Raw genomic sequence first — 62,687 nt, 5'->3', positions numbered from 1 at the left:
ATGAACAAATACGTCCAAACAGTCATGGTGTTTTATGAATGCTCTTGATCACAAATTTCATACAAGTACAAGCAAACATCACCTTAAAGATAGTGTTTATGCATGCCTCGCAGCCGCAGAAAAAAATTTTGATATATAAGTTTTAATGCTCGTCTACCTTATCGATGCTTATTCCTTGTAGTGATTTTTATGGATGTTTATGCAGAAGAGGGCGGGTAACATCAATTCATAACACCAAGAAAAGGGAATACATCCAATTCAAAATTAGATAAAGGCGAAACGGGACTTTCCAATGATTGTGGAGTCCCTGAATTACACATAAAACAACAACAGCATTCTAATTATGTCATTAGTCGTGTAAGCATGATGCATTCTGTTGGGGGAATGTAAATCGCCCCAAAGCACATAAGCACATCGTCAGCACGTGATCAGAAGCGCTCGACCTCGGAAGCGCCCTACCTCGGACGCTCGACCTCGGACGCCCGACCAGGTGCTCGACCTCAAAACGCCCGACCTCGGAGCTCTCAACCTCGGAAGCCCGACCTCGCCATCCACCCGCCGCGGTCCCATCCTTCTGCAGCTCGACCAGAGACCATGCCCTGCCACCGCCGCTAACAATTAATGGGCATGGTCTCTGCAGACTTCCGGCTTACTCAACAATTAATGCGCATGGTCCCTGTAGACTTCCGGCTTACTCAACAATTAATGCGCATGGCCTCTGCAGACCTCTGACTTACTCAACAATTAATGCGCATGGCTCCTGCTATCTACGGATCTCAAGCCCTCCACGACAAATCTGCTCGGATGCGTCTGATCAGCTATGACAAATCCTTGGCTCCGGCCTGATCTCCTATGGCAAGGCATTAATTCACACGATCGTGCATTAATTCATACGACATGCTCAATCATACGGTAACTTCGCCCCATCATATCATAGGTAATTCAGTACCCCTCTATAAAAGGGAAATCCTCCCATCTTAGAGGGGGGTGAATGCTGGAACTCTGGACATATATCTCCTCTTATACGTTTGCCCCTCTGACTTAGGTATCGGAGGGCCGGCACCGGAAACCCCGGCCACCGGATTTTTGCAGGCCCCACGGAGGACGCCGTCCGCCTACGGAACACCACCCGCCGACTCTCGTTGAAACTCCTTCTTCTCAGCCACTGGTCGCCCTCGGGTCCACTTTCCAGCAACACATTCAATAGCGTTATGGAACTATTTACATTACTTATTCTAAGCATGCTTAATTAGCATTCAGGAATGGCTTGATGCAGCCTATTTTGTGCCTGAATGCCGGTTATTTGACTAATTAGATCGAGAAAGTAGTGCAGTGATTCATCACACGTCTATCTCGTATGCGTTAATTAAATGTGTAGCTTTCAGATTGTAGAATTGCATGAGTACCTTAACTTGTATTAAACAAAGTGTTTGATGTACGTAATAAGAAACAGGAAGGAGTCACGTACCATCATTATCAAAAATAATGGAAAAAAAATATTAAGAGTGATATCGTTAGAAGAGTACCGATTGGGTTCGATATGTGTCGAAGTAATGTGATCCTGTTTTATAAGAGCTAGATGAGGGGCAAGTCTAACATGGACTCATCTATTTGCATCTCTTAAGATTGGAGTCCTATTGTAATTCATGCAACAACGTGGGAACGAATTTCTTATGTATGATGAGAATTTTAACTTTTGTTGCAAGTTTGATTATAAAGTGATTTTCTTACACTAATCTTCAAATTGATTTGCAATTTGAAATAGAAAATAAAAAACCTGTCTAGCATCACTTTTTATTTTTATTTTTTAAAATGAAATCATAAAAATTAAGATAACAAACATGTTTGATTAGTTATATTTGTTTGTTGAAAATTACTTTTATTATTTTAGGAAAAAATAAAAACAGGTAATCTTTAATAATATTAAAAAGGGCACATAAGTAGTGTTGCTAGAAATTGGACCCGGGGGCGATCGTCCGTCGAGGAGGGGGAGCTGTCGGCGGACGCGAGGGAGTAGCGATGCGTCGGCGGGCGGCGTCCTCTGTCGGGGTGCCTGCAGAAAAGCCGGTGGCCGGGTCTTCCGGCGCCGGCCCTCCGATGCTTAAGTCAGAGGGGGTAAAATAGTGTTCAAAGAAAATGGGAGCAGTAGTGCTTTCTTCTTTCTCTCTCTGTGTTTCCCCCCCCCCCCCCTCGAGAAGCACGGTTCCCTTTTATAGGGGGGGTTTACCTGCGATGTGACCGGACAAGGCCGTCGTACAGCTCGGCACGTTGCTTGATCTGATGCACGGACAAGTAGATAATTATACTGATGTTGGAGGTAAGGCCGTCGTACGACCTGAGCCGTCACGCAATCGGGTGAATCATTGCGTTGATGTCGGCGGTGAGGCTGGGGTCAGACTTATCATGGCGGACAGGACTCTGCCGAGCTGATTTGCCGTGGAGAGCTGAGGATCCGTAGATGAAAGGAGCCACGCGCATTAATTGTTGCGTAGGCCGGAGATTCACATTAATTGTTGCGTAGGCCGGAGATTCACATTAATTGTTGCGTGAACTGGGGATTTGCCGGGATCATGTGTAATAAATGCTGGGGCAGTGGCAGGATATGGCCCTTGGCCGGACCTCGGAGAGGTACGGCCGCGGCAGGTGGTTGACAAAGACAAGCCTTTGAGGTCGGAAGTCCTCTAGGTCGGATGATCCGGGATCGGACGTTCTGGGGTCGGGCGCCGACCTCAGTCGTCCGGGGTCGTCGACTACATAGTCTTCCGGTGGAAGGGTTATTGTATTACTGGGGGAAAACCGTATTCCCCCAACACTACCCCCCGACTTCCGAGTTCGAGCTGCAGGCTCGGACGTGGGAAGTAGAAGTTGTTATCGTGGTTATCGAGGTCGAAGGGGATCACGCCCGCACCCCTAAAGCTTCTGTAACGAAGTCCGCGCCTTTTGAACCTTCGAGGTCGCTTCATGTGGTGGATTTATGATGAGGTCCGCGCCCTTAGGCATTTCGAGGTAGTTATGGCGTGGGCTGCGCCCTTTGGCCCGTCGAGATCGCTTTATACAGCGGACTTATGACGGGGTCTGCACCCTTACGTATCTCGAAGCAACCATGATGATTACGCCCTTTAGATCTCCGAGATCGCTTTGTACGGCGAGCTCATAACGAGGCTCCCTAGGCCCGATGAGGTGGCGCCTCGACCTTATAATCGAAGCCACCTCCTTAAATAGGCACGCCGTTTCGCGCTTCGAAATGAGCACGTGGCATGATCTGAGGTCGGACGTTTCCGATTTCGTATTGGCGGAATAACGATCTGGGAGGCTGGGGTTATCTCGGCGCTCCACGTGTCCCTAAGGCTTATTAAATGAAGGGAGCGGAGGTGATGTCCGCTCGTCTTTTAAGGTGATCCGGTTCAGTGGGCCTATGATGAGGCCGTGAGATCCGATGGGATGGCGCCTCGGTTGCGTACCCGGGATATTGATCCGGAGTGAATGCGGTGCTTCGGGTTCCGAGGTTGACACCTGGCGCAATCTGGACGGGGGATGGGAACTAAGCCCGCCAATCCGGGCCGTTAGGGGTGTCTATATAAGCCCCTCGAGTCTGCCCTAATAGTCCTATTTGGTCGCCCTTTGCTTTTGTCGTCCCTACCTCCATTCTCTCTCCCAACAATACTTTGCCGACGGTCCCCGGAGCGGTTTCCGGCGACTCTTTCCGTAGGTTCTTGCCCCGTGTTATTTAGGGTTTCCCTTCTTCTCCTACCTACTCCTCTCATCTTTTAGTTTACTTCAATTTTCTGAAAAAATGGGTCTTGGTCCGGAGGAGGTAGGGTCGAGCTTATCGAGGGAGGAGCTGGAGTTAATCCGCTCCCGGTTCTTCTTCCAGCCCGGGTTTCGTCTCGAAACTGCAGGGCCGAAAGACAGGGTGACGCGGCCGCCCCCAGGTCGGATCGCGATTTACCGCGAGACGCTCTGGGCCGGCTTGCGGTTCCCTGTTCACGAGTTCGTGAACAACTTGCTGGTGGAGTATCAACTCGTCCCAGCACAGCTTGCTCCGAACTCGTGGAGAACTATCATCGGGTTCTTGTCCTTGTGCCTCGCGCACGGGATTCCGATCTCGGTGAGCATTTTCCGCCGGTGTTTTTTATTAAAGAAAAACCCGGCGGATGCAGAGTGGCTATACTTCGCCTTTTGGGGCGGTATATCGCTCTTCCAGGGTGCCCCTTCCTCTATTCATGAGTGGAAGGAGAAATTTTTCTTTCTTGCATCCGAGGTGCCGTGGGGGTTCAACCCGAGGTGGGGGCATCCTCGGTTGAAGACTCTCAACAGGCTCTCCGATCCCTCGGGGAGGGAGCTGAGGGTCTTGGACTCCCTACGGGCCCTCGAGAAAGGATCCAACCTAACCGAGCTCCTACGGGAGGGCGCCTTGGCGAGCGTGGGCTTGAGCTCGGCGCGCCCCGAGGGTAAGAATAGTTGTCTCGTCCTATTTTTACCTATTTCTTCTTTTCGTTAACACTGGTCTGACACTCGAAAAATTTTTTGGTTTCAGACATCCCCCACATGCCGACTAGCAGCACATCCCTCTTTTCTCGGCTGAAGAGGCGGGAGGCCGAGCCCGGCGGGGCCATCCCTCAGCCCCGGAAGAAGTCGAAGTCGGCCGCTGCTTCCACCTCGGCCGGGACGGGAGGCCCGGAGGCGGGGGTCCCTGCGGGCGCCCAAAGGCGGGCGCCAGATACCGGCGATGCGGGCTCGGCAGCCCCACTCCGTCCTACCCCTGTCGCCCAGCGGGGAGGACCGATGGTGATCCGACTGCGGCCTTCAGAGCCCGGGCCGAGCAGGGGCCCCGAGGTCCCCAGCTCGGGCGAGCCGAGCTCCCCGAGGGATCAGGCGGGGAGGTCAGCCGAGCCGGGGTCCCCAATCCTTGAGGGGAGCTCGGCCTTTCACGATGCCGATACCGCGCGCGCGGTATGTCGGCACGCCATGCTTCCAGCGGACCGGGCCGAGTTCCGGAGGGCGTCGCTGGAAGAGATCGTCGACAGTACCTACTGTAATACTGTTCGGGTGAGCTATTGCCTCACATTGGCTACTAACTTATGCATACACTGCCTGCTTTTTACTTATAGTTGCTTTCTTCTTCTTTTTTCCTCTTTTGCAGCGTATCCATGAAGTCGACTCCCTGGTGTTTATTGCCCAAAGTTGTCAGGCGGAGACTCGACGACTCAGCCGGCAGTTGGAGCCGGCCAAGAAGAGGGTCGCTGAGCTGGAGGCCGCGCTGGCCGAAGCCGAAGCGCGAAGGGAAGCCACCGAGGCCGGGCGACTCGCCATGGTCGAGGTGCTCGAAGAGGAGAGGGCCGCCCATTCGTTGACGAAATCGGCCCTGCGTGCCTCGGAGGCGCGCCTGGGGGAGGCCCAGTTCGAGGTCGCGGGTCTGAAGTACGAGGCTGGGGTCTTCCGCCTCAAGATCGAGCAGCTCGAGGCCCGGGAGAAGAGGGCACTCGAGCGGGCCGAGAACGCAGTGGAACTCTTCAAGGAGTCAGAAGAGTTCCGCGATATGTTAGAGGAGGAGACTGTGGACGGGTTCCTCCGGGGCTTTGACAACTTCCGGAAGCAGATGGCTCGGATATGCCCCCAGTTCGACCTCTCGACGATCCGTCCGAGGATGAGGTTCGGGTACGGCTCCGACGACGACGACGATATCCCCGCTGCCCTCATGTCCGAGGAGGACCTTGCTGAGGCCGGAGCCGTGGCAGCTGAACCGGCGAGGGCGGAGGCTGTACCTCATGAAACCAGCGAGGTTGTTCCTGCGGCGCCGGCCGAGGCCCCTGCCGCAGACCCTGAGCCCGCGCCCGCTGCAGACCCTGAGCCCGCGCCTACTGAAGACCCGCAGGTCATTCCTGTAGACGACGAGGGCGATGCTAATGAAGCCGCCGCCTCTTAGGACTTCGGTTTTTTCTATGTTCATTGTAAACGAGGTCGGCCTACAACTTTGTAAAAGGCCGGCCTCTAGTTTTGTACTTAGACTTTTGGCGTTTCATCAATGAAAGCTTTTTCTTTCACTTCTACATTTATTCTTCTTCTCTGCCTTTTTCACTCGCAAACGAGGTCGGTACTTCTGCCGACTCTCGACTTCGTATCCGAGCCTTCGGATAATATTAATAAAGACATGTTCTTTGGCCATGTCTTACCTTTCTTCTGGTGTGTATAAGTGTCCGAACTCTGATTATGCTAGCTAGGGGGGGCTCCGAGCTTAGACTTTAGGAAATTTCACCAAGTCTTGTAGCTCGGATTCGTAGGTCGCAGAGGTTGCCAAGTTCGGCTTTTAGGTTCTCATGGCACCGGGTTCGGACTTCAGGCCCCCAAGTGGGGCCGCGCTAGACCTACATGGGTCGCTACCGAGGTGCTCGGCCAAGCTTTTGAGCCTGGCTCTTGGGGCGCAGGCCCGTAAGAAAGTTGTCCCCCAAAGGGGAGCTTAGGCCAATAGTCACATCGTCGCCAGGTTTTTCATAGTCATTGCCCTCGGATTCTGCCGAGATTCAGGCGAGCGGGGTTGGGGCCTGTAAGGAACACCTCGGCCTTTGAGGTTATCTTCACAAGTTGACATCGGAGTCTGGGCATGGGGGCTGTGTTGGGCCCTAATTTATGAAGACTTTGTACAAATTTTGGAGACTTGATGAGCGGAGCATGCATAATGTGGTTAGGAGATCGGTCCTAAGCCGACCCATTGGAGAAGCCCGGCTTTGGGGCGAGATAAGACTCCAACGTTGGATGAGATTCCGCTTAGCAGTATGTAGATAAAATTTGACAAGGAGGGCGTCGAGTTAGATGTACCTCTTGCCTTTTCAGAGTTGTGCTTCACATGGCGGAGTAGGTTGCCTCCCTTCCTCGTCGACCTCCGGAGTCATTTTTGACTTTAAGGGGGGCTCGGGCTTCTCACGGACCCGACGGTACCCGCTGAGGTTGAGAGGATTTGGGGAGACTTTATTGATTTGTAGCTCTTTGCGAGGTCGAGGGGGCTTGAGACCCTATGGTCGGACCTCGGGGCGCCCCAACCTTGGTCGAGGGATCTCGCGTCAGGTCAGCGGGTCTGTGGGCGCTTTGCTGACCTGTGGTGCCTCCCGAGGTCGAGGGAGTCTGGTCCTCTACGGTCGACCCTCGGGGCATCCCGACCTTAGTCGAGGAATCGTTCGTCAGGTCGGCGGGTCTGTGGACGCTTTGCTGACCTATTGTGCCTCCCGAGGTCGAGGGAGTCTGGTTCTCTACGGTCGACCCTCGGGGCATCCCGACCTTAGTCGAGGGATCGTTCGTCAGGCCGGTGGGTCTGGGCACGCTCTACCGACCTGCGACGCTTCCCGAGGTCGAGGGAGTCTGGTTCTCTACGGTCGACCCTCGGGGCATCCCGACCTTAGTCGAGGGATCGTTCGTCAGGCCGGTGGGTCTGGGCACGCTCTACCGACCTGCGACGCTTCCCGAGGTCGAGGGAGTCTGGTTCTCTACGGTCGACCCTCGGGGCATTCCGACCTTAGTCGAGGGATCGTTCGTCAGGCCGGTGGGTCTGGGCACGCTCTACCGACCTGCGACGCTTTCCGAGGTCGAGGGAGTCTGGTTCTCTACGGTCGACCCTCGGGGCATCCCGACCTTAGTCGAGGGATCGTTCGTCAGGCCGGTGGGTCTGGGCACGCTCTACCGACCTGCGATGCTTTCCGAGGTCGAGGGAGTCTGGTTCTCTACGGTCGGCCCTCGGGGCATCCCGACCTTAGTCGAGGGATCGTTCGTCAGGCCGGTGGGTCTGGGCACGCTCTACCGACCTGCGACGCTTCCCGAGGTCGAGGGAGTCTGGTTCTCTACGGTTGACCCTCGGGGCATCCCGACCTTAGTCGAGGGATCTTGCGCCAAGCCGATGTCTCATCGTCCTGCGATACTTCCCGAGGTCGAGGGAGTTTGGGACTCTACGGTCGAACCTCGGGGCATCCCGATCTCAGTCGAGGAATCTGAGGATCACAAAACGACCCAACATTAGAAGAGAATTGTAATCATTGAAATAGGTGATTCATTCGCAGAAAAGAGATTGAATCTATGGTCCCGATTGTCTTAAACCCCATGGGGTTTCATTGGTAGTACACTCGTAGATTCTCAGAGTTCCAGCTTCGCGGGATCAGAGTCCCCTCCAGGGACTTCAATTTGTACGCCCCTGGTCGTTGTACCCGGGCGATTTGATACGGCCCTTCCCAATTTGGGGCGAGCTTTCCTTGCTCGGTCGGTTGAGAAGCCTCGGCTCTTCTGAGGACGAGGTCCCCCACTTTGAAGAGCTTGGGCTTGACTCTGGAGTTGTAGTATTGGGCCATTCTCTGTTGGTATCTTGCCATACGAACCCGGGCGACCTCTCGTGTCTCTTTAACGAGGTCCAAGTTGCCCCCGAGCTGGGAGGAATTGGTGTCAGGGTCGTAGTGCTCCACCCTTGGAGAAGAAAGGCCGATCTCTAGCGGGATGACGGCTTCAGTGCCGTATGCTAGGTTGAAGGGGGTCTCTCCTGTGGGCAGTCGGAAAGTAGTCCGATACGCCCAGAGGACGTTGTACAAGTCCTCGACCCACTGTCCTTTGGACCGGCCTTGAGTCCCTGCAAAATAGTGCGGTTAGTTACCTCGGTTTTCCCGTTTGTCTGGGGATGAGCGACCGAGGTGAAGCGGTGGTCGATGCCGAGCTCAGAGCAAAATTCTCTGAAATGGACATTATCGAATTGCCGACCATTATCGGATATAAGGATACGGGGTAGTCCGAATCTGCAAATTATGGACTTCCACACGAAGTCCCGCATCTTTTGCTCGGTAATCCGGGCGACGGGTTCGGCCTCGACCCATTTGGTGAAGTAGTCGATGGAGACGACCAGGAACTTTCTTTGTCCGGAGGCTAGGAGAAAGGGCCCCAAGATGTCGATCCCCCATTGGGCAAACGGCCAGGGGGCGATGATGGAAGTCAGCAGGGCCGAAGGTCGGCGCTGGATATTGGCATTTCGTTGACACCGATCGCACCTCCGGACGAAATCCGTCGCATCTTTCTGGAGCGTGGGCCAGTAATATCCTTGCCGCAGGATCTTATGGGCCAGTGCCCGACCCCCCAGGTGATTTCCGCAGATCCCTTCATGGACCTCTCGGAGGGCATAGTCCGCCTCGGAGGGGCGGAGGCATCTGAGAAGGGGAGAAGTAAATGATCGTCGATAAAGCCTATTTTCGTACAAGACATACCAGGGGGCTTGGCGCTTGATTCGGCGAGCCTCCGTCTCGTCATGAGGCAAGGTCCCGTCTTGGAGGTAGCAGACGAGCCCATCGATCCAGCTTGGCTCGGAGTCGATGCACATGGTGGGCTCGGGTTCCTCCGTGCTGGGGATCTGAAGATACTCGAGCGTTGTTCCCTTGGGAAGCTCGCTCATGCGGGAGGTTGCCAATTTGGACAGCTGGTCTGCCCTGAGGTTTTCCGCTCTGGGAATGTACTGAATATTGAAAGAATTCAGGGCAGACGTAAGTTCCCGCACCTTTTGGAGATACTTTTGCATGGATGGCTCTTTAGCTTCAAAGTCTCCTTGGATCTGGTTCACTACCAGCTGGGAGTCGCTGAAGGCCGTCAGGTCTTCCACTTTCAGTTTTTTCGCCAGCTTGAGCCCGGCGATGAGAGCCTCATACTCGGCCTCGTTATTCGAGGCCGGGAATTCGAGGCGCAGGGCTTGCTCGGCCACCACTCTGTCTGGACTGGTGAGGATGAGTCCGGCTCCGCTACCCCCCGAGGTTGAAGACCCGTCCGAGTGCAGGACCCATGGTTGCCTCGGGGCTTCCTCCGCGGATACGGGTGGCAACTCGGGGTCGTCCGGCAGGGTACATTCCACGATGAAGTCGGCGAGTATTTGGGCCTTGATAGCCGGCCTGGGCCGATATTCGAGGTCGAATTCCCCGAGCTCGACCGCCCATTTGGCGATCCTCCCCGCACGATCCGACCTTTGCAATATTTGCTTCATAGGCTGGTCGGTCAATATAGCTATTGTGTGGGCTTGGAAGTAAGGCCTGAGTCTCCGAGCCGAGATGATGAGGGCGAAGATGGTCTTCTCAAGTTTAGAATATCGGGTCTCAGCATCCCTGAGAACCCGACTGGTGTAATAGACCGGCTTTTGGAGCTTGTCCTCTTCCCGGACGAGGACTGAGCTCACTGCGGCCGGGGAGACGGCCAGGTATAGATAAAGAACCTCACCCTTCTGGGGCTTGGTGAGCAGCGGGGGAGAGGCCAGAAGGCTCCGGAGCTCTTCAAAGGCTTGCTGGCATTCTTCTGACCACCGGAAGTCTTTCGGCCGTTTGAGGCTTTTGAAGAAAGGGAGGCAGCGCTCGGCTGACCGAGAGACGAATCTTCCCAAGGCGGCAACTCGCCCTGCGAGCCGCTGCACCTCCTTAACTGTCTTCGGAGGCGACATCTCTTGCAGTGCCCGGATTTTCTCCGGGTTGGCTTCAATTCCGCGCTGGGTCACTATGAAACCCAGGAACTTGCCCGAGGTGACCCCGAACGCACACTTCGCCGGGTTGAGCTTCATTTGGTATCTCCTGAGCTTGGTGAATGTCTCGTTGAGATCGGCTATATGGTGTTCCGCCGCTCGGCTTTTTACCAGCATGTCGTCCACGTAGACTTCCATATTTCGGCCGATCTGATCTTTGAAAATTTGGCTGACCAGCCTCTGATAGGTGGCTCCAGTATTCTTCAGGCCGAAGGGCATCACCTTGTAGCAGTAGGTGCCCTTGTCGGTGATGAAGGCCGTCTTTTCCTCGTCTTCCGGCGCCATTCGGATTTGATTATACCCTGAAAAGGCGTCCATAAAAGTTAGCAGTTGGTGTCCTGAGGTGGAGTCGACGAGCTGGTCGATGCTCGGGAGGGGGAAGCTGTCTTTCGGGCAGGCCTTGTTCAGGTCGGTGTAGTCCACGCACATGCGCCATTTTCCATTGGCCTTCTTTACGAGGACTACGTTGGCGAGCCAGTCCGGGTAGGAGACCTCCCGAATGAAGCCGGCTCCGAGGAGTTTGTCCACCTCCTCGGCCGCAACCCGTTGTCGTTCTGGGGCGGAGCCCCTTTTCTTCTGCTTCACAGGTCTGCTAGTTGGCTTCACCTGGAGCCGATGGACCATGACCTCAGGGTCAATTCCTGGCACGTCCGCGGGCGACCAGGCGAAGACGTCAGCGTTGTCCCGCAGGAAGCTGACGAGGTGGTCCCTCTCGCAGGCGCCAAGGCCGGAGCCGACCTGCACAGTTAGCTCAGGAAAATTTTCTCGTAGTGGAACTTGAACAAGAAGCTCATCGGGCTCTACTTGCTTCTTCCAAGGGGTGTCCCTCGCATCGAGGGTTTCTATGGGTAATGAGGGGTCCGTTGGCTGAATCGTTGCCCCGGTTGGTCGCTTTACTCCGTGGGCCGCCATGTAGCATTGCTTGGCAACCAGCTGGTCTCCACGGACCTTGCCTATTCCTTGGCCGGTGGGGAACCGCATGAGCAGATGGCGGGTTGAAACTACGGCTCGAAGGGTGTTTAGCCCCGGGCGCCCAAGGATGGCGTTGTAGACCGAGGGCAGACGGACCACCAGGAAGTCCGTCCTCACAGTGCTCTCTCGGGGAGCGAGGCCAACCGTGACAAGGAAGCTAGCCTCACCTTCAACTGGGACTGAATCCCCAGTGAACCCAACCAGTGGGGCATTAATTCTCCGGAGATGTCCTTCTGGCAACCCCATTTTTTGGTAGGCATGATAATACAAAATGTTGGCTGAACTTCCATTGTCAACTAGGACACGCTTTACATCAAACCTATTTATAATCATAGAGATGACCACAGCGTCATCATGAGGGGTCTCGACCCCTTCTAAGTCCTCATCCGAGAACGAGATGACTTCATCAGTGCGTGGGCGCTTCGGAGGTGCTCTCTGGGCGGCCGTTCCTGCCGAGGCCCTCCCAATCATGTTGATGGTGCCGGCAATGGGCCTGTTGCCGTCCGGATTCTCGGACGGTATGGTATTCTCCGCCGGCCTCCTTTCCTCGTGTCGGTTCCTCACGAACCGGTTGAGTACTCCCCGACGGATGAGTGCTTCTATCTCGTCCCGGAGCTGGAAGCAGTCCTCCGTGTCGTGCCCACGGTCCCGATGGAAGCGACAGCACTTCCTGGGATTACGGGGAACTCCCGTGTCTCGCATAGGAGGCGGGGGTCGGAAGAAGTCCCGACCCTCGATTTCCATCAGGATCTCGGCCCGGGGAGCATTGACAGGCGTGTAGTTCTCGTACCTCCTCGTGTACGTCCGAGGCCGTGGTGGAGACCTCGGTCGAGGGGGGGTCCTCTGCTGAGGTCGTCCCTGCTGCCGGGGCGGGCTCCTCAGCCGGGGGAGATTCTTCTCTTGACGGGGAGATCGACTCCTTTGTCGGCCGCGTTCCTCGCGGCGTTTCTTCTGCTTCTTTGAGGCGGGCTCAATTGCTCCCCGCCTGGAGGCGACCGCCTCCTCGGCCTTGGCGTACTTCCGGGCTCGGGCCAGCATCTCGGTGAAGTCGGCCAGAAAGCTCTTCTCGATGGAGAAGAGGAATCGGTAGGAGCGAACCCCAGTCTTCAAAGCCGACATGGCTATTGACTGGTGTAGCTCGCGAACTTCCCAAGTGGGGGCGGTAAAGCGGTCCAGGTACTCCTTAAGGGATTCCCCCTCCTTCTGTTTGATGTCCAAGAGGGAATCTGACGTCCGTCGTTGGCGTCGGCTGGCAGCAAAATTAGTGGCGAACTGCCTGCCGAGTTGCTCAAAAGAGGATACCGTATTCGACTTTAGCCCAGAGAACCAAAGCCGAGCGGTCCCTCGGAGGGTTGCTGGGAAGGCCTTGCAAAGCATGGCTTCCGAGGACCCTTGTAGGGCCATGAGGGCCCGATAGCTCTCCAAGTGGTCGAGAGGGTCGGTGATTCCGCTATAGGGCTCTCCCTGAGGCATTTTGAACCTCGCGGGAACCGGCTCGTCCTCGATCTGGCGGGAGAAGGGAGACTTGGTAGTGAACTCAAAGTCTCCCTCTTGCCTCGCCTTCTTGCTGTGGAGCGCCGCAATCTGGAGCTCCAGATGCTCAACTTTTCGGTCGAGCTCCCCCGCCCGCAGAATTGTCGCCGTGATCTGCGCCGGTTCGCGGTGGTCTGGGGCTGACTCAGCCTCAGAAGGCTGGGGTCTTCTGTTGAAATCTTCCCCCGGTAGCTCTCTCTGGGGGGAAGTCCGCTCTTCGTTGTTGGCTCTGGAGGAGCCATGCAAATTCTGGCCTGGGATAACCGGGCCGTTGGGAGGAAATTCCGGCAGGACCTGGGCCTGCGGGGGAAGCGTTGGTAAAGCCTCCTCGCGCCGTAAGCCTTGGACGGCGGCGGCCAGGGCCTGGATTTGCTATACCATGGCATTGAACTGTTCCGGCTGGACCTGAGGAACTGGGTCAGCCGGAGTTGGAGAATTCTGGACGGAGCGTCCAGGACTTTGCGGGGGACGCCGGGAGATGTTGGAGGCTCCCTTGCTTCTCAACTTCATGATCGCTACTCGGGCCCTTCCTCTAGCGCCAACTGTTGCTGGAAATTGGACCCGGGGGCGATCGTCCGTCGAGGAGGGGGAGCTGTCGGCGGACGCGAGGGAGTAGCGATGCGTCGGCGGGCGGCGTCCTCTGTCGGGGTGCCTGCAGAAAAGCCGGTGGCCGGATCTTCCGGCGCCGGCCCTCCGATGCTTAAGTCAGAGGGGGCAAAATAGTGTTCAAAGAAAATGGGAGCAGTAGTGCTTTCTTCTTTCTCTCTCTCTATTCCCCCCCCCCCCCGCCCTTGAGAAGCACGGTTCCCTTTTATAGGGGGGTTTACCTGCGATGTGACCGGACAAGGCCGTCGTACAGCTCGGCATGTTGCTTGATCTGATGCACGGACAAGTAGATAATTATACTGATGTCGGAGGTAAGGCCGTCGTACGACCTGAGCCGTCACGCGATTGGGTGAATCATTGCGTTGATGTCGGCGGTGAGGCTGGGGTCAGACTTATCATGGCGGACAGGACTCTGCCGAGCTGATTTGCCGTGGAGAGCTGAGGATCCATAGATGAAAGGAGCCACGCGCATTAATTGTTGCGTAGGCCGGAGATTCACATTAATTGTTGCGTAGGCCGAAGATTCACATTAATTGTTGCGTGAACTGGGGATTTGCCGGGATCATGTGTAATAAATGCTGGGGCAGTGGCAGGATATGGCCTTTGGCCGGACCTCGGAGAGGTACGGCCGCGGCAGGTGGTTGACAAAGACAAGCCTTTGAGATCGGAAGTCCTCTAGGTCGGATGATCCGGGATCGGACGTTCTGGGGTCGAGCGCCGACCTCAGTCGTCCGGGGTCGTCGACTACATAGTCTTCCGGTGGAAGGGTTATTGTATTACTGGGGGAAAACCGTATTCCCCCAACAAGTAGGATGCAATAATGAAAGCTACGGCAACTTCACATTTATAGGTGCTCTCTCTTTGACAGGCGAAACATTAGAAACATTAGAAACATTAGAATGTCCTGTTGACCGCCGCCCGTTTGTCCGTCGACCCAACTATGTTACCCAAACCTCAGTAAGGCTAGCACATAATGTGGCATAAGGTGAGTGCAACCCACGGCTTATGGTGAAATTTTTAATACAACTAGATCCATGTTGAACTGCTTGGGAAGAACCGGCTGCGAAGGATTTACTTGGGTATGTTTCGCAGGCTGGTTATATCATTTTGGAGGACTCAGCCTCCTATATTGCGTGTCTTAGGGTGGAGGGGCAGGAGAGGTGGAGCACCTGCTTATGGGCGACATTTGTCGGATGACATGGGAGTGTCGAGTCATCCAAATCAGACATGTTCTTCGGAAGGCGAACCGGATTGCTGATTGGGTCGCCTCTTTCGCTGCGCACTATTCGGAAGAGTTTTTCAGAACTCAGGCCCTGTTTGGGGGAGCTGTTGGCAGTAGAGCTGTTGGAAGTAGAGCTGTCTGAAGTAGAGCTGTTATAAAAAGCTGTTTGCTGTTTGGTAACTACATTCGTAAAGTGCTGTGGTACTTTGTTTTGTGTTTGGTAAACAAACTGAGAAAGTACTTTTATATGACAAAATTACTATAAAGGGCATTGCATAGTATTATACAACACAACATAATAAAACATAACATAAATTAATACATAAATATATGATATAGTATAATATTATTGTAATATAAAATAATATTATGTTAATATAGCATAATAGTAATATAATTATTAGAGTAAATTAATATTTGGTAATATAACATAATATTAAATTATTTAACATAACATATTAATGTATTATGATATAATGTAATATATATTATATTTATAGTATAATACAATAATAAAAGTATAAAATATTATAATTATTAGTATAAATTAATTTCTCATAATATAACATAATATTAAATTATTTAAAATAACATATTAATGTATTATAATGTAATGTAATATAATACAATATTTATAGTATAATACAATAATAAAGGTATAAAATATTATAATTAATATTATAAATTAATTTTTCATAATATAACATAATATTAAATTATTTAAAATAACATATTAATGTATTATAATGTAATGTAATATAATACAATATTTATAGTATAATACAATAATAAAAGTATAAAATATTATAATTATTAGTATAAATTAATTTTTCATAATATAACATAATATTAAATTATTTAACATAACATATTAATGTATTATGATATAATATAATATGATATTATATTTATAGTATAATACAAAAATAAAGGTATAAAATATTATAATTATTAGTATAAATTAATTTTTCATAATATAACATAATATTAAATTATTTAACATAACATATTAATGTATTATGATATAATATAATATGATATTATATTTATAGTATAATACAAAAATAAAGGTATAAAATATTATAATTATTAATATAAAATAATTTTTCATAATAATTTTTCATAATTTCCCATAAAATAATTTTTCGCGGTCCAGGGGCTCTTCTTCGTGGTCCACGCTCGAGGAGGACCTCAGCGTGGGCCGCGAGGTTGATAATAATAAAAAAAAATAATAGATTGATTTTGGAAGGTATGGAAAAGGATTAAAAATTTTTTCTTCTAAAATGTGGTTCAAGAGATGCATACAAAAATTGAAAAGAAAAATATCTTTTTTTACGGAAGGGAGTCTGACGGCTTGGGTTCTTGGCTCCAGCAGATTTTTAGGTTTATATAGGGATAAACTATGTAATTATGTTATTTTAATATGGGCATTTTTGTCAAAAATACAGCTTTCCGAAAAAGCTGAAACAGCTTCCTTCCAAAAGCTCCAAATTGGAGTTTCCTCCCAAAAGCTGTTTTCAGCTTCCCGCAAAAGCTGAAACAGCTTTTTGAAAAATTTACCAAACACAGTTTTTCATCTAAAAGTACTTTTGGAGGGCCAGAAAGTGCTTTCTGGCCCTCCAAAAGCTCCCCCAAATAGGGCCTCAGTAGTCTTCAGTTCCTTTTGTTTTGTAGAGTTTGCTTGATTTTGATATAGTTGGTTGTGCTCATGCGGGAGCAGTGTTGGTGGTCGGTTCAAAAAAAAAAAAAAAAAACCCACCTTGGGGGGAATGTTGGGCTTCGTATCATCTCTCGTATAGATTCCACCAGAAGCTCCCCTAGCGACAGTCAAAACGCATCCTCCCCGACGACCGTTAGAAACCAGAAGTCTACAATCGCTAGCAGAGGAGAGAGAAGCTCTGGGGAAACTCCTAACGGCTAGTTTCCTGCCGGAGAACTGTTCGGCGGTGTCAGCGCTGGTCTAGGCGAAGTGGTATTCCGGTGTCGCGGAGGCCGACCGTCCATCCGGGTGGCGGGACGAGCGACGGGATCCAAGCAAACAGCTCGGCGTCCCCTAGGGCCACCCCCTACTCACCGTCTTCTTCCTTGCAGGGCGCCCGATGGACCGGAAGGGGAAGCAACCGGCGGGGATGGCAACAGAGGGAGCAGCGAGAGGCAACGGTAAGGGTTCTGGCGCCGAGACGAGGCCGGGGCCATGGGTGACTCAATGGCCCACGGCCGCGGAGGTGGAGCGGCTGAGCCGCTGTTTTCCGGAGGTGTTGGTTCTTCCGAAGGAGCCGATTGAGGCGGCTCGGCTCGAGTGGGAAGGGCGGGCGGCGGTGGTCCGTAGCTTTGGCCGCCGTGTCCCAACCGAGTGGATGGCGAAGGATGTCGCCGCTCGGTCTAAGCTGAAGGAGGTGGTGGCCGTCCCGCTCGCGGACGGCTACCTTGCCCTAAGGTTCCGGTCGACGGAGGATCGGGACCGGGCACTGAGCGAGGGCCTGTGGGTGATGGCCAGGCAACTCCTCGCCATGACCCCATGGGTTCCCAATTTCGAACCCGGGGAGGAGGCCGTGCAGACGGCAATGATGTGGCTCCGCCTGCCTCGTCTGCCGCCGGAATATTGGTCGACGTCGACCATCCTCCACATCGCCGCTCGGGCGGGCCGGGCGGTCGCTGTGGACGGCGTCACAGAGCAGCGGCAGACGATGGGGTTCGCCTGGGTGAAGGTGGCGGGCGACACCACCAAGCCCTTGTTACCGGGCATGTTGATCCAGGGGAAGATGAAGGTGAGATGGCAGCCCTTCATCTTCGAAAATGCCCCAGCGTTGTGCTCCCGGTGTGGGCGGATGGGTCACCAGGCAGCGGCTTGCCGCTTTCCGGCAACCACTAGTGCCGAGGGGGGTTCGGGTTCGGGTTCGGCTTCGGCAGAGGTGGACCCGGGGGGCGGGCCGGCTCAACCGTCTTCGGGCATCGGGGAGGACGTACAGGGACCGATCTACGGTCCCTGGATGGTGGCGACACGGCGGCGACTCCCGCAGGGAGCTGGAGGCCTATGTCCCCGCCCTAGGGGCTAGTCCTCTTTCCCACTTACTTTTCGCTGACGATTATCTTCTTTTGGCCAGGGTGCGGGTTTCTGATGCACGGGTCCTTCATAGGGTGGTAGCGGATTACTGCGTGGCGTCAGGTCAGAGAGTCAACTTCCAAAAGTCAGCTGTTCGCTTCAGCCCGAGCACGGAGAATAGGGTCAGACAAGAGATTCGAGGGATTCTGCAGATACTTGAGCAGGAGAGGTCATTGACCTACCTGGGTGTTCCCATCACAGGCCGCAGACTACGGATGGCAGAGTGCTCTAGCCTGGTGCAGCGAGTAGAGAGCAGGTTGGAGGGATGGAGAGCGGCTTCCCTGTCTATGATGGGGAGACTAACCTTGATCAGATCGGTGTTGGGGTCCATGCCAGTATACCTCATGGCCAACACCGTGGTTCCGAAGATGACCTTGCTGAGGGTCGAACGACTGCTGTGATGTTTCCTATGGGGGTCACACGGCGGAGGCCGTGGGGTGCATTTGGTGGCCTGGGAGCATGTCTGCCAGCCTACCAGTGAGGGCGGTCTCGGGGTGCAGTCCCTACTAGAGCGGCGCGAGGTTTTCATTGCTCGGCATGCAGCTCGGTTCCTGCTAGAGCCACACGGGCTGTGGAGTCAGATGATGGCGGTCAGATATGGCCGCGAGGGCTCACAGGTGGCATGGAGTGGGCGGCGAGTCTCTTTCATGTGGCGTGAGATTGGGAGGTACTTGTCGACGGTGTCGGCAAACACCAGGTGGCTGATTGGCGATGGGCAGAGTATTGATGTGACTGCAGACCCATGGGTGGATACCGTCCCACTGAGGTGCTGGCCGACCATGATCGATGCTGAGACAGTGGAGGGGTTGCGGGTCTTCGATCTTCTTGCCCCGGGAGAGTCAGCATGGGATGATGCTAGGCTACGACAGTTGTTCGGAGGATACCTAGCTGAGAGGATCCGGTCCCTTCCGGTGCCAGGTTGTGGGGGGCCTGATGTCAGGGTATGGGGCACCTCTTGCCGGTCCAGTGTCAGACTGGGAGAACTCGCCAGTGTTATCCAACAGGAGCATGAGCCGGGGCAGGACTGCACTTGGATCTGGAGGTCAGGGTTTCACCCGAGGGCGGCACTCTTCTTATGGAAGGTGGCGTGGGATCACCTTCCGACGAGAGCAGTGCTGAGCAGGCGAGGCTGGGGGTTCATAGCGGAGTGCGGGACGTGCAGTGTTGAGGAGTCGGTCGACCACGTGCTCTTCCAGTGGACGTGGGCGAGGTCGGCATGGCTGTGGGCAAGGTTCCCGCAGGGGGTCTGGTGTGGGAGGCTTCAGTTTTTACAGATGATGCAGCAGTGGTTGGCCCGCCCTCGGACATGTTAGGAGGCTATTCGAGCGACCTGCACAGCACATCATATCTGGCTGGCAAGGAACGCCCGCACCTTCGGTGAGCGCAGAGTGTCACCGAGGTTTGTAGCGGAGTTCGCACGAGTACAGGCATTGGAGATCAGACCTTCTTCAGATGGACCTTTGATAGCTCGGGACACCTGGGGTTCCCTCTCTGCTCCGGCAGCTCCTCAGATGGTGTTCTTCACCTGGAAACCCCCACCCCCGAGTTTCCTCAAGGTCAACTTCGACGGATCGGTTCTGGATGGAAGCGCACGAGGTGGAGCGGGTTTTGTGATACGGGACCCGCACTCCAGAGTGGTGGCAGCAGGTGGCTGTCAGTTGTCCGATACGTCGGTTCCCGGGGCAGAGCTACGAGGAGCCTGGACGGGTCTTCGACATGCGAGGCAGGTATTGCAGGCTGGCTCGATTGTCTTGGAGGGCGACTCAGCCATAATTATCAGTTGGATCCAAGAGGGGCTGAGGGGTGAGGGCACAGACCACCTCTTGGTTCGGGATATAAGGATGATATGTGGGGTTGGGATGGCCATCCAGGCCAAATATGTATTCCGAGAAGCTAATGGGGCACTCGATTGGGTGGCTGCCTTCACGGCTCATCATTCAGGATACACCTTTTGGGTGGAGAAGGGGGAGCTACTACTGGCTCTCCGTGTTTTTTAATTTTATTGAATTTATTCATATACGTATTGTATAAAAATTCATTTTCAGCGAAACAAAACAAAACAAAAAATAAAAAAAAACAAAAAAAACAACGCATCCTCCCCTGTCCCTCCTGTCAAAATCAAACGTCTCCAAGCCCTGCACACGTTCACATAGGCAAATCCACTAAACCCTCGGAACCCCAGGAAAACGCCGCGTCTGTCCCCCTTTGGTTATTTAATTAGTCTTTCCTCTCCTTTCTTTTAATTAGTCTTTCCTCTCTCGCTCCTACTGTAGCTCGTCTGAGTCCATTCTCCTACGACCGGTCTCTCGATGGATGCGGCGAAGGTGGAGGGGCTGCGGCTTTTCGTCGAACAGTGCAAGAAGAATCCGGCCATCCTTAACGACCCTTCCATCTCCTTCTTCCGAGACTACGTCGAGAGGTATCCGTTGATTCTTTCCCCCTATTCCCATTTGCTATGACCGATCCATTGTTGCGTTGTGTCTCGTCTTGTGCTCTCTGATGCGATCTCTTTGATCTGGTCTCTTTGCCGGATGGTGGGCTTTCAGCTTCGGCGCCAAGCTTCCTCCTGCTGCTTACAGGCCCGGGGAGTCGCCCCAAACTCGGGATGCGGTATTCTCTCACGCCCTCATTCCTCTTTCCCTGAAATAAATCTTAGAATAGATCGTGGTCTATTTGTCTACTCGATTCTTGGATGATTCTAATGAGCACCGAGACTTTATGCGGTTTTCTTCATATAGATCAAGATATTCACTCATAAATGGTGAATGACTACGGGGATTTTAGTGTTTTTTTTCCTAAATTTCCTTGCTTGTGATGAACTTTTATGTGTTGACGTTGGCTCGGAAGACTCTTGGAACTAAAGTTAAATTTGTATATGTTTTTTTTTTGTTGGGCTAACTGTCCAAATATTTTATTATTGCATCAAGAAATTGTTACATTCAATTTCAAGTAGTTCTTTGAGAATATATATGTGATTTGAGTGGCTCTTGTTTGCCTCGGCAAGGTTGTTGATTCCAGTGCTGGCCACTTGTAGTGCATGTCAGCATTTAAAGTTTCGGAATCTTTTACTCTGCCATTTAGCATTCACTGGAAGCGCGTGAATCCCTTAGTCCTTAGTTGACTTTGATACGTATCTCCAAGTTCGATTTTTCACATAAGAATTATGGCTCTTTCTGCGTGCATTCTAATAAAGAAAGTCACATGGCAATGAACACAGTAGCAAGACTGGCACCATGTTCAGATGACTGGATCAGATGATTCTTCTATTCCTGCTAGCCGTGGAACCAATGGATAGAAATCATATGGTACTTGTATTATATTAACGTTGTCAACATGCAAACTGTCAAAGCTTAGTGAAATGAGTTTCATCATGGTGTTGATTGAGAAGGATTTTTTTTTCCCGGTTTTCTGAAATATGACCACATGCTTTTGTTATCATATTTAGGCTATTCTTTCTAAAATCATCTGTACCTGCACCTTTTCATCCTCCATTTTGCTTTTGAAGGCTCGTGATCAGTGATCACCACTACTGGGTCAAAACATTGATAGTGGCAAGAAAATGCCAGTCTATGACCAATCTCTAGGACATGGTTTGGCTTTATGAATAGTGAGGGTTTTCCATGTTGCAAGAAATAAACCACAAACATTAACTCTCTGAGAGCTTTCTTGACTGAATAAGAGGTGTCACAGTTAGTAAGACAGAATTTGCTGTAGAATCAATAAGATGACAAACACATATAGGATATTTTGTAATAATTTTCATTCCAGCTTTTATCAGGAGATATTAGTTCAAAAAAATTGACTCAACCTTGGAGTCAATGTCAAAGGAATCATTTCAAAGGATTTGAGTGACTGTTGCTGATAGCCCTTAAATACTTTGCTAAGAAATGTTAGAATGTTTTTTTCTTGTTGGGGTGGGGTGGGGTGGGGTGGGGGTGGGGTGGGGGGGGGGGGGGGGGGGGGGGTTGTACTTTGAATGAATGAATTCTTAATAAAAACAATTTACTGGTTTTGTCCTTTTTGTGCTTGTCCAGATAGAGCTATCTTCTGTGAAAAGTTTGCTTTGCTGTTTAGGTGAAAAAGCCAATTTTATAAGATTGATCCTTTTAATACTAGGACCTTTGAGTCTAAGAAGAAGATAAACTTGTTCCCATTGACGTGATGGAGTGCTAGTAGCTGTAAGTCTGCCCATAAATTCATTTAACAGATGTTCTGGACTTAATTTTAACAAACATTTTGGGGTTTGATTTGCCTTTCGAAAATTCATTAGGACCTTTTTCTAACATCTGAAACCAATTGCCTTAATTGATTGCATAGGCCAGTATCTTGATAATAGGCTACCATAACAAAAACTTAAATATAAATTAAAGGAAGAGCAAAGAAATCAAGTAGTTAATTTTCAAATGGATATGATTGTCATTCTCACATTTACTTTGAGATAAAAAAGAATTTTATCATTCTCTGTAATAGAGGGATATCGTATGAGTATGCGTTGTGGTATCTTTTCACTATGTCAAAAATCATTGCAAGATGTATATCTATTTAAAAATCTAACCTGTAAACACTAATTATGACACAGAAGCTTCAAGGTATTCTCTTATTGCAAGCTTCTTAAGAGGCTAGCTTTCTGAAAATTATGCTGATTCCTTCTTTCGTTGGATAAATATATTATTATATATAAACAAGAAATGCACCATCTTGGGGATAAATGCCTGGTTTATGTTTTTTCCATTTCAGATTTGTTTAATGAATTATCTCTGTTTCTGAGTTGAGAATATTGAAAAAGTTTTTCTTTATATAAAAAACTTGAATAACATTGTACGAGAGCATAGAACAAATGCATTTGATCACTAATTTCAAGCCTCAACTATTTTTCTTGACATAGTAGTTAGTAATTACTTATTAGAAGGTATCTGTCTGAGTTTATCCATGTACTTGTATTACATATGTTTCGAACTTCAGTGGAGAAGCATCTTAAATTGTTGTAGATTATTTGTATGATTTCCTTCAAAATCCAACTTTGTATCGTTTCAATTGCAAGGTTAGATAATAAAATTGCCATTGGCATCATGATGATTTGTGAGCCGTCTCTAATGATTTGATATGCTTTTCTATTTATTTCCTCATTTGTTATTTCTTCAAAAAAATTAATCTTTGCTTGTTTTGTCCATTAGTATTTAGTTCTTTCTATATTCCCTAACATGACATTTAGTTGTGCAATCCTCCAAGTCTCGAACTACAACTGCTCGATAATGTTGTTATATAAATAGAAGGCCATATATGAATGCTCTCCCGAGCAACACGCTGCCATTGTTTAGATACACTAATATTCATATGCACATATTTTTGTAAATATTATATTGCATTTATGCATTTCATGGAATATAACTTGCTATATGATTTGTGCCTTGTAGATGTTATATTTTATTTATTGGCTCAATGAGTTGAAAATAGATCTTCATTTGATTTCTTTTGAATGAGGCAATAAATATCAATTTCAGCCACATGCATTACGCACTAAGATATGACGTGCATATCATTAAATCATAACTTCTTTTACTAAACCGTCTGAACCCATTTTTGGGCCTTCATGTTTCATCTATATTTATTGTTTGCATTGTATATAAGCTTACGCAAGTCTATATATTATATACACCTCTCAGGTGCTCCGAGCACTTAATATTTATTAAATGGATTTTAATTCTTTCTGCTGATCCTGAAAAGTTGGGTTAGATCTTGTATGGCTATGAATGCTCCATCTTTTTGACCCCTGTTCCTACTCCCCTTTTCATTTCCATTATTTCTTTGTGCCACTGAGTTATATTTCTGGTTTCATAAAAATATACTAATTGGACCTGGCTAGTATCATATTTTTTTAATGGTAATCAAACCCATGAAATCATCAATATAGTCCATATACTAGATCTTAGCTGGAATGGTCATGAGATCCGTGTTCTTGGAGTATAGTTTTTATTTCAGTTCTGTTTGTTTGCTTAGAATATATATATATATATTGTGGGAATTGGTGTTTGTTCCTGGTTAGTAATTGTCACTTCATCTATTCCAACCACAAAATGATCAAGATTTTCTCTCCACGAGGGTGGATAGTATGTATAAATGAACATCAACAACCTTTCCTGCAGTGTTAAAATAAGGGCTTCTGTCTGCATCAAACTTTTGATATTTTGTACGATCTCTTTCCTTGTGGGAATATCTGCTTTCAAGACATTAGAAAGTCATCATGCATCATCTATTATTTGGTCTTTCTCTTCTTTTCTGTTTTGTTTGGGGATTGGGAAACCTGATGCCAAAGTTTTGTTATTTGTTATTGATTGCAGCAAAGTCAAATGGTGGATGACATGGATGAGGATCTTGATGAAGATGATTTTGGTGCAAAGGGTTCTGCTTCTGTAGAGCATGAATCTGATGATGAGATCGTTGAATCTGACATTGAACTTGAAGGAGAAACTGTAGAACCTGATGATGATCTGCCACAAAAGGTGATTTGCAATGTATATCATATTTACTGCTTATGAATGACTCAAGAAGTTGTGAGTGTATTTTCAGTATTTTCAACTGCGGCTTATTATTACTACTTTTTTCTGTCCAGATGGGAGACCCATCTATTGAGGTAACAGAGGAAAGTCGTGATGCCTCTCAAGAGGCTAAAGGGAAAGCTATGGAAGCAATTTCAGAAGGTATTTCAGTATCTGTTGCATTGTATCTAAGCCATACTTGCTCTGAAACATTTGGTATTGGCTAATTGTCAGGGAAGTTGGATGAGGCCATTGAGCATCTTATGGAGGCTATATTGCTGAATCCAACATCAGCAATCATGTATGCAACCAGAGGTAAGTGCTATTTCACCACTTCTATTAGCTGTACTTTTTTGTTGATTCCATCTTACTTAGCATTTTATGCAGCATCTGTGTATGTCAAGATGAAGAAACCGAATGCTGCAATTCGTGATGCAAATGCAGCTTTAGAGGTAATTTTATGCAGTGTCATTAATGTGTTATTCTAATGCTCCCATGCTTCTATTGGCTCCATTATGTGCATGTGTTTGTTTCACCCTTATATATGCCATCCATATATTCCTGAAAAATTGGGCACCAGCTGCATCTCATATAGTCTATTCGTATGCTCATGCTTATAGTATAATGTAGCTTGTTTTTTTGGGTACATATATAGATAATATAATGCATTGATGCATTATTACTTGCCATTTGTTTCATGCCCCACATGGAGTCAGTTTCTGTATGAGATTGTATTAATAATTCTTGAAATCAATGCTTACTGTTGTAAAAATTCCATTTAAAATCTAACTAATAACTTCTATGCTTCTGTGTTCAAGTGCCTTATGGCGGCCTGATTGTTTTTTTTTTCTTTTTTTTTTTTGGGGGGGGGGGGGGTCATTCTCTCAGATCAACCCTGATTCTGCAAAAGGCTACAAATCCCGTGGCATAGCTTTAGCTATGCTTGGGAAATGGGAGGAAGCTGCCAAGGATCTTCACCTGGCATCGAAATTAGATTATGATGAGGAGATAAGTGCTGTGCTTAAGAAGGTATAGAAATTTTTAGACAAATGTAAAATTTGCTAGTTATAATAGTATAACTAATGTTTTTACGTTTGTGTGGCGGCATGCAGGTCGAACCCAATGCGCACAAGATTGAAGAACACCACAGAAAATATGAAAGATTGCGAAGGGAGAGAGAAGAAAAGAAAATTGAGCACGAGAGGCAGTGTCGCCGGGCAGAGGCTCAGGTATTTGGTGTTAAGCTAGCGCCTTCACGAGCTTACTGCATAAATTGTTGGTCACACATTCTGACCCTGACTTTATTCTAGGCGGCTTATGAGGAAGCAAAAAGGAAAGAACAATCATCAAGTAGACCATCAGGAGGCATGCCAGGAGGGTTCCCTGGAGGTATGCCTGGAGAATTCCCAGGCGGTATGCCTGGAGGTTTCCCAGGTGCCATGCCTGGTGGTATGCCCGGAAATATTGATATGAGCAAAATTCTGAATGTAAGAGACTGAAGTCATGTCAATTTAATTTATTTGTTCACAATTTTATATGGTAGTTCTACCTTATCCTACTGACATGGGCTCCTCTTATCTGAAACAGGACCCTGAACTAATGGCAGCATTCAGTGATCCTGAGGTCATGGCTGCTCTGCAAGATGGTATGCACGTCTACCATGCCTCTGTTGCATCTTGATTTATAATTTTGTTATATTAATATGTGCTTTTTACTGTTTTGTTTTATGCATGTAGTAGTTTCGAATTTTATTTTCTACTAAATATTCTTTGAGAATCACACATACAAACAAAAGGGAGTGAATGGTCTCCCCCCCCCCCCCCCCCCCCCCCCCCCCCAAAACCAAAAAAAAAAAAAAACTCTCCTAAGATATCTTTGTGAGGAAATCTGCAAGATAATAAACTATGTACTTGACCCCTATGTCTCATAGAAGGTTTTGCAAGCTTTAGACAATTAACTATTTTTTAATTCACTGGCAAGCACTTCCCCAACAAACACTACACCATTGCAGAGACGGCTAGGTTACACCCCTTAAGCAATCGCTTAAGGTCCTGTAGAAGGGAATGCCTCGCTCCCCCTCCTCCCATCTTACCCGGCAAAGAGGAGAAAAGAAAAAGAACTGTTATTACTAACAGCTTTTAACATCAAAGCTGAATGTTTTGGTAAAGATTCGATAGAAAAATTGATGAAGTTATAGTTAAGTTTTAGCGGGGGAGAGGAGGCTAACATTTTTTTTTTTATATATTTCCTGTTGATTAATTACTGACTTAAACAAATATGACCTTGAGTTTATGTCTCATTCGAAGTTCAATCTTTGTTCTTGTTGTGCATTATTTTTACCACCGCACTTTTAGTTGCTGAGAATTATATTGCTGGTGTTTCTTTCTGACAATTCATATTCATTTTCTTTGTGGTGCAGTGATGAATAACCCAGCTAATTTTGCTAAACACCAAACCAATCCCAAAGTAGCTCCAGTTATTGCAAAGATGATGGGAAAATTTGCTGGATCCATGTGACAGCAGTTGACAGTTCCAAGTCCTTCTTAAGGTGTCTAAATAGGTTGACGTAGTTCAGAATCGTTAAATGGCGATTTCTATGGTTCATGTTGAACCCATGTATATTAAGTGGATTTAACAGTATTCTCTTAATTGGTGGTTTGTTAATTAATGGTGATTTGGAGTTTAGTTGGTTGTGATCTGCGGAGGTTGAAATCTTCAATAACCTATATAAAAGCAGCAGCTTTCATTTTAGTATGGGTCTGGTCTGGTCCCTAGGATGAAAACTACTCAAAGATGCTGCACTTTGTCGTCACCCTTCGGATACTTTAGGTATGGGACCCGTATAATTATATGATTGTGCTTTAGGGTTGGTCGGTGGCACGGTCGGGGTCATACTCGCCCTAGGTATCTTCCAACGAGGGATCCACATGATTAATAAAAATTGTAATGCGCCTTGTGTCTGGCTCTAATGTCACTTTGTCTGTTCAAAAGTTAGAGAAGAATTTTTTTTTTTTTTTTTTGTACATCGGTAGCTTACACTAATTTTGTATGAGCACTGCAAAATGAGCTGACATCAAACATGGCAGTGGGTACCATGGCTTATTTCATTTATTACAAAATTATTATGTATTTCCATTTGGCTGCGCATGGTGAGTCCCATGGGTGGCTACGTGGGGTTGACGTGTGGAACTTCTATGCAAGATGCAACGGTAGGTTAGGTCTTCGTTCAGCTTTGGAGCAGAGACTAGTCACGTTCGTTCAGCTCAAATTAGACTTGTCGTAGAGGTGGTCTAAAGAAAAGAAAAAAAAATCAGTCTTTTTTTCTTTGTCGCATGGCGTCTTAATTGACTCAATTTCTTGTTGTTGCCCAGTAGATACAACCCAAGAGGGGGGGGGGGGGTGAATTGGGTCTTTCAAAACTTTTATGCTACTTCTAAAACTTTTTGATTAACTATGCTAAGTTGTATAGATGCACAGTGAAAGTTAAACTTAGCAAGGGTTTGATGTATAGACTTCGACTTGATTAAATATGCTTGCAACTAAAGGATGTGCGGATAAGAATTAAGCAAGCAATTTATCTAAGTAAGTAAGTGTGTTAGTTAGACAATAACTAGAGGCATTTCAAACACAAAGGACATATAGTGGTTCGGTGCACCCCAGCACCTACATCCACTCCCCAAGACCTCTTGGGAATTTCACTATAATCCTACCGATTACAGCCGGTTGTTTTACAAGCTCACAACCCAACTTGTTGTTTTACGAGCGCACAACGAACTCGGTCGGTTTTCCCAGGCTCACCGACTAGAACCACTCCGATTGTTTTTCCGGGATCACAATCGAACCCTACTCGTTGGTTTTACCCTCGGCTCACCAACAAACCTAACACAGTTGGTTTTCCCTTTGGCTCACCAACAAACCTTACACAGTTGGTTTTCCCTTTGGCTCACCAACAAACCTTAACCCCTTGATTCAATCCCTTGATTGAATCAAGTTACAAGATATTAAAACAAAGTATAAAACAAAACAAAGCTTCTTAAACAAGCAAATATGACAATATAAACAAATAGAGTAAAGAGAAGCCCTCAAACGAGTTTTGAAGATGAAGGAGCTCGGCTTCTTCTTTACTTGACCCTCTTCTGATTTGGCACGAAGTAGAGGATCACCGAGGCAGCACACGGATGGAGAGGAAGCTTTGGGATTCACTTGGATGCTCTTCTTCTCTCTATTTTACTTTGAATGGCCCTTTTGTGCTTATGGGAGATTTCCCTTGTAATCTCTTTGGAATCTCTTTCCTAAATGATCTCTCCCACTTCCATCCCTTCTCCCCTGGCTCTCCTCTTGTTTTTATAGCTTTAGATGGTGTGGAAACAAGAATCTAGCCGTTAGAGACAAAAATAGAGCCGTTGGACACAGTCTGCACTTCCTGACAATATTACCGTTGGGATCGGAGTCGACTCGCGCGATCAGGAGTCGACTCGCCTGTTGCAGGAGTCGGCTCGTGCTTTACTGGAGACGACTCGGCCACTGTTCCAAATTTGAATTATTGTGCATCCTCGACTGGGAGTCGACTCGTCTTAACCTGGAGTCGACTCGCCAACTTCTGGAGCTGACTTGGCAATTTTGGAGTCGGCTCATCCACTGAAGTCCGTGGATCCAATTTTGAATTTGATCCACTCGAGTCGACTCGACTGTCCTGGGAGTCGACTCGAATCTCAGAGCCCGAACTCCTGATCCTCTGTCTTTTGGCTCGTCCAGTCTTGGAGTCGACTCGAATTTCCTCGGAGTCGACTCGGCTCTCAGTTTCCGAAAGTTGGTCTTCTGCCTTTTGACGTGAAGCTGTCTTGGAGTCGACTCGAGCTGTCTGGGAGTCGACTCGAATCTCAGAGGCAGTAACTTGGTTTTCTGTCTGTCTTGGGGTCGCGGTGTCTTGGAGTCGACTCGCGTATTGCGGGAGTCGACTCGAATCTCAGAGTCCATAAAATGCTCTCTGACTTTTTCTTTGTGTACCGCTGAGAGTCGACTCTTGCTTTTTCTGGAGTCAACCTGCCATCCATCGGAGTCGACTCGCGTTCCACTGGAGTCGACTCGAATCTCAGACCCGAAAACTGCTCTCTGACTTTTCTGCCTGTGACTCCTAGGAGTCGACTCATACTTCTCCGGAGTCGACTCGAATTCCACTGGAGTCGACTCGAAGACTGTTCTTTTGAATTTTTCTTTTGATTTTACTCCTCCAAATTGAATCCTTTGAACTTTAAACTTGGGCCAATAAATTGTAGCTTTCTTCCAACTTGAGAGCTTTGGAGGCCTTCTTGTGTTCTTCCAACTTGCTATGTTCCTTGCAAAATAAATATCTTTCTCCTTGCAACATAAACATTAGTATCTATACTTCAAGGTTTTGTGATCATCAAAATTAATCTATGAATCAATCTTTGGGTCATCAATCTCCCCCTTTTTGATGATGACAAAACTTGGAGTATATGCAATATAAAAGATATTGATTTCTAGAAGTAATACATAGCTAAGTTGCATGAAGTGGAAAACATATATATTTAAAAAAACATACTTCATGATAATGCTTTAGATTTAATCAGCTTAACACAATCAACATATTTAAATTTTAAGCTGATTTGTATTCAATTCAAAGTAACAAAGCATTCTGAGTATATAGCATATACTTAGATATTTCTCCCCCTTTTTGACAACATCAAAAAGATAGTGAAACATTAAGTACAAAGATCAGAGCAGAACACATCGAGTGTGAATTCAAGAGGTTTTTTAATTTGATACCACAGATAGTTTTCTAATCAAGTGTAGGTGGAATCTTTCTTAGGTTAATTCAAGAAGTACCACAAATGATATTCAAGGAAAAATATGAGTGGAAATCTAACCTCTCTTCACTAAGTATGAAAGCTTGTTCATTTAAGACCTTTTGCCCAATCTATTAAGTATTTTATCAACATGAGAGCAATTCAATTAATTTTCAGAGTAAAAGATCAAAACTTATATATTTGGAAAAAACATATCATCATGTTGGATCATTAATTCTTAATGACTTCAAAGTTCTTATATGATAATAAGAGCATTGGGGCACAAATACCAAAATATGAGTTTATGCAATTTTTGATACATCTTTGAGCTCTTTTAAAGACTTTCTTTTATTCTTTTAGAAAATAAGCATAATTTGATACATAAAATAATGAATTGGCACAAAATAGAAGTTCTAAAGAGCAAGCCAATTAAAACTCATTAGTGAGGTTCAAAATAGATTTTCTAAGAGATACTCAAGAAAATTTAATACATTGTTCTCCCCCTGTTTTATTAAATTAGAGGCTCTTAAGATTTGTAATTTGGTTCATGAGTGATGCATAAGATATACTAATCAAATAACACGCCTCAAGGTGTATCATAAAGATTTTCAGATTTAAATTTCAGATGATACATATTGGAGAGTATTAGGATCACTTTCCATTTAGTATTCTTTCCCTCTCCTATAGATTTATGTAATTAAGTTCCATAAGACCTCTCCTTCTAAAATTTTCTTTCTCCCCCTCAATTGATCATTCCATTTAAGAGTTTAGAATCCTAAGATAATGTTCAATAAGATTGTCAATCTCAAAAATATATTTCAGCTTATTTTCATAAGACTCAAGGTTTGAGACAAGACAACCTTTATAGAACTCATCTCAAGGTATAAACTTATAATTAAAGCAAGTATTGTAATATAAGGAGGTTCATCAAAATCAATCCATAAAAATCAAGGTATGCATCAAAATAAAGTGTCTTTGGGATAGGATACTGAATATCTAAAGCTCCCCCTCAAAAGATGCATTCTTCTTTAATCATTTTAAATTGTTGAATTTCAGATTTTAGTGATAAACGTGAATAACACTGAAATTCTGTAATATCAAGAATGTAGAGTGATCTAGAATTATTCAGAATTTATAGTAATCACTCTTTCTAATCCTTTAAGAACAAATTATGCTTTCTCCTAATCTTAGAGAAAATGTATAAAAGTATTAATCAGAAAATGATTCAATTGAAGCTCAATTTCTTTCAAAAGCATTTACATTTTCTTTCTTTTAGAGTCATTTGAGTGAACTGAAATATTTCTAGTTTTAAGATCATTCACTCTATTGATATTCTGATGGAAATCTTTAAGAATGTAGGAGAGAAAAACATATAGATGATCATTGAGGTATATATATTTATAGAACTCAATTTCTTAATCATAGTTTTTCACCAATGTATTCATGAAACACAATAAATCTTCTTAATATCAAAATAAGATCATATATTTAGAAATTTTTGTTTGCAATCAAGATCATCGAAAGACACATCATTTGGACCAATATTAGTACATTTTAACGATAAGAAAAGATATGTTTCGGATGCGTATCGGAGCAATCAACCAAGGCATCAAAATTAATTCTGTTTTTCTTAAATTAAGATTTTAGTTTGAAATCATATTGAGTTTAAGCTTTTATACGAAATCAGATTCTGAATTTCATAAAGATTTTCAAAAGAGGCTTTCAAAGTCATAATTTGAGATATGGATCTTCCACATTGTGGCTTATCTTAAATCATTACGATTGAAAACACATATTTCAAGCATATTCAGAATATTTGTATTTATGTTGAATTTTGGTATGAGTTAGCACATTATATACCAAAGTTAAGCAAGTTGATGGATAAGACAAACTCAATTCATTTTGCCTAAATAGAGATATCCTTCTCTTCTCCTTCTTTTTTTTTACAAATTTATTTAACTTTCAGATTTTAACGATGATTGTGAATAACAAATCTGAATTTTCTTTTCAATAAAACCAAACAAAAGATGTTATGTAGCATTTCAAACATTCAATCAAATTGTCCAAGTATGGGGTACTACAAAAGATATTGAGAACCCATAATTTAAAATATCATGCCACATGCAAAATATAGTGTGTGTTAAGTCATACATTAAAATATTAAGAACAAGCATGTCAAGTATCAAAATCAATTCTTTTCAAATAAACTCCTCCTATTTAAATATAATTTTGCACTGATTTCATCCTTAAAGTGTGTTTCCATGTGACTAAAAATTTGAATTGATTCTTTTTTGTATACTTTCATTTACTTTGTCTTTCTTTTAACTTTCTTAAGCTCTATACTCTATTTGCTCCTATCCGGTGGAGTTGGGAAGGGGCACGAGGTACTACCACTAGCCTCCCTCTTGTGCCGTCCCTAATATGCCCTACACCGAATAGTTGGGTCAAATAGTGCCGGGTACTACCACTAGCCTCCCCATTGGCACCATCCCTATGATGAGCAATATAGAAAGGTTAAAATGTTTACTTCAAACTCTCCCTGTTTGAGTGTAATTAATTATAGATTTTATCTCTTCCAAACGTCTCACAAATGTTCCGAGTATACTATGCTTGTTTTGCTTTTCCTTAAGATTGGAGTATTTGCCTTTACTCAGATTTTTCATCTCTTGAACAATGTCCATTTTCTTTTCTTTATCTCTCTCCCTTTTTGTCATTCTCAAGTAATTTACATGAAAGAGTAGAATAAAGAGATAATCTTATGTATCATATAGATGTGTATTATGCAAACAACATTTTCATTGTGCTCAAGGATTCATAACTTCTCACAAGTTATTTTACATCAAAATTTTAAGCATATACTTGTGTATTTCATGGTTATGACATAGGCAAAGATATATTTTAGTTTGGGCAAACCATGAAATAATTTCTAAAAGTATAAGTCAGTCAATACACATATAGACATGATATCAAAAATTAATAATTAAAGAATTTAATCATGCCATAATAGGATTTAAGTTATTGACTTTGCTCAATTAATTTGTGAGAAAGGTGTCTAAAATTACCTATTCATTATATGTTCTTCAAGCCAAACTAGATTTCTTATGTGTGAACTTTTGGCTGAAGAAGATCCTCTCTCTTGTTTGCATGTGAATGTTTAGTGTATCTTACATGAAGATATCCTTCAAGTTGAAATTTCTCATTTTTCTTTCTTGAAGGAAGGTCATTAGTTTCTTTAAGATACAAAGCATTCATCCAACATATATATATTTTTTAATTAGATGACTCAATATGAGATATGACAATAGTTGCATGTTGAGTCACTTTACTCACGAGATTGCCTAAATATAAGCAAGCACATATCATTTGAACTAAAGAGATAGATTCATTAACCAAGATAGTTCAAGTCAATTTAGTTTAGATTCTATTTGCTTAAGATAATTATCAATAAGATATGTTAACTATGTTTTAATCAATTTATCTTAAACATTTGTTTCTATCAAAATTCAGATTATGATTTATTTGTTATCAATAAAATATGATTAATTAAAGTTAGATTGAAGTCTTGCACACGGTCACATAATGAGCATACAATCTAGTCTACTAGCTGTATGATAAAATAATTATTCTATCATGCTTCAATACAGCTTTAACACAATAGATCTACTTTGCTCATCCTTTTCAAATTCTACAAGATGGGGTCATAGATATACCTTCTTCATGCCAATCTTCTATAAGAGTTTTCTTGTGGACTAATGTTGGTCAATAAAGATCCCCTTTCCTGTTTGTCTTAATTTGGAGTTTGAGAGAAGATGTTAATTCATTCATCATACATATTTCAAACTCACCTTGTATGAGCTTAGTAAAAATATAAATCTTCATTAGTAGAACCAAAAATAATGTCACAGATTCTTCCTTTTGATACATAGATTTATCATTATTACTTTCTATCAAAAAGGTTGCTTAAGCTTTTATATCATGCTTTTGATGCTTGTTTCAAATCATATAATGCTTTATCATATTTGTAATGAGTGTTTTCAAATATGGTGGTTATCTAACATATATAAAGTAAGCACATAGGAGTCCATTCTACACACTCATTTGATAGGATATAACGTTTATAAAGCAAACAAATGATAAAGGTGATTTTTACTTCTAATCATGCAAGAATCTTATCAAGATCTATTTCATCTTTTCTTGATTTAATCTTTTAGTAGTCATCATTAAGTGTATATCTGAAAAATCCAATTTGGTTCTAATTAACAAGTTTTTCAGATTGTTATATGTAAAAGATTTAACCATATAATTTGATTTTAGTATTTTGATAATAGATCATTAGTCTCATAAAGAATAAAATGAATTGATACTTCTACAACTAGAATTTTTCATGAATGTTCTATATGCATTGCTTGATGAATGATATCCAAGGATAGACATATCTCTATCAGATTTGGCATTATTTTCATAAGAACATATCAAGCATAACATGTACGACTGAAAAATATGAAAGATATGCAATAGTTTATTTTCTATTTTTCAGAAGATCAAAAGGAGTTTTCATCAAAAATAGATATAATAGAAATCATATGTATGACAAGCAGTGATGATAGCTTTTAAAAATCATTTAAGTAGATGACTATCATACAACATTGCCTTTTTCAATTCTTCAAAGATTCTATTAATCCTATTTTACCTAAGGTGTCCTTGGTGCTGAAATAATCGAATTTAATATTATTTTCTGTGCACAACTTAACATAAAATTGGTTTTCAAAACTATGCCATGATACATTACTTTCATAGTTTGCAAACCTTTATCATTTGATCGCTTTTTGTGAGTTTGTGCCAATGCAGAAAATATTTCAATTTGAGTGCCAAGAACAAGGCTAATGTAAACTTTTGAAAACTTAGTGTTGGAAACAACATCTTTAGATTTAGAAATTGATTCTTGTTTGTTTCCTTAGTTAACATGCATAGCAAACTTTGACCTTTCAGAAGATAATCTAAGTAAGCCAATGGCAAGGTCTTTTGAGATTAAGTACATACTAGCATGAGTTGATTTTATATGCCAAGGATGGTTTCTTGGTATTCATAGTGCATATATTCAAAAGCATACCAAGTACACATTATCATATCTATGATCAATAAACAATAATGCCATGGATAATAACTATCAATCAAGCATATAGAGAATTCATAGAGTTATTCTTAATAAATTGATTAATCATTTAGCAACTTATCCAATAGTGAGTAAAGTATACTATAAATGAAATGATTTGATTATATTTTCAAAAGTATTTTCTATATCACAAAATTGATCACTACTAGCAATTTTTATATCAAATACTAAGCAAAAATAATGATGAGATGCAAGGATTACTGATTTTTGTTAATAACTTTTCATAAGTATATTTTAAGTTTCTTTTGTTCCATGGGTATCTTGGTACACCTATGTGTTCATCCTCATTTTCTCATTTTGGGTACCCAAGCTTGCTTGGGTCCTTGAGAGTTAGGACATATGGTTCCTTTTGGAACCCATATCTGTTTAATATTAATAACTTTACCATTTGATTTAATTGTGTTAGAACGATAGGTAAAGTTGTTATGCCCATTCTTTTCGTTTTTGAAATAAGTTATCTTATTTAATGGTTTGTTTGGTGAATTAATAACCTTTTTCTCTAGAGATTTATTGTTAAGTAAAGAAGTCAAGCCAAGTTTTGATTTATCATAAGTAACATATTGGCTTTCAAACATCATTTTTAATCGTTCTGAACTTACGGTGAATTTGTTAATAAAAGATTTTAATTGATTAATTTCTTTACTTAAGTTTTGATTTTCTTTAATTAAGCTATGATTTTTCTGAATCAATTCTTCTGAAAATGACCTTAAGCTTTCATTTTCAGAATTTAGTTTCTTAAGATTTTTATTCTTTACAGTTAATTTTCTACATTCACTATACAACTCATGAAAAGCATTTAATAATTCATCATAAGAGAATTCTTCTTGAAAATCATTTGAGGTAAGAGTAGATTCAGATTTTACCTTGTCTTCTTGTGCCATAAAGCACAAGTCAGTTACCTCTTGTAGTTTCTTGGAGCTAATATCATCATTGTTGCTCATAACCTTTATTTTTTGGCTTGACTCTTTCTTGGTCAAGGCTTTCTTCCTTTTTATCTCTTTCTTCCTTTCTTCTTGCTTCCTCTTTTTCCTTGTCTTTAGGAAGCTGATTTGCCTCGGAGTCGACTCGGACCTTATTGGAGTCGACTCGGCTAGCTTGGGAGTCGACTCGGAACTACTTGGAGTCGACTCGTTCACAGGGTCTTCAAGACTGTGTCTCTGCCTTTCAGACTGTTCTTCTCTAGGAGTCGACTCGGACGAACTGGGAGTCGACTCGGCTACTGTGGAGGATTCTGCAATCTCATTGTTAGTACGCAATTGAAGCACATGTGAGCTAATCTGAGATTTATCATAAATAGTTTCTAAAGTATCCCAGATCTCCTTAGCAGATAAGCATGCAGAAATTTCATTAAACTTCGTTTCATGAATAGCACAATATAATATGTTCATAGCATTAGCATTCAATTGTGCTAAGTCCTTTTCATTAATAGTTTTAGAGAGTGTATGAAGGTCATTTATTATGATTTTCTATAAATAATAGTTTTGTGATTGAATAAAAATGCGCATGCGTGCTTTCCAATATGTGTAGTCTATGCCATTAAACAGTGGAGGCCTATCAATTAACTGTCCCTCTCCTAGAAAACTATCTATTTGAGTTGTCATGATCTTTGGCTCTTGATCGTGAGATCAATAATTAATCTTGAGCACCTGCTCTGATACCACTTGTTGCCCAGTAGATACAACCCAAGAGGGGGGTGAATTGGGTCTTTCAAAACTTTTATGCTACTTCTAAAACTTTTTGATTAACTATGCTAAGTTGTATAGATGCACAGTGAAAGTTAAACTTAGCAACGGTTTGATGTATAGACTTCGACTTGATTAAATATGCTTGCAACTAAAGGATGTGCGGATAAGAATTAAGCAAGCAATTTATCTAAGTAAGTAAGTGTGTTAGTTAGACAATAACTAGAGGCATTTTGTAATAACCCCAAAATATTTTTTTTTACATAAAAAGGGATAGAATAGTCCTTTAAAATTGATATAAGGGGTAAAATTGGAAGGAATCAAAAGTTAATGGCATAACCGTAGATATGTTGAAGTGGCAAGCGCAAAATGGGAAATTTTAGAGTTTGATTTGACTTAAATGGGGGTTGTCTGGCGGTGGGTTGGCTGAGAAGAGGGAATTGAGACAGAGAGGGAGAGGAGGTCTCAGGCGTGGAAACACAGAGAGAGGGAAAAAGAGAAGAAGAAGAAAAAGAAGAAGAAGAAGAAGAAAGAGGGAGGGGATTCGAGGTGCAAGGAAGCTCCGGTTGCGCTTCTAGCTGAAGGAAAAAGTGTAGATCTCCTTCCCCTCTACGCAAGGACCTCGATTTCCAAAAAGAAAAAGGTAAATATCCGTCCCTACCTAGTCTTTTGATGATATTAGGCTATACAAAGGGTGGATGTAGTCTAGAGGGGTCAGATAAGAGTTGTAGAGGTGGTTAAAAGAGAAAGAATCGGATTTCGACAAATTTTTCCGGCACTACGGAAAAACTGTGTCGAAGTCCCAACTTTGGCGAATTATTTAGGGGGTCAAACGACCTCCGATAGTAATGCATGTTACCTCTTTAGAATTCCCTATGAGTGTAGAATGTTAGGTAAAAATTTCATCAAATTTGGAGTTTGGAAAGTGGATCAAACCCGGGATGAAGTAACCGGCTGTCAGTCCAGGTTACTGTTCATCCGGGTGGGAAAATAAGAAATTTTATGCCAAAATAGAGTATTAAGCCTAGATCAAGCTAAAAGGGACCTTGTACTCATGCAAGGGAGTCCCTAATACATATAAATGGTAAGTTAATTAATTAAAAAGAAAAAGAAGAAAGAAAAAAAAAAGATTTAAGGAATGGGGGAGTTGAATCAATTAAAGTTCCCTATATTATAATTGGCACGTAGATTATAGCCCTTGATACAAAACTAAATATATTGTAAATGCATGTCACAGTTGGGCAAGAAGCTAGGGAACAAGAGGAAGAAGTCCCCTGCTGCCTATTGTAAAATTCTAGAGGCGTATCGAGGCCGTGCCGGATTGACAGGTGAGTGGGAGTCATGTACTTTGCACTATGAGCATCCTTAATTCATTTTCATGAATGTCGCCAAGTGTGAATTGATTCCACTTGAGCATATTGATTGATATTGTAGTAGATTCCTCTATAATCTTGATTCTCCATGCTTGATTATTCTGTACATGCATTTGAGGGAACATTGAGAGGAATTACGAGGGGTTGATGAGTAATCAAATTGATTCCGAATTGTGAAATGATTTCTTTTGTAAATTGATTTCATTTCCTCTATTTTAAATACTTGTGAGTCGTAGCTTGATTATACTCTTTTATGAGTAATTAAATTGGTTCCAAATTGTGAAATAACTTCTTTTGTAAATTGATTTCATTTCCTCCATTTCAAAGATTTGTAGAGCCTTCTTAATGGTATATTGAGTTGTATTGCACTTCCTTGACCCTCACTCCTAACCCTGATGTTAGTTTATGATTGGGTCGGAGTCGAGTGAGTGGTAGTCTTGATCATACTCCTTTTTAGTAGAGTATTGGGAGGGTGCATTATGACATTTATGCATGGTTTGGCAGTATCTGCAGGACACCTATAGTCGATGGGGTTGAACATCGGCCTTTGTGCACATAGTAGCCTTTTGGGTGGGCGGAACCCAGTCCCTTCCTAGGGGGGACACGGCCCTAGGCGTAGGATCGGCCGGTCCTACGACTTATATTCTGCTTGCCGCCGGGCATAGTAAGACCCCGCGAGGTGCAGTATGGCTTTCCGCGGATGTAGAATTTCCGCGAGGTGCCGTTTAGTATGTAGATGTGAGATGGATTTCTGTTCTGGATACTGGCCAGCATTTATATGATCAGTGTGGTGTCTTATCCTGCATATGCATGTGACAGTAGGGAGTTGTTGCTGGTTCGCCTGGGGCGTAAAACCCACCTCCCGATAGCTGTCTAGCATTTATGTTATCGGTATGGTGTCTTATCCTGCATATGCATGTGACAGTAGGGAGTTGTTGCTGGTTCGCTTGGGGCGTAAAACCCACCTTCCGACAGCTGTCTAGCATTTACATTATCGATATGGTGTCTTATCCTGCATATGCATGTGACAGTAGGGAGTTGTTGCTGGTTCGCCTGGGGCGTAAAACCCACCTCCCGACAGCTGTCTAGTGATGATTTCAGCATATTGACACCTGATTTGTATGTTCCAGCATTATGATCTGTTGAGCATATTCATGAGTAGCATATATGTTTACTTGATTATTCCATATATGCTTCAGATGAGTTGATATTGATTGTGGTGATATTGATGATTTACTCTATATTCTCTATGTTGAGTTCATGTTCATGTTGTTATTGATCTTGAGATTTCATCTCGAGCCATGATTATATTCTGTCTCATGTGCATAGTACTCTCTACTCCACTCACTGAGTATTTATATACTCACTCCCCAGTTTGGTGTTTTTGATTGCAGGGCAGGTATTGTATAGAGAAGAGCAGGATTAGTGGTTGCCTGCTAGCTGTGCCGCTCCATAGTATAGTATAGTATAATGTAGATAGAGGTTTATACCCTTTTGGTGTATTATAAACCTTCTGTTGTATATAGTGCATAGTTACAGTCATAGATCCTGTTGTGGATATGGGTTTGACCATGGATGGAATGGGAATCAGATTTTTATACATATGAGTTATATGCCTGAGATAATGTATTGATATATATTGTCCAGGTTCATTATGTGACGGATTATGTGATTGCTGCTCTGACAGGTAGTGTGTTGTATGTATTGAGATAATCCTGACAGGTCACTATAGGAAAAGTGATCATTTTGTGCATGCATCATGCCAAATTTTTCAAGATTTATTGATGATTGATAGGTAGTAGGGTTCTACGCGGTGGCTGGTGGCCTTATGCCTACCCGCACCCTAGGACCGTCGCGGCGGCCCGCCGGGAACGGGGCGGGGGTCGTGACACATTTCAAACACAAAGGACATATAGTGGTTCGGTGCACCCCAGCACCTACATCCACTCCCCAAGACCTCTTGGGAATTTCACTATAATCCTACCGATTACAGCCGGTTGTTTTACAAGCTCACAACCCAACTTGTTGTTTTACGAGCGCACAACGAACTCGGTCGGTTTTCCCAGGCTCACCGACTAGAACCACTCCGATTGTTTTCCCGGGATCACAATCGAACCCTACTCGTTGGTTTTACCCTCGGCTCACCAACAAACCTAACACAGTTGGTTTTCCCTTTGGCTCACCAACAAACCTTACACAGTTGGTTTTCCCTTTGGCTCACCAACAAACCTTAACCCCTTGATTCAATCCCTTGATTGAATCAAGTTACAAGATATTAAAACAAAGTATAAAACAAAACAAAGCTTCTTAAACAAGCAAATATGACAATATAAACAAATAGAGTAAAGAGAAGCCCTCAAACGAGTTTTGAAGATGAAGGAGCTCGGCTTCTTCTTTACTTGACCCTCTTCTGATTTGGCACGAAGTAGAGGATCACCGAGGCAGCACACGGATGGAGAGGAAGCTTTGGGATTCACTTGGATGCTCTTCTTCTCTCTATTTTACTTTGAATGGCCCTTTTGTGCTTATGGGAGATTTCCCTTGTAATCTCTTTGGAATCTCTTTCCTAAATGATCTCTCCCACTTCCATCCCTTCTCCCCTGGCTCTCCTCTTGTTTTTATAGCTTTAGATGGTGTGGAAACAAGAATCTAGCCGTTAGAGACAAAAATAGAGCCGTTGGACACAGTCTGCACTTCCTGACAATATTACCGTTGGGATCGGAGTCGACTCGCGCGATCAGGAGTCGACTCGCCTGTTGCAGGAGTCGGCTCGTGCTTTACTGGAGACGACTCGGCCACTGTTCCAAATTTGAATTATTGTGCATCCTCGACTGGGAGTCGACTCGTCTTAACCTGGAGTCGACTCGCCAACTTCTGGAGCTGACTTGGCAATTTTGGAGTCGGCTCATCCACTGAAGTCCGTGGATCCAATTTTGAATTTGATCCACTCGAGTCGACTCGACTGTCCTGGGAGTCGACTCGAATCTCAGATCCCGAACTCCCGATCCTCTGTCTTTTGGCTCGTCCAGTCTTGGAGTCGACTCGAATTTCCTCGGAGTCGACTCGGCTCTCAGTTTCCGAAAGTTGGTCTTCTGCCTTTTGACGTGAAGCTGTCTTGGAGTCGACTCGAGCTGTCTGGGAGTCGACTCGAATCTCAGAGGCAGTAACTTGGTTTTCTGTCTGTCTTGGGGTCGCGGTGTCTTGGAGTCGACTCGCGTATTGCGGGAGTCGACTCGAATCTCAGAGTCCATAAAATGCTCTCTGACTTTTTCTTTGTGTACCGCTGAGAGTCGACTCTTGCTTTTTCTGGAGTCAACCTGCCATCCATCGGAGTCGACTCGCGTTCCACTGGAGTCGACTCGAATCTCAGACCCGAAAACTGCTCTCTGACTTTTCTGCCTGTGACTCCTAGGAGTCGACTCATACTTCTCCGGAGTCGACTCATACTTCTCCGGAGTCGACTCGAATTCCACTGGAGTCGACTCGAAGACTGTTCTTTTGAATTTTTCTTTTGATTTTACTCCTCCAAATTGAATCCTTTGAACTTTAAACTTGGGCCAATAAATTGTAGCTTTCTTCCAACTTGAGAGCTTTGGAGGCCTTCTTGTGTTCTTCCAACTTGCTATGTTCCTTGCAAAATAAATATTTTTCTCCTTGCAACATAAACATTAGTATCTATACTTCAAGGTTTTGTGATCATCAAAATTAATCTATGAATCAATCTTTGGGTCATCACTTGTGAAGATCAACGGCACATATGCCTTTATCTCTGAGTTTATCGCTCATGAAATCTTGTCCAAGTTGACGTGTATCAAACGTTTAATGAATATGTATTGGGTGCTAAATAAACGTGAAGTATTAAGATTCGGGCACGAAATTATCTCAAAATTTTTAAATATAATAAACATCCTTTTGCAAAAAATAAATCTGATTTGTTATGTAAAATTAATAATTGTGCGAGTTTTTTTATTAAGTTTTATCCTCATCTCTGAATAGTTTTTAAATTTCTTTTTTCGGGAGTTCGCGGGTGGAGACCCGAGATAAATACCCACGTGGGAATAAAATCAAGATCCCGTTCCCACGAGAATGACTTGTCTATGTAAAAAATTATCGTGCACCGGCGTACGGCGACAAATCTCTGTCGCTTGGCGATGGCCGCCCAGCCAATCGAGGTGCTGCATCGCATCTTACCCTGTTCCGCCGCCACAGCAGAACAAAGATCCCTCGTTGGACCCCGTTGCCACCCCCCCAGCCCAATGATTGCTCGCCTGTGAGGCGTTCTATAACTTCTGTTATAGCGTTTTTTTCCCCCACAAGGAAAGGAGGGAGGAAAGGCGGAGGAGTTAATATTTGTTTTGATGGTGATGGTAGAATAAAGAATAGGATCGAATTCGAATTATCAATATATCCGTATCTCACATCTATTTTTTATTGTATCTGATGATAATATTAGTGTAATATAAAATTTATTGATATATAGAATACTAAAAATATAAATATAAATATAAATATAAGTCAGATAATTAAATTTTATAATTCTAATATTATAAAAATACTAAATAAAAAATAAATTAAATTAATAATATATTAATATAATTATTTATTTTTTAAAAAATTAAAATTATTATATAAAATTAAATAGAATTATAAAAAATAAAATTAGATATGAATCGAATAGTTCCTATTTATATCTATATTTATTTTTTTATATATAGATTCAGATACTAAAATGAATCTAAATATGATCCGATCTATCTATTTTCAACCCTAATAGGGAATTATTAGCAGCCGTTCCAGCATCAGGCGGAGAAACCGGTACGTCTCCTTCCTTCTATTTTATTTTTGTTTTATTATTTTTATTTACACTTATCGTTTATTTGTTGGTGTCATATTTGATGTCTTTCTTGTTGTCCAACAGCCGCCGCCGCCGCAGCTCCGAAATATTAAAACCCCAGCAGAGGAATTCAGCCTCTATTCTCTTTCCCGTTTCTACCATTCCTGTTTTGAAAGGAGTGGAGCAGCAGCGCTTCATATTTCCTTCATACGGAAGGGTTTTTGTTCTTGGTTGGTAGCAAATCTGCAACTCCTCGTCGCCCACCCCTCTTTTCTCCTCATCCTTTAATGGAGCGAGATTTGATACAGGATTTTTATTTTAATCGGTTTATTTAGTTGAAGGAAGGAAGAAATGAGTCTGCGGACGAAGTGGATTTACCACGTGAAGAAGCTGAGCACTGCGAACATCCCCGCGGCGTTGATAGAGAACGGACAGAATCGGGTCATCGATGCCTCCCTCACCCTTATCCGCGAGCGGGCCAAGCTTAAGGTATATTATTATCCCACCTACCACTGGAGTTTTTTCTTGTCCACCAACTTGTTCGGAATTTCTACTTGGTAGGTTTGATTCTTCCGTCGCTTGTTGTTCTTGTTTGAGATACCAGGGCAAATAGATAGGGGAGAAGAGCGTCTATGTTATCAGCTCATATGATAAATAATTCGCATCTCTCTGTGACGCCATACGCAATTAAATTATTCTACCAAACCTTAAGTTTTAAGGTTGAAGAGATGGTGCTGCTGACGTTATTCTTGAATCTATTCTTTGTAAATTCAGAAGAGGAACATTCTGGAAGTAATAACATTTTTGTAGTGCTAAAAGAGGAAGGATATGATAGAATTTGAAAACTTTTTAGATATTGCTAACTATTGGGGTGAAAATGGACCAAACAATATCCGTCTAAATCTGTTTTTGCATTTGAATCTATCTGGATATAGATAGAAAGATAAGCATCCAAATAATATTGGTATCCATATCTGTCGAAGAAAAATGGATATAGATGTGGATAGACGCCTAACTTATCTACATCTGAATATCTGATTCTATTTGTAACTCTAATTAATTTTATATAGTACTCATGATTTTTTAAAAAAAATATATGACCCTATCAATATGTTATTAATTTGATTTACCATCCACTTAGTAATATATTTGATTCTATGGCCATAAAGTTTAATTATCCAATTTATATCTATATTTATATTTATACTTTTGGTATCTGATTTATATCCGTATATATTTAAAACAAATATAGATATGAATTTTTGTATCAGACTAATATCCGTATTCATATCTATATTCATCAAATAAAACAAATATCGATATGGATATACCGGTATCCGATTTGTTTCAACCATACTAACTACATTAGAAAAAGGGAGAAACCTAAGAAAAAGGAGGAAAGAAAAAAAAACCAATTAGATGACACGCAGGACCTACTAATATACCTTCATACAAGATCAATATCTAAATTACAAATTAGTAATTGCCATGTTGGATGGGAATTTTTTGAAGTTATGTTGTTGGATAAAGATTTTGGCTGTTGAGTAAAGGGGTAGTTCCCCATCTCTCTTTATGAGTAAGTGTTTGATGGTTGGACAAGCTACTCACACTCACCAGTGTCCTCTTGAAAGATCTTTTGGCATGTGCTACTTGATCTGAGGTAGTCTTGGTGAGAAGAGGTGGTTAGATATGTATAAAGGGTCTAGAAAGAGGAGCAAAAGACATAAACTTGCATTAGTGAAACTCTGGGAAAAGGTTTGAAAAGGCTTGGGATATAAGTGGAGATAGCCCTAGTAGAAGTACTTGCTATTTGAATACTCATAAAGCCAAACCTCAAATAGAGGCTATATGTTTATGGTTATGTAAAACAAATTCACAATCAATTTTGAATTCTTTTTGCTTCATTGAGGCATGAACGTTTGATATCACAGATGACAGCAGGGAGAAATTGTGATCAAAGCCCCTTTTGGTTGAGAAGTAAATGCCATGTTTACAAGTAAACTATAAGGTTTGGAGTTTGTGCCCATCTTCAAAAAATACAGAATGAAACCATGACTTCTCCATTTTTTTGAAAAGACAGAGATGAATGTGGACAGAGCGCAGACCTCAGACCGTTCAATTAAACCAATTATTGTAGAGTTTCCTGGGGAAGTATTTCTGCTGTTACTGTCTTTCCAGTTCAAGTTTACACTAATTGGTCCAACAGGCTTTTTTGTGCTTTTGTTTTGACAAGACTGAAATTATAAGTGCATTAAGCTGCTAGGCTCGTCTCAGCATCGTTAACATTTCATCAGTTTGCTCATTCTGATTTTCTTCTACTTAAATTTATTATGGTCCAACTTTTCCAGGGAGAGTTGCTACGGGCTTTGGGAGGTGTTAAAGCTTCAGCATCACTTCTGGGAGTTCCTCTAGGGCACAATTCATCATTTCTGCAAGGACCTGCATTTGCTCCACCTCGCATAAGGGAGGCCATCTGGTGTGGTAGCACCAACTCTAGCACGGAAGAAGGTAGAAAAAATAGCTATTCATACTGCAACCTAACTTATTGTACAGATGATGCCATAATCAAATTCTCCAAGTATAATATTTTTTGGTTATATTTTATAGTACTATTAAATAGTAACAAATCATTCATGTTATACCGTGATTGCCTCTTCCATCAATTTATTATTTTAATATAAACCAGTTCTTCTGAACCTTTTCTTTTAGTTTGGCAAACAATCATGCTATTATTGTAGAAAAGGATATGCAGTTCCCATTGTTACTATAGTCTATGGTGAAATATTTTGCAGTTTTGATCATCTTCATTATCTTTTAGTTTGCTTGCTTCCTCCTTGAATTAGAATGGGTGCTGATATAATTTCTCTGAACCAAGTGCACAATTTTTGCAGCAGATCTTTTAGGCCCATATGGGGAAATATTTTGCAGTTTTGATGATCTTCATTATCTTTTAGTTTGATTGCTTCCTCCATGAATTAGAATGGGTGCTGATATAATTTCTCTGAACCAAGTGCACATTTTTGCAGCAGATCTTTTAGGCCTATTCAGTTCTGATCTAAATGTCTTAGATCAAAACTGAAGTCTTTGATGGAATTTATGCTTACATTGTTGAAACAAATAAAAGAGGACAAGTAGGGTGTGAAGTTTGTAAGAATTTAGAAGGAAGCATTTCCAGATGCAAAGTGAATGAGCTTCGGATGGACTTGCATTGAATACTAATGGCTGATGTCAGCAGGTTTGCTGGAAAAATGACAATGTATTCCTCTCATGTCAATGTTAAAGATCCAAAGGTTGCATCAAAGACAACTATTAAATTAGCAAAGTGGCCGGGCTTTTAGTTTCATGATTGATTATGAAAACCCTAGAATGAAGGCATAAAGCACACAACCATATCCGTTCGTGGCATAGCCCTATATATTTGTATCTGCGTTGGTAAGGTGTTAAGCATAAAACCAACTATACAAAGGAGTATCTATAGAACCAATACATTTCATTCTCCTGACATTCCTAAAAATGAATGGGCTACATTTTTGTCATAAGTTATAGATGTAAAGTGCAAGTTGAAGTCAATAAGGGCCAACCAGAAAGCTAAAGGACCATTTGTTGCTAAAACCAATAATTTCTATCCAATTTTAAGTTACCATTATCATGATTATAGTAATGATAAGATATATAACTACTAGCATGGTGCAAACTCAATTGAATTCTCATTTGTCTGACATCTAAATGAATAGGTTCTGAGAGTTGATCTTTGAAAACTGATAGACTTTTGACATCTAAATCAACAATTGACTGATTCCTCAGGATAACTAACACATGATAATAATATAATTAGGTTGCATCTCAGAATGGAACATCCTTGGTGATCATGCATTGACTTCTGACTTTGCACTGATCCTTTTTCTTTTAGTAAATGGAATGCTGTTTAGTCCTCATGATAAGGATTTGGTGGTTGTACAGGTAAAGAATTAAACGATCCTCGTGTGCTAACTGATGTTGGCGATGTTCCTATCCAAGAAATTCGTGACTGCGGCGTTGATGATAACAGACTGATGAACGTTATTAGTGAGTCTGTTAAGCTAGTAATGGAAGAAGTAAGCCAACTGTTTTCAGTATTTCTTCATTATCTTTAATTACTTCAAATACTTTAGTATACTGTATTGGAAGTTTCAGATAGAAACATGTCTTATTGCACTATCTGGCCTAACCTTTTCTAGTCCAGACAACTAATTCTACATATAGCATTTTCTGTTATTTTATCTATGTGTATTTCTCTTTTATATGGAAATTCAATGTCATTAGTTCAGGCAAAGACTTATGCTTATTTTAAGAAAAACCGAATATAGGATAATCTCCAGGAATGCAGGACTCAAAAACCACAACCAGCACAGCTTATTTAGTTTACATTGACCTGTTGTTTAAAGTTTCTACCCCATTCTTTTGGCATTAAGGCCCCCATCATATAACATGTGGAACTTGGGACAACTTCAAAGCTTCATCAAATGTTCTGATGATTAATTTCCAGTTTCTACAAGCATCCTGTAATGGTATCTCCAATTTTGGCATCTTATTCTCTGTGGCTTTCTTTTTGATAAACACCACAGGGAAAAACACCATATTGTTGGTCTTTTCAGAGGCTTAATCTTATTTGTTTACAACAGTTTTCATGGATTTTATTTTATTTTGTTGCCTTTCAGCTTTAACCATTATGCTTTATATTTTTTTGATCCCTCTTCTTTCTCCATCTTATTGCCCTGTAGAGTCAGGAAAACATGAGTGACCTTTTTTCCTTTATATTTGCATGCATTGATGAAGTTCATGCCTTATGGTTTACAATCCGCATATATTAATTTTATCTATTCCACCTTTCATTATTACTTTCTATTCTCATGGATCTTGAAATTGTTCTATTCATAGCCGTCATTCTTGTTTATATGGCTTTTTGTGATATGCCAGGTATAATTAAGCCATTTTACTTAATTGAAACTGTCAATATTAGAAGCCAGTAAGAAGCATATGATTCATGGAGAACTAGTAATGCTTGAGCTGCTGTTTTAGCTATTAAAAATGAATTGCCATATGTTAGCTTAGGCTGAAGCTTCTTGAATATGTGAGTCCTAACTTCTAACAAATGGTGTAAAGCGTATTTTGAATTATATTTAGGAGATTACACAATATGTATATGTTATATTGTATGTTAATATTTTCAAGTATTCCATTTTTCTTTAGCAAAGGATCTGCATGCCTGCCGATTTGTTGTGGTAAGAGATGCAATACCTTTTGAAATTCAATTAACAAGTGAACAGAAAACTGTAAATAATAATCAGGTACAATAAGAATGCTTTCCATGTTTACAAGTTTAATAAGGAAGCGCTATGTATTTAGCATAGCTTGAAAATTCTGAGTTGAAAGCTGACATCTAAGGTTGTACATGATGGTGGATAACGAAGTTAGAAAGTTGACATCGACCATTTAGTACAAAGTTTCTTCCAATACTAGTTATGTGAAATGTGCTTTGTAGATGAAAGAGGCAATGGAATATTACAGTATGAAGCTATTAAGATTACTACCCTCCAACTGTAGAACTTGGTAGATGTAAGAGAGCCAAAATTATAGACGAATCTGCAGCATTTTTACATTCTCCAAGGAGGATGATCCTCAAAACACCAACTTTGCTTCAAGAGTCACTTCAGGGGGTCACATTCTAGGAGGAGGTGAGGGAATGAACGTGAGCTTCATGTGTTCTTCATCTTCAATACTTAGAGTCTTAGACCTTCTCAAAAAGTGATGAGAATTAGAACTCCATGTTCCAATACCTCAAGGCCATAGAGATCGTGTCTTCTGGAGTAGTTGAAGATGTTTTGCACCAGTTTGGAGACTGGAACTTTTGGTGTATCATTGTTAGAAAGTCCGAACAAGTTGCAGGACCACATAAATCTGTTATAGATGTCTGTGAGTCCTTTCACAGGGTTCACATTCAAGAAAGAGGCGAGGGCATGAGGGAGCTCTGTGTGAAGGAAGCTGTATCCTCAATAACCAAACCTCTGCTAGGAGTGGTGAGAATGTGAGATGAACTCCCATGTTCCAATATATGAAGGCCATTGGGCACATTTGTTACTCCTGAGTTGTTGAAGGTGTTCTTCACCAGTTTGGACACTGAAACTTCTGAGGTATTGCCGTTTTACAGGATCTGGACAAGTTGGAAGATTGCCAGGAATCCATAATATGGAGACTGACTATTTATCTCTTATGTTATTTTTTCTTGTTAATTTCAGAAGTATATACCAGCCTTTTCCATGCAAGCTGTTTAAAGTATGGAGAAAATCTTTCATGTTAAAAATTTCTTAATACAATTTTTTGTTATATTAGCAAAATATATGTCGTATAACTGCCTTATCCAATCAATTACATGCTTTAGCAAGCTTTGCCCATCAGTGACATCATGCACGTGTAATTTGATTTAAGAAAAAGATACTTTTTTATGAATCAAACTACTTATTTATATGTATATAAAATGTTAATTTGCCATTATCAAGAACTGATCCAAGGTATGGTTTGAAATCTTTTATTCTCGTCTCATTGCATATTTCTGCCCATTATGACTTATGAGTAGTATTTTGTGATTGTTCGTGCCTACTCATGGCAGGAAAAGGCATAATTCTTGTTAGTACAAGCCTTCGTCCAAACATATGCAAATTTCAAGGACAATCTATCTTAATTGACAAGCTTTCTCTCTTATTTTGTGAGTATGAGAAATTGTATGTCTATTTTGTATTGAAGGGAAACAACCAAACAGCATTAGGTAGATATTGTTGATATGGGAGACAGGCAAATGTAAATGTTTTTCTTTTTAGCTCAGTGCATATCAAAAACTTCGTTCATTAGCTTTCAGTTCGCTGCATACCTGTCAGAAACGTTATCTTTGGCAAAATATAAAGTTATAAACCATCATGCACTTTCTTATTCAATTTTATTAAATATAAGTTCTTTAAATTCCTCAGTCTAAGATATATAATGCAGTATCACGCTAAGCTGAAACTAATTTATTTACAGGAGCCACTTCGTCCATTGGTTTTAGGCGGTGATCACTCAATATCTTTTCCTGTTGTCAGAGCAGTATCTGAAAAGCTTGGGGGACCTTTGGACATTCTTCATCTAGATGCCCATCCAGATATCTATCATGCATATGAAGGAAATATGTACTCGCATGCTTCTTCTTTTGCACGAATAATGGAAGGGGGTTATGTTAGGCGGCTTTTACAAGTAATACTATTTGTTTTGTGCTCTTTTTTTCCTTTTGAGAGTATAATATGAACATCCTATGGTAGTAAGTCTAGGAAACTGAGTGGTCTATTACATGTGAATAAAAAGTAGTGAATTATGCATTACATCCTCATTTTAGATATTATGGTTCTTCCCTTGCTTATTCAGTTATTTTCCTGATATCCAAGTTTACATAATATGGCACAGAAATAAATCCTTTACGCATTCCATTTTTGGATGTGTCTTTCATCACTTCAGATTACGTGAAAAGATGGGTGCGGACACTAAATTAACATGTCTTTGAGTGCATATAAGTGTGTATGCTCAAGCAATTTGTAATAACTTTCAAGGAAAGCAACCCATGCCTTCCCAAAAATGAATTCTGGGAAGATTAGGATCAAGAGCCTGTTTTTTTATTCTTCATGAATCACCCATCCTTCTGGGAGAATGAGAACTTGACATTGAACATACTCAAAACCAAAGATTTAAGTACCAGTGCTTACTGGTCTGTACCGGCTGTGGCAGATTATATTGATAAGGTTCTGATACCGGTACATCCTCTGGATGTATACCATACCATCATATGATATTTCACCTATATTTTGTTGTTTTGGGACCAGCATGTGTTTGTACCGGTATTCTTCAACGTTTGCTCAAAACTGTCACATGTCCTCTTTTAGACAGCACATTGTGTCCTTGATCATATTTAGTTCACTATTATTTCTATCCATTCCTCTTCTGCAACTAATTATGTATATGATTTCAGAGTTTATTTTTTCTTTTTTTGGTAATTGAATTTTTATTTTTTCAAGAAGAATGCTACTGCAACATTTTCTTAATCTGTATAGGATTTCAGTAACTAGTTTGGCATTTTGCCACCCCCAAACCATGTAGGCAGAAAATTCTGTCATATAATCCTACATTTTGATGTAATTGATTTGTAATCATTTTTGATTTCTGGACTTCAAGTGGTTTTCCACTAAGGAATAGCAAATAATAAAGCTTGCATGACTTGGAATTTGGTTTTCCTCATGTTCCAAGTACATCCAAATATATTCCTCTGGTAACTTAAATGCCATATTGCTGTAGCAAGAGCTTTGAACCATTTCTCAGTGGCATTGCCAACATAATCATGATTGGTCTATTTTATAATTTAGGTAGTGAATACACATCAGCTCAGATGTCTGCAGTAGCTTTTTTTTCTTAAAAAAAAAAAAACCTTCACTGTTTGCAGTTCAAAGAAATTTTGTGTTGCCACTACATTTTTTAACTTTATGAAATTTTGTTTGTGGAATTTCAGGTTGGAATTAGATCAATTACGAGCGAAGGGCGTGAACAAGGGAAAAGATTTGGAGTGGAGCAGTACGAAATGCGTACCTTTTCAAAAGATCGCCATATTTTGGAAAATTTGGTATCTTTCTCTCTCCCTCTCATTCACTCACTCACTCACTGGGACACGCATGCATGCCTGCATCCTCTCCTTTAACAATAACCTTCACAAACCTATAACATGCCCACTTGCATGAAGACAGTAGGTGCAAATGGGAGTCACATTTCACACTTCAGAAACATTTTGTTTGGTACCACAACTGGTCGTGCCTCATGCATGTGAAGCATATAAAGTCATGATGCACAGTTCTATGCACTTGCCAAACCTGAGCTGGATGTTTCTATATGCATGTATTTATATGGGCTTAAGCAGGCAGCATTGCCTTCAACGACACACCCCAACAAAGCATATAATGTCATGATGCACAGTTCTATGCACTTGCCAAACCTGAGCTGGATGTTTCTATATGCATGTATTTATATGGGCTTAAGCAGGCAGCATTGCCTTCAACGACACACCCCAACAAAACATCCATATAGAAACAAACCACCCCCCACCCCCCCACCCCCGGGCGGCCCTTCCGTTTTTTTTTTTTATTTATTTTCTTTCCAGGCTTGTGTTAATTTAGCAAACTCATCTCAAGCATGCTCCTAGATTGTTAGCAAGCTACTTTGTATTGCATAGTTGAGTGCAAGAGTCCATGGAACCTTCTCTCTATTACTGATATCAACAATTCAATTACTTTAACAAAAGACACAATCAAGTCAATTGTATTTCAGCAGATTTAATATATAATGGTTTGTGCATGTTGATTCCATGAAGATATTCATCTTGACATTTATTCGTTGTATATCCACCAATATGCGCATTAAAAATTGTATGCTAAATGTAATGAAGCTTGTCGCTCATCATGATAATTTCAATGTTTGATCTAACTCGAGACAATTTGTGCAGAAACTTGGGGAAGGTGCAAAGGGTGTTTATGTTTCAGTTGATGTCGATTGTCTTGATCCTGCATTTGCTCCCGGGGTGTCTCACCTTGAGCCAGGAGGCCTCTCGTTCCGTGATGTTCTGAACATTCTTCACAATCTGCAAGCTGATGTTGTTGCTGCTGATGTAGTAGAATTCAATCCACAACGTGACACTGTTGATGGAATGACTGCTATGGTGGCTGCAAAGCTGGTTAGGGAGCTTACTGCAAAGATTTCCAAGTAATGCAGCCTCTTTTTTCTGGGATGTTCGCATTGAGTACCGGCCATTTTAATGAGTATGTATGACTATAGAATTTGTGCTTGGTTGTGCTGAGGTAACTCTTCAATTGGCTTCTTCATAGTGCTTATTGAGAACATGTTTTGCAGTGTTCTGGATTTAGAAGGATATTCTTTTTTGTAACGTGAGGTACACTATTGCGATTTGCATTTCCTCTTTTAACTTATTGTTGCTGCACTTTTCACCTAAACTGCTTTAGTTTTCATGGACCGTGTACTTTGTCATCTTCGTAGACTGACAAATAACTGTCATTGTGGATATAGTGAACGGCATTTTAAGAAAGAGTAACAGAGAATGAATTTTTTTATTCTCAATCACGCTGTCTTCATTGCTGCAATGGAGCTCGTTATTTTATCTTGAATATAATTTAAAAAATCCTGGCCATAAATGGATTAGCTGACCCTGTACTGCCCTTGTAGCAAAATCCTGAACCAAAAGAGTTTTCAAATAGAATGCAAATAGAACGCAAATAAACTAGGAAATCCCCAAAGTAATGCAAAAAACATGATTCTGCTAATGAGCCTATGACTTTCGGATGCTCTCTTGCTGTTGGTGGTGAGTGCTCAATTTCATCTGTGCTTGAGGCTATATATGAAATGAGAATTTTCTGCTCTTGGCAATGGCTTTCCTAGGACAATTTGCGTGGATCTGAAACTATCAATTGCATCCTACTACTTGCCCTCAGATAATCGAAGGGACAATTCTGTGTCTAGGAGATTAATATTTCTTTGACTGTTCAAACAATCTAAGGGCTTAATTTAATCTTCACAATGAATTCTTACTTTGTTCATTTTTATCAATCGAGCTGCTCTTTAACAGGAGTACATATGATCTACTCATACAAATATCAGCTGAAGAGAATATCTGTCAATTTATTCATGCAGGATTATCGCAAGAGGAGAAAGAGCATGATTGTTGAAGAGATTATGAGTAAATTTTGATTATTATTATAATTTTTCATATTTCCATGTTTTCAGTCATGAAGTTAAACATGGGTCATGGACTCTTAAGAACCAAATTAAACTACACCATTTCACAGGGAGGGAGTGCTCCTCCCTAGACTCTTCAATCCGTATACATTTGTAGCGCCTCGCAACCAAAATGTACACCCCCCTCCGCAAGCCTCATAGAGCCCATCCTTGTCCCACGGGATCTTTTTTTTTATTTTATTTTTTATTTTATGAAGAGGGAGGCAAAGCCACCCGGTCCTTATTAGAAAAGAGAGAGTTTACAAAAACTATTTATAAAAAATTTAGAAAGAAAAGAAATACAAAAGAGCGATACAAATTTTTTACAAAAAATAGTAGTCTGTAAGTAGACATGTTAAGCTATTCAACAAACTGAATAATTTCATAAGTGGTTTGAAAAATCTCTATATTTTTAGTATGCAGCTATATGAGCTCTGTATCTTGTGCCGTGGAATCTCAATTGCCGACTTCTTCCATGCTGCGACCACCACCTGACAAAACCTGGGGAGGGGGTTCCCGCATGGCTTGAAGCGTCTGTGTCTTGTACTCTCACTCGAGCAAACCAAGAGCAGCAAATGCAATGGCAGTGGAAATCCAGAACCCCAAGGTCCGCTGACCCAAGCTCTGTATGTATGCCAATTTGGTCTCAGAGATGAGCGAGCGGAGGTTTGTGGCGATATAGAAATGGCTGAAGAATGACTGCTTGGCACAGCTCTCGTTTGTGTTCTCCTCGTTGAATTGGTGGGACCCGAAGGTGGCAAAGGGGGGGCTCATATGCCCCTCCCAAGGCAACCAGATAGGTGGAGAGGTTGAACATAGCTAGTTCAAAGGGTGAGTGAGAGTCACAAAGAAATCCCAGTTTTGAACAGCCATGTGGTTTAAGTAGAAGAAAGGAAGTTGTCAATGAGAGTGTACCAAGTCCCTGTAGAGAAAAGAAAGGAAGTCTCATTAAGAAAGAAGAGAGAAACTTTTACTAGTTGGCACATTAGTTGTGCAGCCATGATTAGCAGGAGAAGATGCCTCCTCTTTTTAAAAAGGAAAATTATGTGATGTTAAAGAATGAATCCTAAATTTGTCTCTTATATAAATGTTGCTTCGTTCTTCTTTTATTTTTTTTTAACTTCCTTTTCTTTTTATCAATTTGGTTCCTATTCTGGTTTACTGCAGAAAATACTACTGAAGGATTCATATACTATGCAAGTTTTCCTTTGGACCACCAAAGATTTCACTCATTAATACTAATCTCTCCAACAACATTAGGGCTGCAAATGAGTCAGATCAACCCATGACCCGACCCGACCCGATCTGAATTTTAGGACCCGCGGAGCCGGGTCGGGTCCTAAATTTGGATCCGTTCTATTTTTCGAGTCGGGTTGGGTCCACCCAATCTCGACCCGGACCTGGACCCGATCCATTTTTTTTACTTAATATTATTTACTATTATATAGTGGAGCTTTGAATATAAAAATATGTAGACCCGGATCCGATTTCGGATCAGACCCGACTCGAATGAACCGTTGGATCAAAATTTGTAGGCGTGACCCGATCCAATCTGATCCGATTTTCAACCAGGTTGGGCCTGGATCCAGAGAGTCGAACAAGAAATCGGATCGAATCGGGGTCACTCAAGATCCGATCCGATCCGACTCATTTGCAGCCCTAAATAGCATTCTCTTACTAGAGTTAGTGAAAACATAGCGCATGTACAATGAATATGTAATTCATAAATGTTCCAAAAGTAACAAGACGTAGAAAGAAAGTGTAAGGTTTTGAAAGTGCCTTTTAGTGTCACATGACCGCGCATGATTTTGAATGCGCTGGCATGGCAAATTAAGGATTAAAGTAACATTTTCTACCTAGTATATCAAACAAAAAGATTAAAAAAAAAATCCTAGATTCGGATGAAAAGGTGGAGGAATCTTGGAGCTAGGGGAGAAGTCGATCGAAGGGGTCATGGAGCTGGGGGAGAAGGTGGAAAGGGCCACGAAGCCAGGGGATCGAGAATGCAGAGGGATCGCGGAGTCGGGGGATCTCCCTCTAGCTCTCCTTTAACATATTCTCCGCTGCTTTTAAGGGCAGAGGCGAGGAACGTTGCGGCGGTGTCGAAGTTCGACGGGATTAAGGCTCCATACGTTGGATAGGTTGAAGATGCTAAGGCTCCATACGTGGGAAGAGCCTTTGTCAGGGCGGGGCTGACAAATATATATTAAAACCTGAGCATTTGTCAGGTGATATTTTCTTCCCACGTTCTTCTTGCTGAAAATTTCACCTGGCAAAACCTAAAGACGAGATTCCCGCGGGGTCTGAAGTGTAGATATCTCGTGCTGCCACGCAAGAACAAACAACAAGCAGTAGATATCCAAAATGGTTTCAGAGATGAGAGAGCCAATGTTGGAAATGGCAAGAAGAACGTGGGAAGAGCCAGGCTTTGCCCCAGGTCTTCCCACGTTCTTCTTGCTGAAAATATCGCCAGGCAAGGGGATTCCCACAGGCTCTGAAGTGGATATAACCCGTCCTGCACTCAATTGTCTTCCTTTTTTTTTTTTTTTTCACGCCTCTCCTTTCCTCTCTCTATTTATTCCAGGGACATCTCCTTCTCCTCCTCGCCCTCTCTCTATATGCAACTCTCTTTCCCATGGCGAACCGGAACGAGGACTTCCCCACGATGGCTTTTGAGAAGATCATGGTAAGAAAAGATCATAAGAGCTTTTAAGTATTTCTATGGATCAAACTAAAAATAGGAGCTTTTGTATTCCCACCTGATTTTTTTTTTTTTTTGTATTTTTGAGCTTTTTCTTTAAATCTTTGTTATTTGGATATATTTGTTGTTTATTGTTGTTTATTTGGATATATTTGTTTATTGTTTATATATTTGTTATTTGGATATAATTTGGCTTTGATAACCCGTTGATGGAGAGAGGGTCGAATGGGGCTTGAAACCATGAGCTTCTCTGACACTACCATAACCCTCAGCAAATATGCATTAGTGGGAACTCATACTCTTCCCTTACATACTCTTCTCTTACAGACTGAGGAAGTCCCTTACAGACTGAGAAATCTCAAAAGCTTTTGAAAGCATAACTGCCTGCAAGATCGAATTGTTAGACCTAGAGCAAAAGGTTCCCACAAATAGAGGCTGTCTAAGTTTCTTAAGATCCATGGCTAAACGAATAGAAGAATGTTTACAGGCATGTGACCTAAACAAGCTTTCAAAAGCATGCTTGTTTATCTATAAGAACTTGATTCTACAACTTTACTAGGCCACTACAGGTTTGAAATTTTCGTATGTTTTACAGCAATACTTTGTCTAGATACAAGTTCATTGGTCACATCCAAACCAATAAGAGTGCGTAGCATCAAAGCAAGGTATAGCAGTCCCACACATTAAAAAAGGGATATTTGTTTGAACACTCAATCTTTCATCTGTAAGATATTCATGAAGTTAGTGTGCAAAAGCAATAGCAGAAAAGAGATGGCATAGTAATATCACTGAGAAATGAACTGGTAGGTTCAAATGGTGAATGCTTGATACGTACTGTCTACCGAGCAGAGCAATCTCAATATTCAACTGATGAACTCGTTCTAGCTTTTCTGTTGCAGACAATGCACAAGTTAGATTAACAAGAAACACCACATGAAGTGAGTATAAAAGTGAACCAAGCATGGAACTACTACCTGCACAAAGATGGATGCCTCCCTTTTCAAAATCAATTCGCAAGGTTTGGGCTGCCCTCTGAGCTTCTTCGGTAATGAGGTTACCTCCGAGGTCAGCTTTAATTGCTGCATTACATAAACTATAATTGGTAACGATGAAAGATGTAAATCATATTGATTTTGTGTTGCTGACGCACTTTGTGAAGTATTCAATGTAACATTATTAGGATGTTAGGAATGAAAACAAGAAATAAGTTTTCTAGTTTTAGGATATCCATACATGAGAATCATTAGGAATGGTTGGCTCTAGCTTCCATCTTTGGATAAGACTAAGCATTTAATATAGAATGAATGAAGTAAATCTAGTAAATGTTCTAATATATCTTCCAAGTTGCATGCATAATATTATATAATTATTACAAGAGTATGATATAATAAAAATAATATAATTATTAATAACATAATAATTAGTATTAAAATATTAAAATATAATAAAAGTATTTGAATATCATAATATATTTTTAATGTGCTATTCCATTAAAACATTTAAAATTTTAATAATATTACCCACATAATTACTATATTATAATAGATATTTATAATGATTAATGATATTTGATAAAAAAATTATATACTATTCATCTTTTGCACAACAATATAGAATATGATAATATTTATATACAATATATTGTATAGTATATGTTGAATAAGATATTGTGCTATAATATTATAAATTTATCTCTATTCTGCATGAATATATTATGATAATAAAATCATGATCACCGGTGCAAGAGTAATTATATATTGTAGATATGTTGAAATATCCAAATAAAATATTATATTGCAAGTATCATAATATTTTACTATTATATTATTGATTATATATTACTTTCATAAATATAATAATCCAACATAAGACGAACTGTTCTTAAACTTGAGTCACATTAAAAATCCTCTATCTATCTATTTACCTATCAAAATAGATGAAGATAAACCATTTGATTCAATCACATTTACCAATTACTAAAATTTTGTTTTAATATAAATGATCCATACTTTTTTTTTATTTTGGTTGTTAGCAAATACAAATAATAACTAATAATTATTGATTGTTGAGAACTATTCTTCGGTCTTGGGATGGCAACAGCTTCTCCTGGGTCGCTGTATGATCCAGGGCACTAGCACAATATAGGAACCAAACAACAAAATAGCATGCAAAAGAAAACCCTCCTAAAGTTAACAACTAAGTTAATAAGAAAACATATCTTTAAAAAAAAGTATGGACTTGCGATCATCATGGGACAAAGAGACACAAAAAGAGACATGGGGAGAGGAGTGTATGTATGGACATGCAAATGTCTATTTCTTGAAGCAATGAGAATGAGAGAAAATGTCTCTACTTCTTCACTTTTCTAAGTTTTCTTGCAACTTATAAGATATGAAAAAAAAAAAATTGTTTTTCTAATCAAAGTGGAGTTCTTTGGCTATTCTATAAAATAATTTAGAAAGCAGCAGTGCCTTAAAAAGTTAAAAGTACTCATGTGGTTGGCATTGAAAGACAAATTACATACATGGGAAGTTTTGGCCAAAAAAAGGCTGAGCAAGAACATCTGGGGCTAACTCTGAAACTATATCACATCTTTTAATCAAATGCCATTTGCAAAAAGTCCATGGTTTATCCTGAAAACTCAGCTCAAGATAAGGAGCTGGCCAAGAGATATTAGAGCCCAATGTACCTCTTGGAGACAAATGAAAACCAGGAAAATTCTTAGAAGTGGATGGGATCAATTATCTATAACAATTAGCTGGCACATCAAAAAAAAAAAAAAAAAAAGACTGGCCTACTTTGTTTAGTAACACATAGAAATAGAACTATGTGATAGAGGAGGGAGGAGAAGCAGATAACCTGTTAAACAAAGTAGAAGAAATCAAAATCTCGAGCGGTGGAAACAGCTTCCGAGAGATGCAGAAGTGGAATGATAAGGAATAATGGCGATGGGCACTTCATTGTAGGTTATTGGCTCGTTCTTATGTTTGATTGGTGTGATTTAAGGTAAGGTTGGTTGAGGGTACCTCATTATGGCCGAGGGTGATTTAAGGTAAGGTTGGTTGAGGGTACCTCATTATGGCCGAGGGTGCACGGCTGAGGAGAGGTTTTTACTTCAAGATATCCGCTGACTTTTAGAAAAATACGATTCCTAGCTATTGGCCATACATGTTTATAGAGGGGCAAACTATGCTGCCGACTGAGTTGTCTCCTTTGCTGCACATCACTTAGAGGACTTTATCTGAATGAACACACCTCCGATTTTGTTAACCGCATTAAAAGAAAAGCACGTCAGACAAGTGTTGTCATTTGATAAGCCTTTTTTTTATCTTTAATTTTTGGGTTTGCTGGCAACGAAGTAGGTACTGCAGGGTTGTCATGGGCGATAACAATGTTTATAGAGAGTATTCCATTGGAAAAATGACAAGAAAATGGTAAGGATATGGCATAGGGGACTGGTTGCATGCATTTGGTAAATTCTTCCCACCAAAATGCTTTGGTTTGGCTCAGCGGGAGGTTGCATTCCCCAAGACTGGGGAAATACATGTGCTTTGAGTATTTCTGGTGCCCAATTTTTCAGGAATATATGGATAGCCTATATAAGGGTGAAACAAACACATGGGATTTGTAGCCTTTTGCAGAATCAGGGTTGATCTGAGAGAATGACTACCAAAAAAAAACTAGCTATATTATACCATAAGCATGAACACAAGTATAGACTACATGAGATGTAGCTGTATGGGGAAATGCATGTGCCTTGAGAATTTCTGGAGCCCAATTTTTCCGGAATACATGGATGGCCGGTGAAACAAACACATGGGATTTGTAGCCTTTTGCAGAATCAGGGTTGATCTTAGAGAATGACTACCAAAAAAAACTAGCTATATTATACCATAAGCATGAACACAAGTATAGACTACATGAGATGTAGCTGTATGGGGAAATGCATGTGCCTTGAGAATTTCTGGAGCCCAATTTTTCCGGAATACATGGATGGCCGGTAAAACAAACACATGGGATTTGTAGCCTTTTGCAGAACCAGGGTTGATCTGAGAGAATGACTACCAAAAAAAAACTAGCTATATTATACCATAAGCATGAACACAATATAGACTACATGAGATGTAGCTGTATGGGGAAATGCATGTGCCTTGAGAATTTCTGGAGCCCAATTTTTCCGGAATACATGGATGGCCGGTGAAACAAACACATGGGATTTGTAGCCTTTTGCAGAATCAGGGTTGATATGAGAGAATGACTACCAAAAAAAAACTAGCTATATTATACCATAAGCATGAACACAAGTATAGACTACATGAGATGTAGCTGTATGGGGAAATGCATGTGCCTTGAGAATTTCTGGAGCCCAATTTTTCCGGAATACATGGATGGCCGGTGAAACAAACACATGGGATTTGTAGCCTTTTGCAGAATCAGGGTTGATCTGAGAGAATGACTACCAAAAAAAACTAGCTATATTATACCATAAGCATGAACACAAGTATAGACTACATGAGATGTAGCTGTATGGGGAAATGCATGTGCCTTGAGAATTTCTGGAGCCCAATTTTTCCGGAATACATGGATGGCCGGTGAAACAAACACATGGGATTTGTAGCCTTTTGCAGAATCAGGGTTGATCTGAGAGAATGACTACCAAAAAAAAACTAACTATATTATACCATAAGCATGAACACAAGTATAGACTACATGAGATGTAGCTGTATGGGGAAATGCATGTGCCTTGAGAATTTCTGGAGCCCAATTTTTTCGGAATACATGGATGGCCGGTGAAACAAATACATGGGATTTGTAGCCTTTTGCAGAATCAGGGTTGATCTGAGAGAATGACTACCAAAAAAAAACTAGCTATATTATACCATAAGCATGAACACAAGTATAGACTACATGAGATGTAGCTGTATGGGGAAATGCATGTGCCTTGAGAATTTCTGGAGCCCAATTTTTCCGGAATACATGGATGGCCGGTGAAACAAACACATAGGATTTGTAGCCTTTTGCAGAATCAGGGTTGATCTGAGAGAATGACTACCAAAAAAAAACTAGCTATATTATACCATAAGCATGAACACAAGTATAGACTACATGAGATGTAGCTGTATGGGGAAATGCATGTGCCTTGAGAATTTCTGGAGCCCAATTTTTCCGGAATACATGGATGGCCGGTGAAACAAACACATGGGATTTGTAGCCTTTTGCAGAATCAGGGTTGATCTGAGAGAATGACTACCAAAAAAAAAACTAGCTATATTATACCATAAGCATGAACACATGTATAGACTACATGAGATGTAGCTGTATGGGGAAATGCATGTGCCTTGAGAATTTCTGGAGCCCAATTTTTCCGGAATACATGGATGGCCGGTGAAACAAACACATGGGATTTGTAGCCTTTTGCAGAATCAGGGTTGATCTGAGAGAATGACTACCAAAAAAAAACTAGCTATATTATACCATAAGCATGAACACAAGTATAGACTACATGAGATGTAGCTGTATGGGGAAATGCATGTGCCTTGAGAATTTCTGGAGCCCAATTTTTCCGGAATACATGGATGGCCGGTGAAACAAACACATGGGATTTGTAGCCTTTCGCAGAATCAGGGTTGATCTGAGAGAATGACTACCAAAAAAAAACTAGCTATATTATATCATAAGCATGAACACAAGTATAGACTACATGAGATGTAGCTGTATGGGGAAATGCATGTGCCTTGAGAATTTCTGGAGCCCAATTTTTTCGGAATACATGGATGGCCGGTGAAACAAACACATGGG

At 42.0% G+C, this 62,687-nt stretch overlaps 3 protein-coding genes across 4 annotated transcripts; all 3 read left to right on the top strand.

Annotated features, from left to right (window-relative positions):
• The first annotated feature begins 18,536 nt into the window (after positions 1-18,536).
• On the top strand, positions 18,537-19,265 carry LOC149768101 (uncharacterized). Its single transcript, XM_089929938.1, has one exon. It carries the CDS (start codon positions 18,537-18,539, stop codon positions 19,263-19,265), a length of 729 nt encoding a protein of 242 aa, XP_089786064.1.
• A 920-nt stretch (positions 19,266-20,185) lies between these two features.
• On the top strand, positions 20,186-27,239 carry LOC103700512 (FAM10 family protein At4g22670-like). The gene is made up of 11 exons (XM_089929662.1): positions 20,186-20,371; positions 20,499-20,562; positions 24,291-24,452; positions 24,563-24,650; positions 24,723-24,803; positions 24,876-24,940; positions 25,377-25,517; positions 25,601-25,717; positions 25,799-25,975; positions 26,076-26,133; positions 26,908-27,239. Exons 1-11 carry the CDS (start codon positions 20,262-20,264, stop codon positions 27,003-27,005), a joined length of 1,161 nt encoding a protein of 386 aa, XP_089785788.1. The 5' UTR covers positions 20,186-20,261; the 3' UTR covers positions 27,006-27,239.
• A 16,008-nt stretch (positions 27,240-43,247) lies between these two features.
• LOC103703540 (arginase 1, mitochondrial) lies at positions 43,248-53,409 on the top strand. 2 transcript variants are annotated; one of them, XM_008786422.4, is made up of 8 exons: positions 43,248-43,338; positions 43,442-43,587; positions 43,693-43,846; positions 45,706-45,865; positions 47,318-47,451; positions 50,411-50,620; positions 51,921-52,031; positions 52,905-53,409. In XM_008786422.4, the coding sequence occupies exons 3-8, from the start codon at positions 43,709-43,711 to the stop codon at positions 53,163-53,165; spliced, it is 1,014 nt and encodes a 337-aa protein (XP_008784644.2). In that variant the 5' UTR covers positions 43,248-43,338; positions 43,442-43,587; positions 43,693-43,708; the 3' UTR covers positions 53,166-53,409. The 2 variants fall into 2 exon arrangements, with proteins under 2 accessions (XP_008784644.2, XP_088574512.2); XM_088718386.2 differs by lacking the exons at positions 43,248-43,338; positions 43,442-43,587 and having other exon boundaries at positions 43,594-43,846.
• The last annotated feature ends 9,278 nt before the right edge of the window (positions 53,410-62,687 follow it).

This window comes from Phoenix dactylifera, chromosome 3, assembly GCF_051530095.1.
Source record: "Phoenix dactylifera cultivar Ajwa chromosome 3, Ajwa_hap1_PhDact_Kaust_v1.1, whole genome shotgun sequence".
Lineage (NCBI taxonomy): Eukaryota > Viridiplantae > Streptophyta > Magnoliopsida > Arecales > Arecaceae > Phoenix > Phoenix dactylifera.
The sequence above is the reverse complement of the archived record's forward strand: the minus strand, read 5'-3'. Positions and strand labels throughout refer to the sequence as shown.

Excerpts from the sequence above, each read along its gene's own strand:
- LOC103703540 (XM_008786422.4), top strand. The coding sequence starts at position 43,709 with ATGAGTCTGCGGACGAAGTGGATTTACCACGTGAAGAAGCTGAGCACT. Across the intron at positions 47,452-50,410 it reads TTAAGCTAGTAATGGAAGAA|GAGCCACTTCGTCCATTGGT; the intron begins GTAAGCCAACTG and ends ATTTATTTACAG. Across the intron at positions 50,621-51,920 it reads ATGTTAGGCGGCTTTTACAA|GTTGGAATTAGATCAATTAC; the intron begins GTAATACTATTT and ends GTGGAATTTCAG.
- LOC103700512 (XM_089929662.1), top strand. The coding sequence starts at position 20,262 with ATGGATGCGGCGAAGGTGGAGGGGCTGCGGCTTTTCGTCGAACAGTGC. Across the intron at positions 25,718-25,798 it reads GTCGCCGGGCAGAGGCTCAG|GCGGCTTATGAGGAAGCAAA; the intron begins GTATTTGGTGTT and ends ACTTTATTCTAG. Across the intron at positions 26,134-26,907 it reads CATGGCTGCTCTGCAAGATG|TGATGAATAACCCAGCTAAT; the intron begins GTATGCACGTCT and ends TTTGTGGTGCAG.
- LOC149768101 (XM_089929938.1), top strand. The coding sequence starts at position 18,537 with ATGGCGGTCAGATATGGCCGCGAGGGCTCACAGGTGGCATGGAGTGGG.